The 64215-nt window shown below is 38.6% G+C and overlaps 1 protein-coding gene across 12 annotated transcripts; it reads right to left on the reverse strand.

The window, feature by feature from the left end:
- Positions 1 to 6173: 6173 nt before the first annotated feature.
- ZNF644 (zinc finger protein 644) lies at positions 6174 to 59170 on the reverse strand. Of its 12 annotated transcripts, none has more exons than XM_082313339.1 (9): positions 39957 to 40011; positions 39622 to 39780; positions 37232 to 37287; positions 23724 to 23796; positions 19334 to 22377; positions 18530 to 19135; positions 15846 to 15968; positions 8409 to 8511; positions 6176 to 7911 (listed from the first exon to the last, which is right to left on the reverse strand). In XM_082313339.1, exons 5-9 carry the CDS (start codon positions 22344 to 22346, stop codon positions 7719 to 7721), a joined length of 4038 nt encoding a protein of 1345 aa, XP_082169465.1. In that variant the 5' UTR covers positions 22347 to 22377; positions 23724 to 23796; positions 37232 to 37287; positions 39622 to 39780; positions 39957 to 40011; the 3' UTR covers positions 6176 to 7718. The 12 variants fall into 12 exon arrangements, with proteins under 12 accessions (XP_082169464.1, XP_082169465.1, XP_082169466.1 ...); XM_082313346.1 differs by lacking the exons at positions 39622 to 39780; positions 39957 to 40011 and adding an exon at positions 58810 to 58959 and having other exon boundaries at positions 6179 to 7911; positions 19334 to 19889; positions 20331 to 22377; XM_082313340.1 differs by lacking the exons at positions 39622 to 39780; positions 39957 to 40011 and adding an exon at positions 59095 to 59170.
- Positions 59171 to 64215: the final 5045 nt, after the last annotated feature.

The raw sequence follows: 64215 nt of genomic DNA on the forward strand, positions 1-64215 counted from the left end.
CCGACTGTTAACCTAGCACTGCCAAGCCCACCACTAAACCATGTCCCTAAGCACCACAGCTACCCATCTTTTAAATACCTCCAGGGATGGGGACTCCACCACTTCCCTGGGCAGCCTGTTCCAGGGCCTGACTACCTTTTTGGTGAAGAAATTTTTCCTAGTATCCAATCTAAACCTCCCCTGGCGGAACTTGAGACCGTTTCTTCTTGTCCTATCGCTTGTTACTTGGGAGAAGAGACCGACCCCCACCTCGCTACAGCCTCCTTTCAGGCAGTTGTAGAGAGCGATAAGGTCTCCCCTCAGCCTCCTCTTCTCCAGACTAAACCACCCCAGCTCCCTCAGCCGCTCCTCACAAGACTTGTGCTCTAGACCCTTCACCAGCTTTATTGCCCTTCTTTGGATGTGCAAATAGTTCTACGGTTTCAGAAAGGCTGTCAGGGAAAAAAAAAAAAAAAAAGAAAACCCAGCAACCCACCTTTATGCGGACAAACCAGAAAGATGGTACAAGATGTTTGCTTTCCCAGATGTTCCTATGCTACGTGAGGTAACTCATGAGGCAAGAGTTCAGCTCCCAACAGCGGAGTCAACTCCAGAGTCCTGGCTTGGTACCAACTGTATAACTTGGGATGTTTGTTCTGTGCAATTTCTCTTCCAAAGTCGCTCTAAAATCGAAACACTCCCTCCTCTCCCCACCACTTAGGTAGAGACAGCTACTGTCTCCATATAAAATAAATCAGAAATCAGGCCATTAGCTATGCTTTGAAGAATACTAAGCAATGCTCTGTGTTCATAGTGATATAGCTTATAGGACTTTCCCAAAAAAGCTTCATCACTGGTAGCCAGCGGTAAAATAAAGTCCTAAAGAAAGAGAGGGATGAAAAATGAAGAAGAAAAAGCAAATGTGGATAGAAGCAAAAACGGAGGAAAGGGAAAACAAACCAAGCTAGGCATGAAGATAATGAAAACGGTCAGGTTAGCAGCCCAGTGAGACGCGGCTAAGTACCGTCCCCAGATGGGAACCTGGGCCTGAGGGCAAAGAAATGAGTTTGGGATCCTGGAAGAACACTCACATTCTGGGTCAGGGTCTTCAGTCGTTCATTAGCACTCGTGGTCAGCTGCAGTCAGAAAACACTGGGTTTAGTAGCAGAGGTTATATCAATGAGAAGAGAACGTTATAAAACAATGGATGTCAAACAGTAAAGAGGAGAGATTTTTTGGAAGCAGTGGATGGTAATCCCTACATGAACAGAGCCTGGAAAATTCAGATTTCAGTACCAAATTTGTGACTGAGGCCATATGTGGGAAGAGCAGCTCATGCGCCTTCGTGACAGGACCAAGTATCTATGGATTTATACACGCCACTTAAGAAGCATCAGTAAACATACTCCAGATGGCAAAGGGAATGGGTACAGTTGACTTTCAACACAAGAAATGGGATTTAAAACCTCTTTTCCCTGTCATGGCCTATTTCTTTAACAGTTCGGGGTTAAAACTTATTCCTTGGCTGTTCAGCTAAGGACAATATTTGCCCTAACCTCCTCTCCGCCAGGAACCCAAACGCACCCCTGAAGATTTGGAGACACAGCGAACGTAGCCATCAGCTGGATTTCAGAGACTACAAAACAAGTGTCAACCTCAGGCTTATACTGTCTCCCCCTGTTTGCAGTTTCTATTTCAACCTACGGGTTTTTGCTTGCTTGCTTGTTTTTAAAAGATTTTTTCCCCTGCTTCTTTCTCCTACTTTCACACAATTGTTTTTTTTTTTTTTTTCAGGGAAGAGACAGATGAAAGAATTATTTCTTGTCAGTAAGACATGTACCTGGGTGACACGCGATTCCTTATTTGGTTAAAACACAGGTTAATGGTGTTAGCTTGCATTCTGCTTTATCAGTCACTTCTTTTCTGAAGCCGTTTCAAAGAGCACAATGGGATTCAGAGCTTCAGCGTTTGTTGCTACAGCAGTGAGGATGGATTTGGATGAGTTTCACAGAGAGCTACAAACATGATCACAGCTGCTGCTGGCTTAAAGATACATAATCCAATGCTTAAAGATGTGAAGTTTCCAGTTTCCAATAAACAGATTTTTTAAAAGTGGTAGATTGTATTTAGGAACATTCACCATAAACGTCATGTAAGTATGTTTCATGTTGCAGGTCTCTGACACAAAAGCAGAGGGATTATCATCATCACTTGGTATGCAAACCTCGGCTCTTATGAGTTAAAAGTGTACTTTTAAGTGAAAAAATAAGATAGAAAGCCCAACAGCGTTGATTTATGCAATATGTATAGTACAGACACTTCGGAAGCTGTGAGAAGGCTCCAGGGCTCCCTTTGCTCCCCCGCCGGACAGTAAGAATCGTCATTTTGAGGTCTCAGGGCTCACAGTTACCAAGGATGCTATTTGCTTGGGTTTTAATGGTAGTAAAAGTGTGCAGAGCCTGCATAAGAAAGGTCTTTCAGGGCTTTTATAACCAACTTTGCCTCCACCTAGAGAAGAGCATCCCTACAGGGATGCATCTATTCCACTTTTTATTTCTAGCCAAAATAACAGCACATCAGTCTTCAGGCAAAACGTGCAAGCCATCTTCGTAACCAGAGCCGCCGTTCTGGCACGCTGGAGCTACCGGCGCTTGAGCTAAGGCAGCCAGAATCCCTTCCCCGAAGGGAGAGCGCCGCAGCCGCGCCACCGCTGCCAGGCACCAGCCACTTGGACCACAAGGTTTTTCTACTCGATGCACCTGAGTATTACGATGAAGTTTTATAAAAAGGCTGTTAGCTGACTCATGTTCAAATCTTAATAGGGGAATAGGGCACTAAAGTTAGAGGGATTTCTTGCTCTGCTTTTCTAAATACAAGTTTATCAGTCTATAGTGCAACCAGAAGCGAGCAGTGCTCAAGAGCAGTGCCAAAGTATTGACTCTAGCAAGACAGTGTGGAGGGAACCCCCACTCCAGCCCTTGTTTAAAACAAACAAACAAAAACCCCAACGCTCTTTTACGCTAATTTGATCGACTTCTGCATTTTGGTTCTTACGGTGTGCGTGTGTGAGAATGGTTGTGGCACGGCAAGGAATCCTTTCACGCTGCAGCAGGAGACTGCGGGGAACTGCGGAGAGCCAGGGAGAGGGGGTTCTGCAGAGTGCTCTGGGTCCCAACACCCTCTTCTCCCTGCCTCACTTCTCTGAATTTTCAGGCAGCTACAGCCAGCAAAACTGCCCTCTTTGCCTCACCAGGCAACTATCTGGGTTAGGGTGGAAGTCCCCGGTTTAAGCGACGCACGCCGTGCAGCTCGCCTCCGAACAACGGGAAGGACACCAAGAAGCCTGCGGTGTTAAAAAGGAACGTTTTATTGCAAGAGATTACAGACCTGGCACTATGGCCAAAATGTTTCCATTACATCAAAATTGCTACCCATGTTTCAGGCAACAGCACCTACAAAGTATGGTGGATTGAAATATCTGAAATCATAATGCAACCAGCTTTTTTAAATAAGTACCGCCCTAAAAAGATTTTTTTAAAAACAAAGTCAAAACTATATAAACCAATTTTTTTTTTTTTTTTTTTTTACTATGAAACTGATGTTTTAAGTATCCAGGCCATTAACTACTGTGATAAAAAGTGGAAAAGTCTGTTAACCATAGCGCTCAACTAAACAGGCTTCTGTCACAGCCCTTATCAGTCGGTTAAAAGCAAGTACCTGCTATTCGCTGTTAATTTTTCCACATTTGTTCAGTCAACATTTATCTTCTGTAGGTTTTCAGAATCAGATAGATTCAATGAATAGCCCCTCTTTAAAGCACTATTGACATGCAGGATAATCCAGAACCACAACTGGCCCGGAAAAAGCATGGGTGTCAAAATAGCTTTGCAGGAAGAGATCTCCCCATCTCAGTCCCATGACGCTGACCTTTCGAAACTTTGGATGGACGCACTTCTTGGAGCCCCAATTCACGGCCCGCATTCCCCCTGTGGTCCACTTACCTCAAAGACCTTGGTGATTTCCCTGAGCGCGGCTGAAAAGGTAGGACTTTGAACAGGCACATAGCTCAAACACAAAAAGTCCGGCCAGGACATAAACCCCAACTGTTACAATCCCCTTTTTGGCACGCGAGGTGCTTGTTCTCCCTCCCCAACGGCTCGCGTTAGCTACTGTCTGGTCTGTGCTTTCTCCCCCGCGGAGCAGCTCATTTCCTGACACCTGCGGAAGCAGAAGCTGGACCTGCGGGAAGAGCCGGACCGCCTCAGCCTGAGGGAGCAGTCCCCCTAAGACAATCCACACAGCCCATATGAAACAGTACGCGGCAAACACGAGTCAATGCCCAGGGATCTTTGTGAGCCGACATTTGTTATCCACTTGCCTCCATCTCCCATTTTCCACGCATGCAGCCCGAACACACTACCACTTGGCAGTGGCTACTGCAGGCGCCTTAAATTCGCCTTTCCAGCAAAAACTTCTTTTCAAGCAATGCAAACAAGAGTTTTAATTTTTTAAGATGATTTGGAAATATCACTGGGACTAGGGGATATAGGCAATCATCTTACAAAACGTGGGGGGTGGTCTTCTACAATTTCCCAGGCTTCTCTAAGCACTCTGAAAATGCCTTCGTAATTTTCCAGAGGCTACGACTTAAAGAGAGCTTTACCAGAAACTAGGGTCACTCCAGGAACACATAAGATTGTGATAAGGAACCAAAATCAACCACACGAAAATCGCTACGCCACCACAGCCTTTAGCCTGACACAATCTAGCCAACGTGAACAGACTAACGCTCGTGTTTGTACGTGCAATTCTGGAAGTCCAGCTCTTTAGCACAGACTGCCATAGAGCCTCCCAAGCCATGCATCGCAAAACATGATTCATATAATAAAGTGACTGATTTAATTAACTCTCTTCTACCAGATTATTTAGAATCTCTGTAACTCTGGAAAGGGGGGGGGTTATATCTCCTTGTAAGTAGTGACAGAAGATCTGTATTTCCAAACAACAGAAACCAAAAAAAAAACCCAAATAGCCCCACTTCAGGACTAGAGGCTAAAGAAAGCTTAAGGGTATTCTACTATTATTTAAAAAAAAAAAAAAAAAAAAAAATCATTTGTCCGTATCAACCATATATGCAATTACTTTAATAATCAGAAAAGTTCTAGAACTTCTGTATATATTTCGAACTATATTGTCAAAGGTCCGATGCAAGCAGGGCGCACAGCTCCAGCGCACGCCCAGTCAGAAAGCCTGCCGCTGACAACTGCTGCCCCTGATCAAAAGAATCTCATTTTGGAAACTACTCAGGCCTACAGCTCCCTGCTCTTCAGACACAACCTTGCATTTTAGTGTTACACAAAGCAGCTCACTATTGGGGTTTAATGAGTTAAATAGAATGAACCATTTTTTTTTATCATTATGAACCTAATAGAGTTTTTTGCTACTGCTAAATTCTGCACGGTATGGCTTCACCTTACAAGCATTCTTAACAACACTAGATAAATATCATTTGCACTTAATTGATTTTTCCATCTGTTAAACAGCCAGAAAATATGGTGCTCTCACAAGCACCTTTTTTTGGTGAGAAGGGTAAACAAGCACTCTATTAAAGCATTATAAACATTCAAGGTGATTTGATCACTTCCCTCTATTCTGTTTCAACACATTGCTGTGAATCTTCCATTTTCACAGAGTATAAAAAACTCCCGCAATTATCTACAAATTTAGAAATTTGTTAGTCTGCATACACATAATTTGTCTGCAATACTTCAACATCCCAGTTATCTATCTTCCCTAAAATCTCTAAAGTATTTTTTCTCCAGCCTTTAAACGTACTGATACAGACTTTCCAGTTAAGAAAGAAAAAGGGGGAATAAATTTTGACAAGAAAGCTAAAGTTATCTGTAGCAACTTGTACAGCAAACCACCCGACAGCACCAAGTTAATGATAGCCTTGACAGAGCTAGGACGGCCTTGTCTCGGGACTCTGCCCTGCCCAGCTCTGCATTTTTAGCCCATCTATTTTATCAGAACGTCTGAACTGCGCACATACAGGGAGACAGACATTTATTCATATTTTCCACCAATCAAATGTAATGCGTCTGTGAACAAGTCAGTTTATTGCAAGTAAATGTACTTTTACTTAAGATCATGAGAAGATTCTAATCCCAAGCAAGACAAATCAATTTCACAAACTTAATTCACACAATGCAAATAAATGCTTCACATTATAGACATTTAGATTTTCTTTAAACCTTTTTATTTAGAGATTTTTCTGGTAAGGAGATATACCATAGGAAAGCAATTTCACTGGCAGTGAGGTATGTATATACTCTACCAAAATACTCCTCTTGTTTTAACTGCTTTTAACTTTATTTACATATAAAGAAAATATCAATGCATATCCTTGGCTTAACTACAGTATCTGTTACCCTATATGAGTAAAATGAAATGTTACTTGCATACAAAATTGATTTGTAGAGGAATCTGATTTGATTTAAACAAAAATCATGTTCTGAAGACAGTTTAAATGAACAAACACAATTCAGCATGACCAAGACACCTGCACCATATTTCCATCCTCACAGCACATTTATTTCAGTAATTCTGTAAGTAGGTCCTTAGCATGAGCATAGTGTTACAGTTTTCATACATATAATCACATCCAAAACAAGCTCTAAAATTTAAGTTGTAAACATTCTCTTCATATGTAGAAACATTTCAATCTGTGTTCGAATTTTCTAAAATGATCAATCTTTTAAACAGAATTATAAATGAAAAGTCTACTCTAACCGTGTAGTGAGCAATGCTTATTAGTACATTTCTACAGTGTTAAATAAAATAGTAGAGAGGCAAACTTCTGTAAGCAAGTCAGACTTTAAGTAAATCATCATAAAGAAACAAACTTGTTAACAAAAAGATGCTTTGTAATAAAGAAAGTTGGATTGAATCTACTATGATACAAAAACATAAGGGTAAATACCATCTTTGTTGACAAGTAGGAGGTAGCATGGATGCACCGCTTTATTGTCAGTGAGAAATGCAACTGAAGTAAAGAATATTTCCTTACCACAAATTTCCAGTATTATGTACATATTTCTCTTAGAAATTTGTTTAAACAAGTTTCCCTCCACTTTTTAGTACAAAAAGCCTCATGTGATTTAAAAAAAACACTTACACACCTAGATAGAATAGTACTAATTGCCCTATTTGAATGAAACAGTCTCTTGAACTATGAAGTACATGATATTTAATGCCCTAAGTTGAGTAAATTGTATTAGCAGTTCTTGGTATTATACAAAACACTACATACATACAAACAAAATATAATAATATCTTATTTTACTATGTAATTCTTTTTGGAATAAACAGAGCCTTGATTTGGGTAACACTGAAGAGAACATGGTTTCTTTGTTTTATTAAAATCTGTCTTTTAAGTACCCATGTGCAACAATTTAAAAATGGCTGCCATACATGTAATGGTCTTGTATTGATAGTGAACACAGTAACTGACAAAAACGTAATAAACCTTAAAAACACATCTTCCACCCTATATAAAATATAAAGACTACTTACTGTAACTGTTAAGTATTCAATTTATTTTGATGTTACTGTAATCCACTTCCTCTATTTTTCTGTCTTTAGCATTTATAAACATAATTTAGTGTAGCAATTTATTTTAAAAAATGACAAAGTATTTCAAATTTACATCCAATTAAAATTTAAACTGTTTCCTTGTTCTATGATGCTGCTTCTGCCATCAGTAAAGAAAATGAAGTTTCAGTAATTGAAGCAGGCTTTTTAAGTAGTGATGTGACTTCAACCATGCCAGCTCCAGTCCGTGGAAGATTTGCGTTGACAATGTGTCGCTGCAAGTGCTTTATCCAGTCTTCTTGAACAGACAAAGGTCCTCGAAAGACCAGACCACAAAACCTATGCAAATATTAAAATTATTCCATCAAAATATATCTAGCTCTACTGAAAAATTATAAAATAAAGACATTAAGTGGAAAGTCTTAATTTTCTTGACGTTTGTTTCTACATATTTTAGCTGAAAACCTTAGTAATTGAGTTAACTTACAGTAACTGCGAGCCCCAAACCCCTGCAGTTTATACAACTTACACTCTTACATTTTTACCACTAGCAATAACAATCTGTTGTTCTTACGTAAGGTTTCTTTCGAAGGACAGAATATTACTCAGACATGACTAATAAGATTTTAGCTAGAGAAACAGTTGGCAACCTAATACCTGAGTATGACTGATTCAAGTCCTCTCATTCAAATTAACGAAAATAGGCAACTGCTTCCCCCCCTTATTATTCAATTTAATCACAAACACGTTTACAGGATACAATCTTAAATCTTCTTAGGACTAAAATTAGCAAGCTCTTAACAATGTGTTCTTTCAATTAAAATAACCCTATGTACCTGCATCTGAGTATGTAAACTTCATCAGCACTATGAGGTAATGGCAGCATTTTTTTCTTGCTTCCAGATCTTGACCTTGACTTCTTTTGCTTACAGTCTAAAGCTAAGAAGAGAGAAATTTCCATATGTGAAAGTGATACTTCAATGAGTGTTAACCAAACAGAGATATTTAGTAAGCATCCCCTATAGCAGTAGTGAAAAGACATCTATCTCCTTATTCTACATTTAACTATAATGTAAATCCAAAACAATTACAGTGTGCTGTAAGAAATTTACTGGCAAAACACATTAACCTATTTTTTTTTGTTTAGCACAGTGCTTGCTCTTTAAAAGACTCTATAATCGACATTCAGCATTAAACTGTTGTTTTAGTATCAGCAAGCATCTACTGACCTATTGCAGAATTATACAGAAGCAAAGCACCATTGGAAAATTCCCTTTCATGCATAAAACACTGTCAAAATCTTGGAACTTGTTTTGTAGTTCAAGTACCATCATAAGTCCACTCGTGTTCAACCAAGTTACAACTTCACAAAGTTGTAGGTAGCTTTCAGCTAATACAATCAAGAATTTCTAGCTTGAATAAAACACCTGCCATTTGTTTTCAACATAATGCAAAAGTTTGTCCTTTTATTCTAAGAATTTCAAATGAAGCTTCCCCCTCACTCCTGTCTGAATTCTAATGCATCTTACAAAAATATGTATTAATGCTTGGCAGTGGGAGCTGGTATTAGGACAATCAAGAGGGATGGCAAGGCCACTTTTAAAATTCAGTCTAAGTATTTGAAACTATGTATGAAAATAATGTGTGTGAACAGGAAACACATAGCAAATGGATTCAGTTAGCACTGAGGTCTGTACCCCCCATAAAGAGATATAACAGGAATCTTTAACAAAACCTGGAGATTCTAAGAAGCAGCCAAAGCTGGGGGATGAGGGGATTAAACTGAGTTAATATTGTTATGATGAAAACAGCTGACAAAGCTCAAGAAAAAAACCCAAGACATTTGGGACTGCTTGAACTGAGAAGTATATCTAGCTACACTCTACTCCAAAACACAAGACACTGACACTAAAACTCCACAGAAACCTTAAAGACAGTAACAAGTGGTATTCTTGATACCAAAAAGGCATAATGCTATGCTACTGAAGCATCTTAACAGTAAAATTAAAAAAAAATTGTTAACTTGTCTAAGTTTTGACTCCGGCAATATAAAACAGAAGAATAAACCTCTTAGTATTCTGAAGCATAAGACATCATCCGGTGAGGCAAAACATGCTGATTTAAAGAACGCACAGTCTTGATTGCATCCTTGATTTTTCTTATGTCCTCCAAATGAGCACCTCTGAAGCTTTTACCCTGTAGCCAAACTTTTAATTTGTAGACATACCAGACATTTCCCAGTTCCAACCCCAGATTTAAAGATTCCTACAGTATCTAGAAAAATTAGAAGGAATTTTTGAGGTTTGAAGGTACCAGAGAACTAATCAAACAAGTAGAAAGCAGATACCAACCTAAAGAGACTTCCTTCAAACCCTGGGTCAAGCCATCATTAGGAAGATGAGGCTCAACAGCATTTTTTGATGGCAACAACGAAAGCCTGGATATAAAGGCAGTAACCCAAGGTGGCAGGGGAGGGAGGGGGAGAGAGAGAGAGAGAAATGGCCAAGATAACTTCTGGAAAAGTGAATAGTTAAGGGGTTCTTAATGCTTTATGCTCTCATCAAAAGCATATTCTTCATATAATTAGGAAGGAAAAAAGCTAACTATCTTTCAAGCTGTAGGAACTACCAAGTAGTATAAATATTTTACATGCCACAACATCAGTAACAACATCACCAGAAATGTAAGCAGATAAAATACTGAAACCCAGACACTCATTCTCTGAAGAGAACTATTTGCATGAGGGGTGACTTATCTGAAGCAGTTATTACAGCAAAAGCTTTGCCATTGCCGATTTTGCAGAATATCATGGGAAGGAGGGAAACAGAAGTCAGTATTGTCCAAATGCAAACACATCCATGAGTTGCATCTGATGTCAGTTAGTTGATGTCAGTTGATATGAGTTAAAAAAAAAAAAAAAAGCAGTAGACAACAGCTTCCTTCTAGAGAAGCCTACATGCATCAGAAACAATAACTAGCTTATTTCCCTCATTTTGGCAAAATTAAGACATTCATTCCCATCCATAAATTTGATTCTACTCACATACATCCCAAGCATTCCAGAGAGCTTTCACTTTCTTACTAGACCTGAATTGGTCTTCTGCAACAGAGTTCGTGAAACCTAATGGGGGAGTGGGGGTGGGGGATGGGGTGGGGGGTAATCTTAAAACAACCCAAAAAAACCAAAACCCCTCCGAACTACTGTGCAATCAAATAGACAGCAACACAAACAGAAACTGCCATAATGTACCAGGAGAGAGAGTTTCTACTTCCTTGAAAGGTACCTTTTCCAAGAACAATGAGAAAACAAGGAAAACAAAAGAACGGGCATCTTCTCTGAGCCATTTACAACGGAGGCTCTAGATAGAGAAATTACAAAGAACAGAAAATATCACACTAAAAGACAAACAATCCAAATCACTCAATGCATTCTCAGAGTAACTTAGCTAAGACTGGAAGTATATCTGCCCAAGCAAGAAGCTGTTACAAAAGATAGAAAATACTAAGAATACTAAACCTGTGTTCTGCAAGGGGTATTTTTTGTTCCCTTTGTCTTTTGACCTAGCGAACATATTTCTTCACATTTTAGGGGGCACAAAGCAGCACAAGTACATTCTGAAGTTACTCCAATGAAGCAGGAAAGTAAGTGGAGAAAGAGTAACATCTGGGTAAAGTGGATTGAAAACCGTAATTCCAGCACCAGTTATCAGAGACATGTACCAGTAACTGACACATTAATTGATTTTTTGGCTATCCAGAGAGTAACAAGTTTAAATGGAAGTCACATGCACACACTTAAGTACTCTGTTGATATGACGCTTACAAGCGCTTGCAAGCATCAAGTAAGTCACACCATTGCCTCACCCGTAAGAAAGCATAGCTATGTTCTGACCAAAACTCAGTTACTGTTTTTTCCAATGCCTTTACTGTAACAAAGCATGACCTCCTCAGAAAGTACATTTTTAGCACTTTCAGGAAGAGACCAAGGATAATTTAGCTCTAGTAAGCTGCATGGAAATTGCAGCAAATTGCCAGAGAGAGGCAGGAACTACCTACTCATTAATGCCTACTGTGTGGCTACCACAGCTCCCAAACTATCATTCTTCATTCTCCATAAAGGCCCAATTCTTTTTGGAAGAACCCTCCTTCCTTCAAGTTTGGCCACCTGGTGTTTCCCAGTTGCTATTCCAAAAACTTCTTGTGAAAAACCAGTTACACCACTTCATCAAACCTCTGATACAGCACGACAGAGAAACAACCCATTTAAGACAAAAGACAATCAAACTTTGGAGGAATCTCCCTGAAACACTCAAGTTCAATTTCAGAGCACACTATTTAGAAAAATATATGCTAGGTAAAAAGGGTGCATATAAAAACCTTCTTTACCTCTGTTACCGCTTATCAAGAACACAAGCAGATGGAGATAGGAGGCTAAAATGAGCTTGCCTAAGACAACATGAATTAGAAAAGTTACAATTAAAGGTCCTTCATGCCATGACATTTGGTCTGAGGTTCAAAATTAAAGTGCATCTATGCTAATTTGCATGCTCCGCTTCTTGACATCCCCCAACATGGAACACTTCTCATGTCAGGAAGACTGAAGCTGGGTCTTTATTCAGACTTCATTACTTTTGTCATAGCATATATAAGCTAACACAAGTTGAATAATTGCACGCATAAATGGATCTAATTAACCATTTAAAAACACTGCTAAGTAAAAAGTAAAAAATAATGAATTATCTTTCTTGTATATTTATTCACTAACTTTTCAAATTCAATCACTTGCTATCTATCCTCATCATTACAGCAGAGTAAAATGCATTAAAAAAACCCCTCCAGTAATTTGCTCCCTGAAGGATTTTATAGGATACTAAAAATTAGCTCATCATGCCAGTTGACGAGTTACGGAAAGCCAGTGGATCTCAGATGTCTGCTATAGTTGCATATGCTTCCACAGTAAACTTCCCGAAGCTACAATTTTGACAAAGCAGTATTAGAAATTATTTGGAAGCATAGTGGCCGCATGAACTGCTACCTCAGTCATACTGTTGGCTCAAAGGCCAGACTCCTGGCTCTGTATTTTACTGTTCTCTCCCAAACTTCTGAAAAAGCAGTCTCTACCTACAGAAGCAAAGACCAAAGAAGAGAGTGGTGATTCCCAGAAGATGACAGCCGGTAAGAAGAGACGGAGTATATGAAAAGAGTCAACAAAGAGAAGATGTAAAAAGCCAGGGTGCAAGAGAGTATCAAGAGACTTTAGCAGGGGAAGAGAGGCCTAGAGAGAAGAAAAGGAAGGAAGCTGGATATACAAATGTACCAAGAAGAGCAAGATGCATTTTGAAGATTTTGCGTAGGTCTGTCCAATGCTCTAAAGATAATTAGAAGAAAGAAGTAAGTTTGCCACATGCTCTGAGAAACACTAATGTGTTGCTACTCATCAAAATGGGTATAACAGGAAATTAGCATCTACTCAAGATGAGCAATTAAATAATTACATTGGACTGCATAACAACAACAACAAAAAATTAATGTTCCAGTCAGACATCTGAAGACCATCACGCAAGCACTAATACAAAAGCAAGTAACTATCCAAATTAACCTAGACAGTCATTTGCTATACAGTGGATCCATACTGCATAACTACAGGCACAAATTAAGTTTAATAAACGCTAACCTTGAACAGCCAACAGCCTAGAAAGTTTCACTTCTAGGATGTTCTTCTCGAGTCCATTCTCAAAATTTACCATTATGCTTAACTATGTCTATTAAACTGCTAAAACTGCCAAATTGCATTTGAAAAAAATAATAAAAAAAAAAGGGTAAGATTTAACTAAATGTGATCAAACTACTGACTGAAGAAGCTGGGCATCCGCTGGAAAAGCATTATGATAATAGTGAATATCAAAAAACATGTGCAGACAAACCAAAAAACTGAGCAGAAGACTAGTGTGTAAGCTAATGTAGCACTAGGAAAGGTCTCACTTTGGTGACACGCAGAGATTACTGTATTTCTCTTACTAAACAGTAGCGCCTAGGTAGCTCCCATAACAATTGCCAAATAAAAGAATGACAGCATTCATGTTTACACACAATTATTTAATTACAGCAAAAAACCGAGACAAATATTCAACCAATGTGACTTCTTTTTGGTAGTTATGTTTACTTTAGAAGATACAAGAAAGGCTTTGTGAAAACAGAAAAAGGAACCCGTATAAACGTATCCTCATTGTCTCCATACAGGTTCCAGGCTGAAGCCAAACTGAAGACATCTCAAAATTACTCGCAAGTGCAACCATTTTTTAATAAGAAAAACTGATTTCTCCCCAAGAGCAACACTCATAGCAAAGTTTAAAACTAGTGTGCACGAGTGAAAGCTTGCATTAAAATCATTCTCTTCACAAAACTTACAATATAAAGTGAAGTATCAAATAAAACCACTGTTTAAAAGCATATTTTTCTGGTCTACAAGCCTTACATTGAGCTTGTACAAATGAAAAGTCAATGAGCAAAGTTTACAAACTTCTCAGAGTTACAACAGTTTTAGCGGCAATGACTAAGTTAATACAAATATACATTGGTTGCATAGTGTTATAGCTAGCACTTAAGCCTCTCTAAGTCACTGGTTTCAGTGAAAGGCCTTTATCCACATGGTACAGGCTATTTATCTGGCTCAGCTCCAGCTTCTGAGATCAAAAGATTTTTTTTGTAAAGTTTTGTTTCTAACCTTTTTTTTTAAGCTTTGTTTCTAACCTAATTTTAAACAAACTTCTAAGTCCAATGATACAAGACTCAGGAGTTTTCTTCCAGTTCCTTTAAAGGAAGCAGCAACTGTACTGATGACTATGCTACTGCTTTGCTAGCAAAATACTTTTCTTAAAGAAAACAAACAAAAATCCCTGAAAGCACCTTAGCAAGCTACCTTCACTTTTCCCATTTAGCAAAAGGGAAGCTGAGGTACAAGGAGCTTGTCCAGGATCCAATCTGTGTACTATCCTGTTTGCCAAAGTGCCTCCTCCATTGAATTATTGTTAAGATTTCAATGTGCAATTTAAATATATAGCTATTGAAGTATATTTCACCAGTAGGTATATAAGCAAAGTAACTTACCACAGGGCTAATACCAAACCACAGCAGTGGTAAATGAAGTCCACTATCACCATCTGCCTACCAAGTAAATATTAAAACTTTCAGAATCACTAACTAAAGGCATACACTCCTACACGCTGGATATTACTGCATCTGCTGACTTCCTTCTAAATCTACTTTGTTATAGCATTAACTTAGTATAACATAAGACCTGGCAGCCACAGGCCCAGTTTGTAAAAATATTTCTTTTAGCCTTCTGCAGAGAAAGCCTGAAACTCAGTTTATTTGTCATTCTTAGCATAATGAATTACATCTGCAGATAAAAAAAGGATTATGCATTTTTCCAAAGCATTATGTAAAAGTCTGTGCTTGTTGACACAGAAAACTGATGGTTGCCCTTCTTAATTACTGAATATGCCAGACTTCGTATCTCCAAATTTTCCTCACTATATTCCATCTCTGCTCCCCAATTTGCTGTTGATCATACGAAGTCCCACTAATCTCAGCAATAATCCAAGTAAACTCAGAAATTGCCTACAGCCAAGCAAACTGCAGGTCTCTGGAAATGAGTCAAACTATGGAATATTAGAGGAATTTCAAAATGAAGTGTGTTTTAATAAAAAACATTAATAGCAGTGCCAAATGCTGTACTACACTCACTCCATGTCAGACCAAGTAGTTTTTGGGTTGTGAGCCAAACAAGAAATGAAACCCACTACATACAATATGTTGTTAGAAATACACAAACTGTAAAATTACTTGCTTTTCCTATTTTAACTACAGTATTCTTAGTAATTATATTTACTAGATTGCAAAAATTACTTGTTGTTTGTTGTGGGTTTTTTTTCCCCTCTCATTTTCGAGGTACTTTTAAACATTTCATTAGAAGGCCAATTAGCTGGTTTGGAAGTTGGGATATTGTAGAATGAATTTAAGTGACCACCTCTTAGTTTTGCTTACATACCTTAAGTGTTGGATCCAAAATAAATGAGTAAGAATGAAAATCAGACATGAGAGTGGACAACAGCAACATACCTTTTCTTACAAGTTGCTGAAGTTTTATGGCAAATAAATTGTTTACCAGCAGAAGCTTCAAAATTATTTTGAATTAACATATGCTTTTGTCCAGTCTGATGAAGAAAATGTATCATAGACAGACTTGCTTTTACATCTGTAACAAAACATACCTGTCCCAGTCAAAAGTCCAGCACTCTTCTTTCGTGCATAAGCGCGTAAGTGGTTGGACAGGCTAACAGCACTTGTAAACGTCGTATTGCAATGCACACACGTTCTAAGCTTCACAGGCATACCTATCATTCAAAAGAAAACTATAATCCAGTTCTCTCTTCAAAAAATGAAATTCTCAAAGCGTTGTAAAAAGTTTTCTGCAATAAAGATGGTTTAAAATATATTCACTGCATTGACGCAATTGTTTAGTATATTAGAAGGATCCAAGTTAACCGTTATTAGTTTTCCATGTAGTGCTTTAAGCCAAACCATGTTATTTGAAAAAGAACAGAAAGGAGGCAACTTGAGCCCATTAGGCTACTCTGCATTTAATACCTACTATCAAGTTCCTACAGATCTCCACATTATGAAGCTCTAATCCCAAAATGCAATCCTGCAATTTGAATAGCACAATTCTGTTGAGAAATTTCAGAGCTTGCAACATTTCCAATACAGAGAATTTAAAAAGTCTAGTTGACAAAGTGGTAATAAAAGTGTTTTACCCATAAGACTGAAGAGCTCAATACTAAATTAGGCTGCCGTTGAAGGCTCAGAGAAAAAGGTGGTAAAACACAGGACTGAACAGCTGTTAGACAAAACATTTTGTTCAGTGCATTTTCTGTTCATTACTTTAGATGCGCAATCGATAATGAAAGTTAATGATTTGAAGTTTTTTGCTAAAATCTTTGTGCTAAATAAATCATCAACAAAGCAACATGCTATTTATCACAGGAAAACAGTGAAACAATACTAAACTCCTCACTTACCAGACAAAGAAACCATTATAACTTATTCCCTGCTCAACTTCACTGTAATGTTTCTCCCTTCATTTTACCACAGAGGTATTGTTTTGGTCAACTAATATTTCAAGTTCTCTACTAAAAAGTTATTAGAAGAATAAATAAAAAAGCTAAAACTACTCAGCTGGAAAGCCTCTGTTTGCAGGAAAGAAAGAATCCTATTCTCCAGCAGCCCACAGAAGACATGCTGCTTTTTCAGGCAAGTTATAGAAGAAGAACACCTGGTTGGTAAAAACCTTTTTAAAAACTAAAACCAGAATTAGAAATATTTGCCTTTTTAGGAAAAACAGAAGAATTTCAACTCGATGTTAAATATTTTCTTATTAACTCAACTGGCACAGTGCGTTAGTTGTCAAATTCTGTTACCTCAGCCACAGAGAATTATAGGGCCCTATTCGTAACTGTTAGTACTATGCAAGCATATGTTTATTTTTACCTGGTTGTTCATCACAACCAAACAGATGCTACCTAGTATTCAGCAGTAAGTATTAAACAGAAAGCAATACACAGTGACAGGTTTGGCAAGCTATTCCTTTAGCATTGTTTTCAAAGCATTAAGCCTGTCAAAGATACACTTCCTTTATTAAGCAATCTCCTGTCTTAAAGGACAACCACAGACGGCCAGAAGACATTAAATGTAATTCTGTTCCACCTCTACTATGTCATTTTAGAAAGCCACCTTTGTTAAGAAATTGATTGCCACACTTTTGTAGTCCCCTAAAAGAACATCTGAGCACATCAGATTGTTGTTGTTTTTATTTGTTTAAAGAAAGACAAGAATATAGGTGAAAAAGTACTAGGCACTGCCAGTTTTACTAACCTGCACTGGCTAATAACAAGAAAACCAACAGAACCAAAAAAAGTCAGGGGTATAAAAATAAGATCCTGTTCCTCAATCTGAAGAATCCTGCAGCATTATAAGGTGGTGTCCAAACAAGAAACAGGTAAATGCAAGCTCTACATACACATTAAAAAGGATGTTGTAAGAATTCCCCAAGACTAGAAATAAATCTTATGTGACAAGTAGGTTAAAAACAACACTCTAAAAACCTGCTCTATTAGTATACAGAGTATCTAGGAAGTTGATTATAGAATTGTTTCATTAGCACAATTCTCAGTGGAGGGGCCATATCGGTCAGGGGCTGTGCATTAGAAACCTGCTGGCTACAACTGCATTCCAACAAAGCTTGAACCAGCACAGGTCTTCACTCAGGATAGAGAGGCACTAAGCAAGCATCAGTTTCTCACAACCACCGCAATTTTGAAACAAACAAGAATTAACCTATGTTATAAGAGTATGTTTGCCTGAAACCATCAAAATTAGCTGACAGTGATTCACCAATTTGGAATATTATGCATTTATAATGATATAAACAGTTCTGTTAGTTTGAGCAAATGCTGCTTTGCACAAACCTCAAAGATTTAAATGAAGTAGTTCCCAAACCAGCTGTTCTAATGCCCAGAAACAGGGTTACAAGCCCAAACATTTCAGAACTGTTAGTCTACCAAATATGCATGGACACTTCAACTTGTTATTGCAGGATGTGTCTTCTTCCTCACTGAGGCTCATTTTGCGTCCGCTTTGAATTTGTATGCCCAGCCATATGCAGAACAGAACTATGTTCCATGCAAAAACCCCTCAGTGCTGCTGAGGTGCTTTTTCACCTTACGAAAAACATGTCAGAAAAATTTGCTGTGCTACCTCTCGCAGTCAGTGTCCTCTGGAAACAAAACAAGAATTAAATGAACAGAATCCCCAATAAAATACTCTGCACTTGTACATTTTCTATGAATTAAAGGATTCTTTGGAAATGTTGTCAAGACAGCTAGAAACATCTTCTTACCTGACTGCATAGTCAAGTCCATTTTTTGTGGCTGATACATCAATGGACTGTCTTCATTTAATGGAAGAACACATTTCTGAACAAACCTCTTTCTTGCAGTTTGATTATGAATCTTTTGAGGAGAAATATCAGGATTCCTTTCTTCTCCTAGCCTCTTATTTTTCAGGAGTTCTATCAGTGTAAGTGACTGATTTTTTTTTTCATCATGTAGTACTGCTTTTGTTTCATCACATTCATTTAGGAAACTCAGCCCTTCTTCCTCTGACGCAGACACAGATGTATCTTCAGTCTTTAGGCCATTATGGTATGCTTCAAGAGGTATAACATTCCGAGATAAAAAGTCATCATTTGATGCAAATTTCTGAGCAACAAACGGTCTGGGAATAATGCGTCGACTGTTCAAAGCCTTTAGGATTTTTTCATACTTCTCTTCATTCTGCATCATCTCATTCAGAACACAGATTGGAGACTTGTGTGCGTCCCACTTGGTTTTGCCAAGCCTCTTCAGGTGTCCTCGCACATGATTTGACAATCCAATTTTAGTATCAAACCAGCCTCCACAGAGCTGACATGTATGCTCAGAGGAAGTTTCAGATTTCTCAATCGCTAGAAAGAAAATAATTTTTATGTTTTTTGACAATTATATGCAGTTAAACATTACAATAGCAAATCACAAGGACAAGAGAGGCTTTACAACAAAATAAAGCAAGCCTTGTTTAGTGCTCAGTAAATCTGTTCGTCCCCTCTATTTTATACCCAAATTAAAAAAAAACAAAACAAAAAAACCCCCACAAAACAACTTACCTTTTCTAACACGTTTAACAGGAGTTCCCGTTCCAGTTCTTTTAAAATGTTGCATTTTGTCACTTGTTGCTATCTGTTCTGGTGAAACAACATGACGGGCTTCGTAGCTTAGTCCAGCTCTGTGAAGATGTCCTCTGACATGATTGGACAATCCAACACCTGTTTCAAAGGTTGCTGGACAGTATGGGCAGGACTTCTTTTCAAGCGACAAATCAGTCCAATGGAAAACTGAATTATGCTTTGGCAATGCTGATCCTACATTTTCTAAATTCTGAGGATCCTGCAAATCATGCAGGAAGTTACTACCCTCAGCATCTTCATAATACTCAAAATAAAAGCCATCATTCTGCTCATAACTAAGTGAAGATTTATCACCAGCTTCATGATCTTCCATTTTACCTTTGAATATGGGGAATAGGTTTACATGCTCCTGATTAATATCACTGTAAGATTCATCCTCCACAGACTGTGTAGTGTAATCACATAGTTCAACATTATCCCATGAACTTTCATCCTCCGTTTCATAGCTGTCTTTTTTTTCAGCAGAGTTAAGTTTCTGTAAAACAACAACAGTCATTTTATGCAGAAAATCTGGATAGCAATCCAAATCATCTCCTGTAACAGAGCCTTCCCTCTTGGATTCTTTAACCACTCTTTTTACAGCTACATGCCTACGATCTTTACAGCCTTCTGCCCTTTCGCAATCAAGATTATTTGAATCCATGACAAAACAATTATTACGGGGACTACTTGATGAAGAAAATAAATGTAAAGAACCGACAGAGTTGGACTCTTCCTTTTTTAAATGCAAAGGATAAGAGTCACTAGATTTTTTAATCATCCTGTAGTTTTCATATTTGCGCCTATATAAATAATTACCGCTTGTTTTGACACTAGCTTTCTGCTTTGCTGCTTGATGAAAACATTTAGGTTTCTGGTCAATGCTATTTCTAATCAAAAAGGTCTTGTTTGTAGAATTTAGATTGCACACACTTACAGATGACTGTGAAACGCTTTTCCGAGCCTTCTGTATCCTGTAGGGTCTCTTGTGAAGTTTTGCGAAGTTACTGGACTGCGAAGTAGAGCCAAATGATCTTTTTACATCCTGTTTTAAAGCAGAGTTCTTTGGAAAAGTAGAAGATTGTTTCATCAACTGTTTTGTCCTGCTACCAAAATCTAAAGATTCTTCTATTATGCTGCCTTTTCTTTTTTCTAGTCTAAGATGGCTACCAAAGGGATCAATGCATGATGCTGGGTGCAAGTATTCCATGTGTTTTTTTAAAATGCTTCTAGCTGAAGTAGTAAATGGACACATCTTACACATATATGTCGATGACTTTTTTGAGGATCCTAAATACGGATCTTTCAAGGATGCCTTTTTCTGCGTTTTCCGCTGGGACATGTCGCTACCGATAATTGAACATTTGACTACTGCTCCATGAGCAATCCCTCGATGGCATTCCAGTTCATTTTCTGTCACAGCCATGAAATTGCATTCCTCACAGCAATAATATCTTTTATCTTTTTCATGGGTCTTTGCATGCTGCACAAACGTTTTGGGACAATTGGTACCAAATACACACTGAGGACACTGTAACCGTGCACTCCTACCCTCATCCTGAAGTTCTTTCAGCTCACGGATTTCTTCCATCAGTTTCTGCCTTCTTTCCTGGTGAATTATCATATGTTTAAGAAGTGAATTACGATCTCGAAATGTCCTTCCACATTCCCTACATGCATAGGGCCTGGGGACATTGAGATGTCGGAAATGACTGTTCCCATCTAAATGGTACATCATATGCCTATGCAGATGTTTCTTCTCCCTGAAATTCACATTGCACTTTGTACAGGGATAAAATGATGGTTCATCAGTACTGAACGTAGATGGCGATTCAGAATCATTCTGTTCACATTTATTTTTTAAAGTACTGGAAAGAAAAGTGCTAGTGTGAACAGGAGAAGTATCTTCTGCACAGTTACTAGTGGGACTATAAATGAGCTGCTGGATAGCATCAACAGCTTCCAGCTCTTCATCTGTGGACTCAGGCTTTACTTTACTCAATGAATATTTTTGTGGTTCTACTATTTGTAGCTCCTCATTCTGCTCTAAGAAGTCAACGTTTAATAGTTTTGATTTACTAGGAATACAACTGGTATCACCAAAACAGTCTTCAGTATAGCGTGTTATTTTACTAACATCCATTTTCCTTTTTCGCTTTTTTTCTAAGCCTACTTTACAGTGAATGGGAGACTTCTCTATTGTTTCTTCATTTGTCATAAGAAACTGTATAAACTCTTTTTGTGGATCCCAGCTGGGATCACATCCCGATCTAAAACCACCTGTACCTGAGGAAATGCCTGTTAATGTATCGACACAATCATCTTTTACTAGCAAATTTTTATCATCCTCACAAACTTCTACTTGGCTTACTAAAGTGCTATCTACACTATTTCCTACTGATTTCTGTGAATCACAACCAATTGAAGCAGAGGTAGGTAGATTTTTAATGGAATGAGTCAGGTTCTTAGCATGTGCTACATCAGGTAACAAAAATAAAACTTGGTGCTGATTTGATTTCTGTGTTGTACTCTTTGCAGGCAGCTGAAGATCATGAACCACTGTCAAAGTTGAGCAGGAATCTGTGTGATGACCTACAGGCTGTCCAGTGGTTAATGAAACACTGCCTTTATTCATAATGGAAGTCTTAGTTGAGGTGGAGTGTGAAACTGGTCCATTAACAGCAGTTCCTCTAGACAAGATAAAGTTTTCGCTAGAAACAGTAGGAGCACCAGTGTGTATAAATAGAGAAGTCTGGCCTCCACTTAAGGCTTTTTCAGATCTGTCCCTTGATAGCTCCTCAGGCAGAGTCAATGTATTGTTCTTCTGAAATGATGTGTCGCTCTCTTGTGGTTTAGGAATGCCACCTTCTTCCTCAGATACGAAATTATCATCACACAGGATTTCTTCTTCTTTAGCACCAGTGACTTCAGTATTTATCTCTAAATCATCCATATTGCTGGTCTGTCCATTAAGTACATTTATACTAAAAAACAAACAAGAAAAGAATCAGGCAATCACAGAAATAAATAATGGTAATCTTAATTTACAGTTTTTTTCAGGATCACCCTTCTTCACATTGTAATCTAAAAATATGTTTTGAACTTGTTAAAAATGTATTTTTTTATTTAGGATATTCAAGACATGATTAAAATTAATCAATGAAGCATTTAAAAAATTATACTTCTTCGCTATGCTGTATTAATAACCATACAGAAAACCAGTCACTGCCCAGTATCCCAGTTCAAAAAAGCCTGAACACATACATGCAAGCAAGACGGGGGAAACAAGATTGTCAAAAACTGTGCAAATACATTCTATGTGTACATTAACATAAACACAGAGTTTATCTTAAGTTGTTTCCTAGAAGTAAAACAAGTTAGGAGTAAAGGCTACCCAGACATCTGCTAGTCATTTCAGTGATTTTTTTTTTTTTTTTTTTTTTTAAAACCATACTTCCCTTTAGCACCTAGGAAACTAAAATATCTTTATGTATTTTAAAGTATGACTTTTTTCAAAGTGCTTGAGTACAACTGACCTGATGCTACACAAAAGCCTGAAGAAGTGTTTACTTTGGTATTAAAGGAGAAAACACAACTAAGTTGATTTTGAACATCTGATTACTGATAGAGACATAGCAAAGGATCAACTCACTGAAGAAATTAAATGTTTTCCCATTCCGTTCTTACAAAAGGACTCTCCTTGCTTTAAAATAAATAAATCAGGTCCTGCTTATGTTATAAGGCCATTTTAAATGATAAAGAAATAAAATAGCATCTTCTGAAGGTGGGGGGGAAAAAAAAAATTAGAAAGAAACATTTAATTAGGATTTACCTACCAGACAAAATCACTACGTTGAATCCAGAGCATGACAATAGTAGTGTCTACTAGTACAGAGAACTACTACATATTAATTCCCTCTGGGAGGCCTTATGTACATAAATATGTCTTTCTACAAGTGACTTTCATTCATACACAAAATCATGTACCCAATGCTTAGTGTGTGCAAAGGAGTTGCCTACACATGGAAATCAGTGTGTAATCAACAGGAGTGTGAACTTAAGTCTATCCTGGCATTTACCTCTTGTATGGGTCCTCAGAACACAGCAAGCATAAGGCATTAAAACACCCATCTAGGAGCCAGAAACATCTATCTATATTTTACAGAAATCACCTATTTTACCCTTAAAGAGTACTATTCGCTTTGATCTTTTGGGGAATTTGATTCCTGCCATCACATACTTAGTTTCAGTTACTAATTAACATTTTGAATATAGCTCAGTTAAAAGGAATCATTACCTAGACTCTTTGAATTAAGATGTTATAACTCACAAGTAATATCCATGGCTCCCTGCAATGGTCCTTCATCGAAATCAAGGAAGACCACGCTTGACATCCTTTTTTCCTAAGGAGAGAAAACAACCTGGTTAAACACCACCACTTTCATCTTTATACATCACACTCTGAGTCCAGCATTTCTATTAGTTTTTCAATTTAACATTATGATAGGTATCCACACAAGTCAAACCTAGCTACGGCCTTGTGGAAATTCTCTGTTATTGTGCTTGTTTTGTTTCAAATGGGCAAAAGGACTAAACAAATACTTTAACCTCCTTTAAGTTTGTAAAAAACAAACCTTAGTGTAATACGACTTGTTTAGTATTTTGAAGATAAAAATAACTACATTTGGAGTAGAAATAAAATGAAAAAATTCTGCCACTAAATAAATGTTTCCTTTGCTACTTAATCATTGAACTAGCCAATTTAAAAATACAGCAACTCTCATGTCAGATGCATAATAAATGCTTAAAGTGTATGAACTATTTTATTGTATTATTTATCTGTAATATATCTTTATGCAAATGTTCTACTAGACACCCTAGTTTCTCATCTTCCCACTTCTTAAGATTTTTGCATTTCTTTGCTGTTTTGAGATGGGTCATTTTCCACCATAATAAAGACTTCCAATAAGATCACATTCAAAGCTATCACCCTAAAATGGTGATAATGCACCACCCAGCAGGAGTCTTTACATCAAGTACACAAGTTAGAAACGGGCACTGCAAACACGCACTAAGAATCAGTAATGCAAAAGTCAATTAAAAGAAGTGAAACCTCCAAGGACGCACAACAGCTCCAACAGTTTTGCAACTGAATAGTGTAAGCTTCATACAGTATCAGGCAGCAGAGTATAAAAATGTTCACAAAAAGTTTAGAAGAAATTTAGTAAGTCAATTTTGCCTGAAAGATGTGCGTTTTCCTCATTTTATTACTGCAGAGGTAGACAAATGTATGCTCAGTCAATTTGAGAGCCTGTATTAGCTTTTCTCAACAGGAAGCGACGTTGCTAACGAAGTGGTAAATTCAGTGTTAATGAGTGGCTTCACTGTTACCACCTCTGAGGTAAAACCTTCCATGTTCCAAGTTCCACCCATCTGTTCTGGTGTGAGGGGTTCAGAGGAAGAACAGACGCTTCCCACTTCAAGCAACTTCATCGGTACCCCCCGAACAGCGGGGAGGCAAACTGAGAATATCGTGCCTGCTTGGAGATTGCAATCCTCATTATCAGAATGGCTCCTGAAAACTTTTCACAGGTTCACGTGATGAAGCCAAAACCATGTTGCGCTACATACAAAACCATACTGACACTAAATATTAGTGGTAAAGCCTAAGTTAAAAAAGGTGGCTCAGGCACCATACGAGCCTTTAAACTGCGGCTCTTCAGAATTATCATGAGCAATATCTAAAACATGACACTGAGCAATCTTGTAAGAGACTCCTTTCCATATTGTGTATTTATGGCGATTGTGAACTATTCCATATGGATCTGATTAGAAGTCTTCTATGGTAATACAGCTGTCCCTACAGATTTCAGTCTTTGTATCAAGCCTGAAATGCTTACTGTATCAATAGTATCACTGTTACATTTTAATAATTTTCTGCTAATTACCACATTTTTTCCAGCTATCAGGGTGGTACAAATCACTATTTTACATGCAGGAAAACAACAAGAAAGCAGTTTTAACAGCATGGTATTAAAGAAAATATATAAAATATCTTTTTAAATTACAGTAATTTAGAGTCTTGTGATGACACTGAGCCAAGATGCAATACTTCATTTCCATTATTTACTCCACGTGTAGAAATTTATGCAGTAACAATGATAGGTGTAACTAGACACGTGCAAAAAAAAAAACATTCCACATAACGTTTCCTCAAAAACGATAGCATTATCATCTAACTCGTACCATTCAGGAAACACAACACCCAAACTGAAACACTACCTAATGTGAACACTCGGGGGGAAAAAAAGAAAAATCAATCATTGCAACAACTAAGATGTAATCAAAGGTATGCAATATTCTTTGCATATTTCCATCAAGTTTTAAAATTATCTTCTCTATACCATATCAGAAATACACAAATTATGAATTCTGTCAAAATACATACTAATTAATCCTTACTTAGTGTATCTGAAAAATTAAACATTGAGATAAAACTTTAAATTTCCTGCAAATAGTGCTTGTTATAGCCTCTACCACGGCAAGCACTATACAATTGAGGTAATTTTTATTTAAACACATCATGCAATATACCTAGGAGATATAGAAGTGTAAAAATGGCAACGCTCAAAAAGCCTACACAATCCCAGGCTCATACCTTTGAAACATACTTTTATCTAAAAGGCTAGGTCAACTTCAATTCAATTATTACAGGTAAGCCTAGAATGACTGTAATGCAGTTAACAGTGTTATTCCTGGTTTACATGATACACTATTATATAGAAATTATTTCATATTCAAAAGTAGAAAACAATCAATTATTTAGCCAACTAAGCCACATTCCACCCCATTTAATTAAGTACTTTAAAATTTACATAATATTTAATATTGTTTTTCTTCATAAAATATCAGTTTTTAAAATCATAATGAGTTCTGCAGATATGACTGCCTGTGGCCAGATAGTCTAAGCATTAAAAAAAGTGTAAGGTCAGATTTATCTTCAAGCTGACAAATCGTAATTTAAATGCCTTAAGCTAATCTTATTGTCTCAAAAATCTTGAACATCAGTATTTTTGCAAACTATCAGCACTTGCTATAACACCCTTACTACACTACATCTTGAGGTTACTACAGAAGAAATGAGGTGATAATTGCATATTAACATAATTATTCGGTAATCCCTCTGAGCAAGCTTCCTAGGTCACTCAGTAATTCAGATTAGATGCAACCTTCCTGTCATCAGATCTATGCTGTCCACTTTCTGTTCATTACCAATTCTTTTTAATAGGAATGTACTTAATTCCATTGTTCTATGTACATTATTAATTGTATTTATTATCAGTAGGTTTACGACGTTTCCAAGTTCTTATTTCATAATGACAACCTTCACTATGTAATAGGGTCACACACCAAATTAAGAGTATTGCCCTCATGCAATGCTCATTCATTAAAGCCTATGCTCCAGTGCTAAACGTACTACACTGTTGCCTACTAGCAGTTGGAGTTAGAGATTTGACAGTTTCTGTTAGAAAACTCACATTATTTTACAAGGATTTGCAATAGATTTGAAAGCACATGGAGCTGAAAAATTAAGATGCAAGAATTTGGTCAAGTTCGTGAAAAGCAGGAAGTGCTTTTATGTGTTTTGATATCAAGTTTCTCATTAAATTCATAAATATAAGCCAATGTGCTAAAAGCACAGAGTGACTATTAAGTGGCACAAAACCTTAGAAGCCATCTCCTAAATGGATGGAATTTAACCAGCCTAGTTATAAAGTAACGGAAGAAATACAGTGTCTTTCAGCAGTGCTGTAATGAAGGCAAAAATATACTTGTCCTGTGCTAAGTAACTCGTCATAAGTCAAGTTCTTTAAGCAGATATGTGAATAACCAAGACACTCAAGGGATTATTCAAGTATTCAAGAGATAGGAAAGGTGTTTCAGGTGTGCACTCTTCCCATTTAGATTTTTCTTCAAGACTTTGTTATGTAAATAGAGAAAACTAACAAACCCCATCATTTTATCCACAAGCATTCCGGTAATAAAGCTTTCTCAAATGACAGATTATATTAAAGATAATGGAACCAAAGTCACAGATTTTTAGGCAACAAACAGCAGACCAAAGAGAGCTTAAGTACACCATGGCACAGTACTAGAGAGGCATCTCCTTGCCCCATTACACAGTCTATTCCTTTAACAACTTAATCACAGCAAACGCCAAGCATGGAGCTTCTATCAAAAGTGAAATGTTTAAGAACCTTTGGAAAATGAAGGTTTGTACAGAGTAATAGAGGAACTAATAGTGTATAAGCATAAACCAGCGACATCTTGAGGAAAAAAAAAATCAAGTTATTTAGAGGATAGTTGTGCAGTATTTTTGCCTCTTTCACACAGTAATGCACACAGTTCACACCTCCTGAGTTTTGGGTGTTATCTAGCAATATGAATACCCAAAGTCAATAAAATAACAATATTTTGATCGTTAGAAGAATACCTATTACTTGTTTTCGACTTTATATGTTCTTAAAAAGCTATCCAGATGGAAACAGAACCACAAAGCCTGACAACCAGAGGATGAGTCTGTGACTCACCGTACCTTCCTCAAGCTTCTATTTGTGTTTGCAAATTAAGTTGTTGAAAATACATTCCCTTCTGCACAGCAGAGGCACTGACTATTTGTAGACTGCCTTACTTAGCTTTGAATCCTACAAATCACCTGAACACTTCTGGATTTTTTTTTTTAAACTTTGGTAGTGAAGAGACAGTTTGTTTAATACGCACAACACCATGAACATTGCCCTCCCACATCTACTTTACATACAAGTATATGGTTATTAATATAACCACAGTCTGAGGAGTTCCACTGAAAACTAGTTATCTTCAATTCCGATCCATAGCTGTTCATATGAAAACACAAACACAGAAAACTCTCATAGCTAATCAGACACCCATATTAAAAACTATTTTTTAAAGCAGCAAGAAAAATTACTGATACAACACTAAGAAGTTGTATTATGACTAAATAAAGAAATAGAAAGTTATTGCCACCCACAGTATAACCTTTTGTCATACCATTGAAAGATTCACTGAGTTGTTTTATCTCTGTGGAAAAAGTTGACCGAAGAGAAACTTGGGAGTCATCACATAAAAGCAACCTGCCTTTTCAGTAATATTATACTCAGGGACATCAAACCCGAAGCACACTTTTTCAAAAAGTTTATTACCTGAAACTTTGTTTCTAATGAAGCAATTTCTTCAAAAGCTGTGTGTCAGGTAGTAAGGAAAAAAGATGTTTCCTTAAAAATGTCAAAATTTCAGAAACTTGATTTCTGGTCTAAAATGTTTGAGTGGTATTTTAACATCTTGCATGTGAAAGGAAACAATACACAACTGAAGCATCACCATCTTACAGTTCAGAAATCATAGAAGAGAATACCATTACTGCCACCGACCATTGTTAATCTTATTTCTCTAATATTGATTTGCTTGGGAAAATAAACCAGTCTGTCACAATGGGGTGCATCATGCTAAAATTCAATACTGAAATCAATAACATAAATGACAATACAATTTAAGTGTCACAAGAATCAGATGTACGACTTCAAAAAATTACTCTTGTAGTCCTAAGTGCTAATGCCACAGTTTAGGATGGTTTCATTGGTAGAGACTTTTCAAATTGAATTAGGTATTTCTAAAAGATGCCTAGCCAGTACAAAAAACCAAGACTTTGAATCTGGTAACTTAAGAACAGTCACACGTTGTCTGGCAACTCCACAGGCTTCCATAACTCCCCCCAGCACTCTACAACCCTGGCCAGAGAGGACAGCCAAGTACTTAAGTCTCCACATTCTTGCAGCTCTTTGTCTAGTTTGGATTTTTAGTAGTACGATCTAGTTTGAATTGCACTGCCATTAGTTTCTACTAAAGATGAGAACTACAATCAAATATTGAATTTTCCTGAATGCAGACATACATGGTAATGACTAGCAGCATTCCAGTAAGACACATAAGTTTGAAAAATACAGACTTAATGCTCTGTGATAATACACACTATTTCTCTCAAAAACTGTTCCCTTACGTACATTTACATGCATAGATAAATTCTTCTCCTTTATGTCAATCTCACATGCTCACACCTTTTTTCTCTCTGAAGAAACTAAATGTTTGAGAAAACACTTTTCATCTTTCATCACCATTACCCGTGTTTTTCAGTCAAATGTATTCTTAAGCCTCAAGTATGGTACCAACAATTGCTTTTATCTAGACACAATGCAATGAATAGTTTCATAGAATCACAGAATATCCTGAGTTGGAAGGGACCCACAAGGATCATAGAGTCCAACTCCTGTCTCTGCATAGGACAACCCCAAAATTCACACCATATGTCTGAGGGCGTTGTCCAAATGCTTCTTGAATATTGTCAGGCTTGGCGCTGTGACTGCCTCCCAGGGGAGCCTGTTCCAGTGCTCCACCACCACCCTCTGGGTGAAGAACCTTTTCCTAATGTCCAACCTAAACCTCCCCTGGCATATCTTCCCGCTATTCCCTCGGGCCCTATCACTGGTCGTCAGAAAGAAGAGATCAGCGCCTGCCCCTCCTCTTCCCCTTGTGAAGAAGCTGTAGACCGCGATGAGGTCTGCCCTCACTCTTCTCTTCTCCAGGCTGAACAGACCAAGTGACTTCCAGCTGCTCCTCATACGGCTTCCCCTTCACCGTCTTCGTGGTTCTCGCTTATTTTATTAACAACTAGCATTAAAAAACAAGAAAGTTTTTCCTCATTACAGTCTATAAATAAAAGCTCTGCTCCCATCCTTGTTGTGAGACAGTATTTTTATCAAGCTGCCAAATAATTAAGGGTTGTGATCATTGGTAAAAAGTGTAATTGGTTGCCAGTAACTAGCGCTGTATCCTGGGGTCAAGACTGGGTCCAACACTGTTCCACATCTTCATTAATGACCTGGATGATGGGGTAGAAGGTACCCTCAACAAGTTTGCTGATGATACGAGACTGAGTAGAGTGGTTAATATACCAGCAGGTTGTGCTACCATTCAGATGGACCTCAACGGACTGGAGAAATGTGCTGACAGAAACCTCATGCAAGTTCAACAAAGGAAAGTATGAAGTCCTGCACCATGAATAAGCCCATGCACCAGTACATGCTGGGAAGTAGCTTTGCAGAGAAGTACCTGGGGGTCCTGTTGGACAGCAAGCTGAATGTAAGCCAACAATGTGCCCTTGTGGGAAAGGCGGCCAACAGTATCCTGGGCTGCATTAGGAGTGTTGCCAGCACACTGAGGGAGGTGATCCTTCCCCTCTACTCAGCACTGGTAAGGCTACATCTGGAGTAGTGTGTCCAGTTCTGGCCTGCTCAGTCCAAGGGAAATATGGAGCTACTGGAGAGAGTCCAGCAAAGGGCCACTAAGACAATTAAGAGACTGGAGCATCTCCTGTGAGGAAAGGTTGGTAAGAGTTAGGACTGTTCAGCCTGGAGAAGACTTGGTAGGATCTCATCAATGTGTACAAACATCTGAAGGGATGGTACAAAAAGATAGAGTCAGACTCTTTCCAGTGGTGTTCAGTGATAGGACAAGAAGCAATGGATACAAACTAAAATATATGAGTTTCCGTCTGAAAACAAGGAAAACTTTTTTACTGCGAGAGTGACTGGCACGGGTTGCTCAGAGAGGCTGTAGAGCCTCCATCCCTGGAGACATCCAAAAGCTATCCAGACATGGTCCTGGGCAAGCTGCTCTAGGTGACCCTGCTTAAGGCAGAGGACTGGACAAGATCTTCACAGGGCCCTTCCAACCTCAGCTATTCTGTGATTCTGTTTTAGTACACTTTGCCACACAGTATCCCAATTCTCACTTATTTTACTCCTCTTTAGAGTGCTCCGTATGCTCAGATTATCCACTTTTTTCTTTCATTTCAAAATATCAGCAATATAGGCACAAGAGTATTTTAATTAAAAAAAAAAAGTTTCCAACCACTAACTTCAGATTTATCATTCTGACAGCTTAAGAAAATTACACAAAAATAATTAGGTATACAGCAAAAGTGCATTCTCTTTACCCCAAGTTATGTAGAACATATTCACAGCAAACCCATGATTTGATGTCCCTCTCTCTTCCCATGTTCCTGTTTTCCAGAATTCTCTCACTAAATTAAAATGATATTATCACTCGCTAAGTAAAGTTATATTATCACACTCAAATTTATAAACATGCCTTTCCCAAGTCCCACCTCATTTTCTATTAGTATTTCAGGACTTTCCACAGGATGAATCCCTCTTCTACGTCACAATCTACTTAGAAGCCTTCTTGATATGTCACACCTCAGAGGGGCCTAAGGATGCTGGATTCTCAATGTCAACTTTTCAGGCAATACAATAAAAATACCTCCTCCTCATAGAAGCCACTCCCACCAGCAATGCTCTGTTATTAACTCCAGTCACAGTGAGCGAGATGTTTCACAAAGAGCATGTGTTTAGGAAAGTACCTGCATTCTTCCATGCTTTACTCTCATCACTACAGTCTTTACATGGGGAATAATACTAAAATAAAAGACCTGCTGTCATTGCAGAAGATTTTGGCTTGCAGAGAAGAGGAAGTAGTCTCAACATGGAGACATACGCTGTCAAATTACTGTGCTATACGTTGGCATTATGCTTTTCTTTGCAGCAAAGCCAATTTAAATAACTCCTGCCTTCCTCCACTCCCCCACATTCCTTCTTTCACGCTTTATCAACAATTTCATTATCCAGTTTAAAAGGCTGGGACCCATGCACTGCTGAATCAGCACAACCAAGATGCAACAACTATGAGTTAAGGGCACAAACTTTTACTAGCTTTGTTGACAGAAAAATCTACTGGGAAATCTATTCCTAAAATTTCTATCAATAAATAAAAAAGTGAAAATGCAGAGAACATTTCAGAAGGCAAAAAGCAGCTTTGGCAGTCCTCTGTTTAACTGCAAAACACAACATTATGAGTAACACTACCATGAAGCAAATTTTATGTTCTAAAATTACTTGAAGTACACTACTCAATTGAAGTAAAATGCTAGAAGTAAATGCTAAAATAATTCAACTGGGGAACATTAAATACATCTTTGGAGAATACTATTAACACAAGAAATACTCTTAAATTACATATTAGATATGATAGCTAGATTTTCCATAGAGACATACAAATGCAAATCCTTCCAGTAGGTTAAATACATTTCTAAAACACATCACTAACTTTTGGAAATTTTAAAACAAATCTACTCCCCCTTAACCTATAGTTTTACAGAATCAAAGCCACTTTATCTGCTCAGAAACAAGTCCTTTTGAAGCCAGGTACTGCCACCAAGTGGTGGTGAAATTCTGTATGCTAATCTAATTATTCCCCATGTGCAGAGCACACAGAACTGAAAACGTTCCCCATCTGCCAAATAGGAGCAATGGTGTACTACCACAAAGACATTTAAAATTAATCAAAGTAGAACCTACAGAACTTTCATATCCAAATCTAAAACTGACTTTCAATTTAAAACAAAGGTTTTTCCTACAATTAGGTCTTTTTGTTCAGACACTTTTCATGAGCAGTTGGGTAAAGAACCCTTTCTTCCAATACAAATCCAATACATACCAACGAACTGACTCTAATAATTAGCTGTTTTCTGTAACTCTACACAAATCCACAGTGATGGCCACAGAAGTCTTATTTTCACCATAATCCCAAATTTCAGAGAAAGGTGAATTCAGTAACCGAAGCTGAAGATCTCTTAAGGTATAAACCTCCAGCTTGTTATTTGGATAAGCTACTCGGTGTACTTTTGTTAGTATGCAAAGATCACAACCAGACTGGGAAGGATTTTTAGAAGTCAGGTATATTTGACTATTTTTACAGGAATATTTCTCAAGTTCACTAAACTATATTATTAGTTACCTGCACGAAGTAGTCCTGAAGTGTCAGTCCTACAGATCACAGATGAGGAGAACTTGCATGACAACAACATGATGCCGCATAATGGATTTACAGTGCGACTTTCTTAAAGATGGCATTAGAAACAGTTCAACCCAATTTTATTGAGACTGATCTTTGAACATGACACACCTTTCAACTTTGGAAAAATTCTGACCTTATTTCTTATTATATTAAATAAAAGTTGTAATTCTTTTTATCCAGCATGACCTGAAACACATCTAGTAACTTCTCATGCTTTTTACTTTTTTGGCTGATAACTATTTGCTGTACATATTTTCATAGCATCATAAATTTTAACATTGTCTCTCCTATTAAGGTAGAGACTTACCTCCTAAAGCATACTATCTTTCCCAATTATAAAAAGACTACCTTAAATGAACAGTCTGCTTTTACTCATTTAATTTAGAATCTTAGTGTAACAAATTATATTAGTGATATTAACTCATCCTTACCAGCAAACTGGCTCTCATCATCCTCTATATTCTTTCAGTGATCAAGGGTTAAAAAGCTAATGATTGTGCCAGGTAAGGCCAAAAAAACATCTTGCACCTTTTCAGAAAAGTTCTGCCAACTTGGAGAAAGCTGTCATCCTTACTGATGAGCATGTAAGAGTTTTTAAAAGACCTGAAGCTATATAACTCTGTACATGACCAGATAAACAGACAAAACTCATAATTCCAAGTGACAAGAAAAGATAAGGTGGCTCCCCTAATAATTGTTGTTTGTTTGTTTTAAAAAGTCATCACCATAAGTGATTTAATGGCAGAAAGCTAAACTTCATGTTACCAGGGAAATACAAACAGGATGAAAATTGTATGAGATTCCTGTCTGAGCCAAAGAAACACAAATCCCACATACTCACATTTATCCTGTGCAGAATTCTGTATATAACCTATCCTTCTTCGACATCTGTGGTGGTATTACTCATTTATTACATCCTCTACTTTTAGGTAAAGCAATACTAAATACATTAAAGACAGTTTCTGGAAGCAAGTGTGTTTTTGCCTGATATCTCAAATGCTTAAAATCTGACCTCACTCTACACACTGTTACAGGGAAATTCAGCACAAACATCTACCTTCTGTAACCCTTCCTGTTACACGGAAGTGTGACCCAGTATACTGTTAACACATAGAGACCAAGATTATTTTTTCCTAACTTTCCCCCACATTTAAAACAAGATAGGTCCTCCTATGGAGTTCAGAAGATGCAGTCTGGAAGTCAGAAAACCTAAGAACAAAGACGACGGTTACCCCTATAAAGTACATTCACTGCTTGTAAATACTATCTTACACCTGTGTGTTTTTAACTGGCAATAGATTTTTTTTTTTAATTTCCAAAAGTCAGGATATCATACCTTTTATATTCACATTAGGAAAGAGAATGATTTGCAATTAGAAAAACAAAAACCCTAAATCCTTTACTCAAATAAAACCTACATAGAAAGCACACTATCAGAGTCACTAAGAAATGCATTCTGGTCAAGAGTACAAGAAAAATGTTTGAGCAAATCATTAAATCACATTTTCAGCTATTGTTTTAAGTGACATAAGCTTAGACAAAAGGACAAGTCTGCGCTGAGTTGTGGGAGTTACATTCATTGTTTAGAAGTCTACAAGATGCTGCAGTCACTACACTGATGAGTGGAGACAGAAGACAGAGGCAGTTGGGAAACGCAAGTTGTCCTTTAAAAAGAAGTCTTTCAGTCATCCTTGCTGCCCTTCTCTGAACCCTCTTCAGCTCTGCTGTGTCATTTTTCAGTCACAGGAGTAGACTAGTACTCAAGAAGCAATACACATTGCAATGCAATGCATCTAGGGTACACCACAAATCTGTATAACCAAATCTGGTTTTTGTTTTGTTCTGGTTTTTGTTTTGTTCCCTGATAATGCGTAATATTTTCATTGATTTACTGACTATTCAGTTGTCATTTTCACAGAATTGTCAGAACCTCAAGATCTCCTCCAAGCAATAACAATAATGATCAAACGTCATTACACTGTTTCCATGTATTCTTTTACACATTTTTCTGTCCGCTTGTTATGTATGCAAGAGTACAGACTTTCTCCTCAGAGACCAGTTTTTTTCTATTACACACAGCTAACCACCATTAAGATGAAAGGTCTTTGGAGTTTCATTCAGAAGATTTCATGCTTAAAGAACACACTCAGATATTTATATATTACGGACTTCTCGACTAATTTTCTGTATTTAAACCAGTAATGAGATAACACATAAATTAAGAAGAGACAGAACGTAAACTGTAAGCATTAAGTACTGAAAGCATTAGAAGGCATAGGGAACAATCTAAATCTTACCGTTAATTCAAGTCCCCTCCCTAGCCACGATTGTTGTTTTACACTCGTACTCAGATAAAGAAAAGTATTTCCTTTTACAGAGTTATATTTATTCCTTTTCTCAAACAGCACATTCTAGAAACCTGCAAAGTCAGGCTAAGGCAGTAAACATTCCTCTACACGTAAGTATATGCATACTAGAGCAGTAAGTACAGCTTACTTTTAATTGTTCATAGTTCAGAAGACAATTCATAATCTAAGTCCTGAATCAGTTATACCTTATACAAAGGAACAACACTGAACAGAAGTTATTTTAAATTCCCCACAAAGCATTCTGCTATAATCAGTATTTTAAAGCTGACAGCAGTAGGTCTAAAAAAGTCTTAGCAGAGCAGAAGATACAAACAAAGCAGGTCATGTCGATTTTAAAATGCACATGCTACATTTTTAAAGCTACATTACATCTACATATTAATCGGAGACTAGAAATGAAGAACAAGCTCATTTGAGCAAACAGGATCTCCCTCTCACCTCTTCAAAATATCAAGTCACCACAAGCAGCTGCATTCTGAGATGGCGTATTAGTCAAACAGCAAGGAGGAAACTTGAGAAGCCAGCCTTTGTCTGTTATGGAAGCCTACGTACACGAGTCCATCATGCCCTGTCTCCACAGCAGAGAATTTACCGAACTGTGGTGCCTTACCTAAAGATACTCTTGAAAAATCAAGCTACAACAGAGTAAAGCAAATTGCTCTTTGTTAAGTATTTCACATAATTTAATGGAGAAGAGATTAATTTCATAGTTCAAAGTCTTCCTGAAGTAGAATACCAAGTAACTTGAAGAGAAACAAAATCTGTGCTTAGTTAAATTATTTTTCTCAAAATAAGGGGGGGTGGGGGGAGGGAGGGAATGCCAAAGTTACAGAAAACGTTACCTAGATAGACACTTTGCAATTGCATATGGACAACTAAGTTCTACAGCTCATGAGTACCAGCAGTAAATCTTCATACACTTTGTCTTTCAAATAGCTCCCAAAAGGGTTCCTGAGGACAGGAAAGGGAAAAAATACCCAACAGAATTTCATTATTAAAAATCTGAAACGCTATTCTCGTAGCTGGTCAAATTTCCCACAGAGTTATTTATTAACAGAATAAGTGCAAGTTTAACACGCTGCTTTGACAATGCAAAGTACACTTTCAGTACTTTGAAACCAGGTGGGTAATATGCAGAGGATGAAATTCATTTGAAGTACTCATAATTTTGGCTCTCAACAGCTAGCAGAATGCCTTGGTATCTTTTTTACTATAATAGTTTATGGAAGAAAAGCATAATTATCATCATAATCTTAAATATCAGAGCTGTGTGCGTTTTGTTCCTATTTTGGTATCATAGAAGTAATACTATGTCCATAAATTACAGTAATCAAGATACAAGTTTCAATACAATTTTCACTCACCGCTTTTTCTGAGTGTTTAGCAGTATATGCTACAGGATCCAAGGAATTTGGAAAAACAAACAAACAAACAACACCACAACAAAAAAAAAAACCAACAAAAAACTTCTTCTCACCTTTGTTTGTTTGGTTTGCATTAAGCTGAGAGATCCACTTCCACATTAAAACAAACCTGCAAAATAAAACAAGAACTTACTGTACAGCTGTCATTGTTTTCTACTTGTGTCCTAGACTATCAGACAAGACAGGCAAAGCACAGAGATGAGAAATTCACAGCTACAAATGTATTCTATCAGTTTTGTTTCAGGGTAGAAATACCAAAATTCCAGTGGTCTTCTCTCAAATACACATGTAATTTTCAAATAACATAGATGTTGGTACTTTAATTAAAAAATCCACCAAGAAATCATATCAAATATACACACATTAAACTAAGTGAGCAGAACAGGGGGAAAAAAGTTCCATGGCAATAAAAGCTCTGCTGCATTTTCTGCTAGTGCCTTCAAAGTCACCTCTTGAGTTCCCTGAATGGGGAACAGCACAGAAAAGGAAATGGTTACAAATGAAAGCTTTTTTAAAAATCTTTTTAGCAAAAATCATCAACATATCTGAGATTAAGTGTTAGAGGGTTTTAAACCTGGGCCTCACTAATTCCTTGCCTTTCCTCGGAAAGTTGTGTTTATTATTTTAAAGGCTAGCTGGCCCATTTTAAAATCATAACTTACTTTGCCTCCGTGAAGGCTGATTAATCTCAGATTAAATGCTCTATTTTCAGTTTTCCTCATGGATCTTTACAGAACTAACTATTCAAGTAAATTTTTCACTTCCTAGTGGGAGGTATCAGACTATAGAACATTTGGAAGAGACTCTGAAAGTCACCGAAGCTGCACAAAACCAAGAACGGATTTGGGTACAGCATCTCTACAGAACTGGATCTACTTCTAATGAAGACACAACAACTAGCATACAGCTTTACAGAGAGGGTTAGTCATATCTAGACTAAACTAATGTATCCATCACCAGAACTAACTCTGAAAGAGATACCTATCCTCACATACTGCCTAAGATTCCTCCCCTCAATTTGTTCACACACAGCTTTTTGATTCTGAGTTCCCCAGTCAGCCTGTAACTGTCTCAAAGCCACCTGCCTAAATTACAGAGAGCAAGGAAAGACAGACCTTTCAAAAAAGTCTTGCTGGGCAATACAAAGCAACAGAAGACAAGTCTCCAAGATCCTCTCCCTAGCCCCAGGATCATTTCCTAGTTATCACATTAAACCGCAGCCTTTATGCATTAACGTTATTCAAAAGATATGCTCATTTCTCAAGTAAGTTTTATTACAGAAAAAAAAATTATTTAGTCAGGTTTTAGAGTAATATTCATGCACCCAGAGAAGCAAAAGTGTTATTTTCAAGCAGCAGTGGAGCCCTACTGCACATTACAGAAAGTAAATGTAAAGGTACAGTTAAAAAAGCCCACAAAATACACCCTGCATGTATGAAGAGCCAAAATGCCTTTCAAAAAATGGGAAAGAAGGTGTATGCAGGCTTTACCTTATCAAACACTAAGATCAGCACTAAACCAGACATCTCAGTAAACCTGTGCACTTTGGCTGGGCAGAGTCAATCCCAGACTAACATTTTTCTCACTGCACGTAAGAACTACATCAATGACTCTGCCCCTGTGCAAAATGGCTTCACAACACTACAGCAATTCTCACATCTTCTGAACACTGCAATTAGCTAAACATTAGCAATAACTGTTCTCAGCATAGTTTTCATGGTTTGTGATCCAAGTGCAGACAGAATCTTTGCAACAAAGGATTGAGCCCAGACAACTGTAGATCACTGTGGTAATACAGCAGGCTGTCATACAACCCGAACTGCTGTAACAGCTTTTTCATGGATACACATTACTTCGGACCATTCAATTTACTCTGTTGACATAAAATGGGAAGTCTTACCCTACACTGCCTATCTGGACGGCCTGTACTCTTGTACTCATTGAACGTGCTCTTTGGAGAAAACTTAAATGTGAGTACTCTTGAATGTAAGAATTCTCTGGTTCGCAAGGAGCTCACAGACCACTTTGAGGGATAAATTTGGGGTTACTCTATATCTACATCTGGCACAGACAGAAAGTGAAGGGAATAGAGAAGATGGGCCATCATGATTTGGATATTGTCCAGTTGAAGGAAAGATGACAGAAGTTGCACAAAGAGATCATCAGCAAGCAAACTGCTGACGGACCAAAGGGCTGGCCACTGCAGCCCTGCGTTACAAACTTCAAAGGGCTCTGCAGAATTAACTCCCCTTTTTGGGATTTCAAACCCACTGGTGTTCAAAGCTCCACCCAATGGGAGACTGTACGTGCAGTCGCACGCAAACATCTTGATGAAGGCAGTGCAGTCTGCATCGACACACCACATTTTAGCCCAGACTACTGACAGCATTAAGACTCTCACTGTTTAAAGCGGCCCAACCTACAGTATTTAACCAACACTCACCTCTGAAAGGTCTTTCCGCTGTCAAGGAAGATTCCTCTCACTCCAGCACAATCAAACTCTAACACCTACTATTCTTTCCAAGGGTGTTGACATTTGGAATAACTGAGCACCTGAAGTTCTTTACCAGGCAGATCCAAGAGAGGTAGTTCTCCAAGACTCCTTATAGAAAGGCAAAGATTTCAAAATCACAAATGTTTTGCCTCCAATGTTCCTGTCTTAATTCTCATTATCAGGAAAGGAAGTGAGAATGAAAGCCACTCTCCCTCACCAGTTAATAAGGACAACATCAAAAGGGACTCAGAAGCAGGTAGGAAATGCAGTTACACAGCATTCACCTTGAGGCCTCGCCATTCAAAGAGTGAAAAGGGGCCCACAGCAGGTACAAGGACCACTCTAAAATGGTTAGGCTTCTGATCACGGATAAGCAGCTGCCTGTTCTGATAAGGGCAGAGAACAGGAAGTGGAAGAAAACTGCAACGGTGGAGATCGGCGATATCTTGCACGTACCCCCGGTGATACTAAAGAAACATAAACGGACTAGAAGTTATTAAAAGGACAAGCATTCCTCACCGATCGGTAAATGGGAACCAAGGCTGGTTCAGTGCTAGCAATGATCACCTTGCCCAGACGAAACAAAAAAGCAGCATACCAGTGAGACTTCTTTTCACGCAACACACAGAAAAGGCCCAAGTAGGCACAAGAAGTTCTCCAGTCTGTGCGCAGCGACAAAGTCACATCTGTGGCTATTGCTCAGAGACAGAAGTACAACCCCTCAAGTGTATCTGAGCTAGAGAGACACACACAGAGATTCTCAAAGAGCGTTTGTTTGACAATAATTTAAAAGGCTGTATGTACAAGCTGTAAAATAATTGTCACAATTGCTACACTATACTAGTTAAAATTTTTAATCTTTCTGGTTAGCTAGAGAACAGCTGCAAAAGCTTCCATAATACTGCTTTCCCAAGTAAACAAAAGTTACAGCTGCTTCTTCAAAATTCAGGTTCATAAAGAACAACTAAGATAACTACTTTCACATCTATAAAGATTTTATCCATGAATCTTGAATCAAGCTCATAACCATTCACAATACAAGGTTTACATAAAGACAATTAATCTGAGTTCAAATATAAGTTACTACACAAAACTTGCCTAACTACTCCTCTTGTCATTAGAGCTCGATCTTATGTCAAGACTACATTTACTTTTATTCACCTTCTGTTTACATTATTAGGGCCCTGTTTGCTATAATTAAATATCTCCTATAACATGCACCTTTCTGGGGAAAAAGTTTGAGAAACACTAGAATGCAAAGGTGTACAATGAGTAAATAAAATCTGCAGTAATCCTGACAAGAGTTTTGATCTATTTATCTACTATTTAGCCCTTATTTCCTAACAGATCTGTGATAACTGACATTTCTACATCTATCTGGGAAAAGACTCTTAACCATCTTTAACCACCACCTTCTCCTGGAACGGCTGCAGTCAGGAACATAATTCATAGAGAATTTTTTTGGTGGGCTTTTTGGTGGCATTTTTTGTTTGTTTGTCTGTGGTTGGTTTTTTTTGTTGTCTTTTTTAAGAGAGTTATAACATAACACAAAACTAGCTTTTGCCCCCATAGCTGATGATGCTTATGGGGGAAGGAAAGAAGAAACAAAGCCTAGAATAAACTATACTATACGATCTACTTTTGTTGGTATAAGCTGTGGCTAAACAGTCCATGTCACTAGCTTAACATAAAACCACAGAAAAAGGCTTGCAACTGTCATCTTGACTTCAAGTACTTTCTGGGACTTACAAAATGTGATTCGTTGGTTGAGAGTGGCATTTACATTTATCAGGATACCGGTGTCGCAGCATTAAAATCTGCTAAATCCAAAAGCCAGGAACGAGGAGAAATTTCCTTCTAGTATCTGATCCAGCTCTGGAAAACGTCCATAGAAATCTAATAATGCTAAGAATCAATGCTGGAAAAAACAGCCAGTAGAAAACAGAGATTACTCTAAGAAAAGGCTATTACAAGAATCCCAGAAGAAGCTCCAGCTAAAATTGTACACACAACTACCAAGGATAAAGTCATTTCAGAAGAAGACTGAGAAAGCAAAAACTTAGCTGACAATAGTCTCCTAAATCAGTTATTACAGCTGAAAAGCTCTTTAAGTACAAGCCTATACTGCCATTTTCCCAACAACTAGTCAGCAATGACCTTGTCTGTACAAAATGTAGTTTCCTGCTTTCTCTTTGTACAAGGAACTTTGATGCTCTTTGATTTCTATTAAAAAGTATAAAAATAACTTAATCTACATTCAGTACCCACAAATATCTAGAACTAACATTCACTGTAGATTAATTTAAATAATCACGCGAACTTCAACATGAGGTTTTCTAAAAACACAAAATTAATTCCCTTGGAGAATTTCTAAGACTTCTCTCAATCTGTGCTATTCCAACCGTAGTTATACCAACTGAATTATAAATGCCACAATCAAATTTACCAAAATTAAATTTGCAAAGGAAAAATAACAATCACGCTTCTTACAACAGTTAAAGCAAAGCGATATTTAAGTGCAGGTACCTTACTGAAGCCTGACTTACCCAGAACTCAAATTAAGCAAAAACTTAACACTTCACAACATGAAGAGACAAAATTTAAGTCCTTTTACTGGAGATGCTTCTGACTTCAAAGAATCTGCAGTGACTGAACAAGAGCGAGCAAGCAAGGGACTGCAAGAGAGAAGGCTGCCTCCTGCATTTTGAATCTCCTGCTAGATTTTGAGAGTTATCTGAAAAACAGTTCAAAGAAGTTACAGTTCTTCCTTTGTCTATTCATCACAGTAAAAGTCACATGCACAGTTCCCAAAGTTGTGGCAGGGCTTTCACGTGGAATTGTGGAAATCTCTCATTTTTCTACTCAGAGAAAGTTTTGCTTTTCGACAACACCCCGTATGGGATGGTGAAGCACTTCAAGGAAGAGTATGACAGCATAGGAAATGAACACAACTGATCATACCTCAGACTGTGAAGCTGTTTCAGTCCAAACAAGAAGATTACAAGTAGATGAATACAGCATTAATAAGAGTATCACAGTAGGGAAAAAAGTAGTCAAAGAGAGTAGCCTGTACAGGAAAAAAGAACTTGTGTTTTTACTATCAATTACGTCAAACAACAGATTTAATTATTATTTCAAAAATCTGTATTACATAAATAAAAAAATGGAAAAGCCATCAGAGGGGAAAATATTCTAGGTAGACTGGGGTTTGGACTAACAAAACATATTGGTCAAAAAAGGTTACTTTTCCTCTCCATCACTAAACAGATAAAGAAGTAAGCATTTAAAGATGTACACAATAGGCACACAATAAAGATGGAAAGATGCCTACAGAGAAGCAAGGGGAAACGAACATAATTTAAGAACTGTTTACTTTGAGTACGTTATCCAGTAACCAAATATGTAACAATCAACACACAAATGAAAGCATCATAAAAGCACTAAACTGAAGCATCGGTTTAAAGATGGAGTTTTGAAAACATTTAGAACTTCAAGGCCTTAAGAGACAATATGAATATATTGTTTCTGAAGGTTACTTATCAATGCAGTTTCCCCCTCAGCTAAGATCAGTTGTAACATTCTAAGTATCACTGATATTTAATAAATAAGTTTACAGTCCATCAATATCCAACTAAATCAAATGGCATTCTTCACAATGAGAATTACCATAACATAAGCAATAAACTGCAGAGAAATAATTCACCTTCTCTCTTTATCATTTCTCTACCAGTTTAAGCTACAGATCAACATACCACTTTTATAATAAACACCTGGATGTTTTCAGTCACCCTTCAGCCTATTTACCTTGACCACATGAACTAGCTCTTTATTTGCTGCATTTATATACCTTAAATGTAACAGCTTCTCCCAAATAGGAAAAGCTTAAAGCACAGAATGACATCATCTCTCCATTCCACTCCAAACTACTAATGGCACTGTACATAACCTTGGCATCATCCTTGACATTGAACACTTCTCCTTTCGTTATGCTGTCAGCAAAATCTCGTCAATACATTACCTGTGCAGGAACTGCCTCTACCCTTCACCTACGGAATCACTCTCTCCTCCAGTCTGAGTTACTACATATTCTTTCACCATATCATCACATAAGCTTTACATACAGCACCCCAAAATACAGTGACACACCCTCTGGCTATAAGCACCGCACAAATGCACTGCAGAAAACAGAGTTACATGAGATCTTGCCTACCTCATAGCAACTGATTATGGTTCCTGACAAATTTCCACTCCAAGTTTGCGCACCCAGTTTCTCAGCTGGAACTAAGTAATCGGAAATGCAAAACAGAAAGCTGCTTCACTAAAGTGCTTTTCTAAGGAACCAACGGCCTCAATTAAAAAACATGCATTTTGTGTCTTTAAATTAAAAAAAAAAAAAAAAATCTGAGGCAGCACCTTCCATGTGTTCTTTTTAAGAAAGCAGCCTGTTACATTTCAAGGTTCATTTTAAACATACCAAACCTTAGAGTGGTGTTAGACATTTGTAGTGTCATCCTCTCCTTTCTACAAAACCCACAGAATTTTAATAAAAACATGAAGGAGGCAAAGCTAAGCATAAGAATAAAAAAAGCTCAGGTTAAGGTTGTGCACATCAAATTAGTGCATCCCCTTTTGTGTACCACCGAGCAGCAACATTCTATTGTCCAAATGACCTTCTTTACATACTATGCATTTTTCTACAACTTGAAAGTTGCATTGTATGTATTTGGCACATATGCCTGTAAATGAGGCAGGATTCCACTGAAATCAGTCAGACGATTGTTTCATACAAGATACTGAAGAAAGGTGTGAAAAAAGATTGTACAATAAAAATAATACATATGTACAATCAAAGTAAATAAAGCATGTGTGCTACTTGAGAAATACCACGTTTAAGTACAGATACTTGCATTCCAAGTCATAGGCAACTGTGTATTTTAGATGCGTGCTTTAAAGCCTTCGTCATTTTTACCAATGACCACTGCATAATCTTCCGTAAGCCCCTGAATAGAGAATAGTTTATAAGCTCCATCTCTACTGAATGAATCCAGTGCCTTTTCAGTCAGGAAGTCTGACAGAGAACTTCACCAACACCCCTCCCCCCCGCCCCCGCCCCAAAAACCCAAAAGAACTACAGAAAAATGGGATCTGCTATAGGTATACAGGACACATCACACATACAGGACTTTGATGAAGAGCAGGTACGGTTTATCGTCAGTCTGTACCTGCCACCAAGTCTGCCACCTGTGGAATCCTGACACACACAGAAATGCATCAGTTAATCCTCACACATTCACTGCATTTCACGTATCCCTTTCCTGACATACTGTATCACACACCTCTGAAATTCTTCAGCATAACTGCACTCTTCCCCATTCATAAAAAAAACTGCAAAAAGTTTATTCCACAAAACACACACTTAAATCCTTATGAAATAAAATACAATGCAGATCCTGAGTAGATTCCACTTTAGAATCTGCTCCTTGTTTCTAAATCTTCGAACAGGATTTAGGTTGGCCATATTTTTTTATTTTGAACTCAAAATATAAAAATATCTTAAACAAAAGCTTTGCTGCGTGAAAAGAAAAAACCTTAAGGGCTTAATTTCTGAAAGCTAGAAGTATGTTACCAGATACCACATACTTTGTGAAATAGTATCAGGGTTTTTTTAAAAAAAATATTACCATAAAAGATCAATACTCTGTACTGTTTTTTTCTCTTGCAAGTTGTTTTGTAAGGACATTATGTTTATTAATATAATTTAAAACAATTAAGCAATTTTTGGGGGTAGAAAAAGCAGTAATTATGTTTAAAAAAAATTTACTAGAAATTAGTTTTTCCAATAAATAGATTGGTATTCTAAATCAAGAAGCCTGATGATATCCATTAATATCTAAATGGATTTAAATCTCTGTTCCCATTAAGGACACTTTTACCTAAAAGCAGTATCTCGCACAACATCTCTAATAGTAGTTAAAGCAGCACATTAATAGTCAAGCCATGTTGTTACTGTAGCAACAATGATTTCTGGTAGCCATTTTCTTTTCGGCTTTAACACTGTTCCAAAGCCAACAGTCCCTACTGCAATCTCTATTTAAACCCAAAGGCGGCAAACTGCTCAGCAGTTTTCTCTCTGGCTACATACTTCAGATACCTCCCTCTAGACTGTCTTCTTCAGTGTAAAGTACTTACCTAACAGCATTCTCTAATGCTGGACACAACATAATTTCAGTTTACACTAATGAAAATATAACAGTATGGCAGTCCGCTTTAAAAACAAAACAAAACAAACAGCCCACATTTAGGAGTCTAAACAGTTTGCAGGACACTGGAAGAGAAGACCTGCAGGCTCTAAGAATACAGACAAGAGGCAGCAGGCTTATAGCCTTGGCCATTACGCTGACAGCAGCCACAGAGAACCCCCTTCTCGGATCACAGATTACAAAATCAAAGCAGGTGCTGCAGCCAAAAGCAATTTCTTAGTAGATTGACATCTCTCTGAATTTTCTGTATTTAGAAAACTGTTTTAAGACAAAACTAGCATACACATTCATTTCCAAGTCCTCCTCTACATTTCTGCAGTCTTAAAAATGACAACACCTGAAACACTTTCCTGGCTTTCTTGAGACTTCAGTGCAGTTTTTAAAAAAGGTTGAACCTATAAATCCTACAGCTCAAAATTAGTGATAAATGACGCTATTTTCACTTCTTTATTTTAAAAAAATCCCCCTTTCTTGTACCATGACAGTTTGAAAGAAAGCAGTGGCATCAGCATACTAATAAGAAATACATAACCATTCGTAAGAGCAATGGGAGGAAACAGCAAACTGGTATTAGTGCATAAGTACCCCTTACAAAACAGGATCTGAAGTCCAAATTCAGTTCCTCGCAAGTTTGCTGCAGTTGAATGGGTAGCTACGCTGGGATCACAAGCTCTAATGCCTGCTCCTGTCTGTCTAGACAGCGTTTCTGACACTTCCCATAGACCACAGCACAAAAGGCATCTCCTGTTCACAGCCTCAGAGGAAGTGTATTTTCCATGCACGTGAAAATGTAAAATCTAACAATTTCCTAGAGATTTCATGCACACTTAGATTTCCAAAAGTATTTGTAAACCTCTGCTTATAAACCAGTAATAAATATCTCATATGTAAGGGCTTAACCTTAAAATGAAGGTAGGTTTAAGCTGAACTCTGAATTGGTGCGGCTGCGACACTTTACTCTGATATCCCCATGACAGTAACCTCCAGCAGAGGACAGAGTAGACACTCTGGAGTATTAGCATCGTTAAACACCACTGCTAACCTCCAAAGAGCCTGCTTGCTTATCAGAGGACTAAGCTGTCACTACAATTAATGTTCCAGCATGAAGAAAATAACCATATAAAATAATCTCCTAAAAATATAAATTCCAGTACCAGCATTCTTCCTGCAATAGCTTTGTCCAAATAAAATATACATGTATTTTATACAATAGGATTCAACTACTGCTTATCAGATTTGAAGTGAAACTACAAAATACTTTGCTTTCTAATTGGGTTCGTATACATGCTATTACTTATAACCTATGAAAGATCACTTTGGGGAGTCACATATGCACCAGCAGTAATGTAAAGCCTGTCCTTCATTTTGCAGGAGCCCACTTTTGGATGACAGAGGACTGGTTTCGGTGAAGGAGTAAAGTTAGAATATGCTGTCAACACTATCACCTTAATAGCTATTGAAAATGGGTTTTAAAATAAGTAAAAATCCATTCCTCACTGAGCTACTCAGTGTTCACTCTTGGTTTGGTGGCACTTCAAGCTTCCAACACTGTCCATCACCCACATAAATAGGGAAAAACTATTTCCTACTTTAGATGAGCTGTAGCAATGTGACATAATTAAACCCATTGTGTTTTATTTTTACATCTTTATGCTAGACAGCTGCATTAGGTCTTTTTTTTTTTTTTTAAATAGGAACAACCCACATCTTACAACCCAGGTTATACTACCACACCTTGCAAGCAAACCGGTTCAAATGCCTCCACACACCTTTTTGAAATGTAGTTTGAGACCACTAGTTACCATTTTGAACACTCCATTGTACCAGCCACACATCACCAGCACCACAACCACAGATCAGCTCTGACACAACATCCATGTCTCATTAGCAAGCTCCTATTCATGGGCCCTGTGTTCAATCAGACAGTGTCCACAAGTTTTATTACTACCACACTTAATTCATCACCGTACAGGACTGTTTCCTATAGTATAACTTCCAACTGTTTGTAAAGTTACTAAGCCTTTGCTCAAAAATTATTATCTGAAAAGCATTTTGCTATGAAGCAGATATTCTCAAGATCTATCCCAAGGTCTCTCTACCCAAGTTATGCTGTACCTTGAAGTCTACTTTCTACGCTATTATAAACTTCTATGGAGTCTTCATGTCAGATTGCAAGAAGGTATAGCAGGTCCTAGGCAGGCTTCACTTCAAGGTTAGGGCTTCATTAATCCTTTTCTCTTCAAACTTGACCCCTTTAAATGCTTGTGGACTTTGTTCCACCATTCACTTCCTTTTGCTTAGCCATCAATCAGGCAAAAGCTTTCTATCTTTGGTTCTCTCACTATTTGAATTAATTCTTCCAAACACATGACAGCCAATGGACAAACTGAGTCCTTCCAACTTGTATTTTTTTAGTAGCAAGATAGCTGGGATTTCAGGTGTAAGTGCGCATTTCATGCAGAGACTTACCTCTGTTCATTTGCATACACATAGTAAAGTATACGGTATTTTACTGCCTTGTCACATCTGCAAATTATCTTCTGGCCTAGTTTCCACTACCTAGCTATAATGATACACAATCAATAAACTAAGGCAGAGGCATAGAGGTTCTAACAAATATATTTAAGGGTCAAAACATACCTGTCACACCACAAAACAGAAAACCCATTACATGACATGTGTTTGGCCACTTCATTGCCACCATCTTGGTCATGTGACATACACTGCTACTCATACAAAATACTGATCTCATGATAAGAGTGCCGATGGCTCCATCATATGATGAATTACAGCAGTGAATACCCTTGTTCTGGCTACAGGAAAGCATTCTTTTGGCATGCTCCCAAAGAAGTTGTAAGATTTTCATGAAAGACAACAGCAAAAAGCATGCCACATTGATTATCCTCACCTGTGCATATCCATACCATTGGCTGTCCTTAGGCACCTAATCTGGTTGGGGCTAAAAAAATATATACACTTGATTTTCCAGTTTTCCTGACCAAAACAGATTTCCCAATCAAACTTTCAAAAGTAGCCCAAGAAACAGAAGAGGTGAGACATATACTGTAAGCCTGTTTCATATGCTTTACATTGGATTACAGGGATAGTGCAAAAGAACGGGATCTGCATGGGCTAAGGTTGTATAAAATCAAGAGTATGAAATACATCTACATGCAGTTGGCACAAACCATTCACATAATGACTCTGTTTCAGAATATAGACACAAATGACAGTTTTTTAACTGAGACAAAGAAACCTGTATGTTTCCCACGCCTCCCGTATGCCTTAAAAAGCACATAACCCTGAAACAGAAATATTTTCTTCTAGCAACTAAACAGCTTATGTTATTTGCACTAATAACAAAGCTTCTTAAAACAAATGAAAGTGAGCACCCAAGATAAAGGAAACTTTGCCATTGTCTTGGACACCCACAGTTAAAACAACTACCAGAATACCCCCTGCAAAGGCTTCATTAATCCACATAGATATTGAATATGTCCCCAAAACTTCATCACCTAAGTCAACAGAGTTCTCTGCCTATTTTTAGGCCCATAAATAGGGTTGACTATTTGCCCACTGACTGGCCCCAGAGCTACTATCATAGCTTATTATTGAGAATTTTGTAAACATACAAGTTAGATTTTCAAGGTTAGCTCCAGTATTTGTTTTCAGCTGGAACACTGAAGAAACCATAAGCAACACTAAATGCTTAGAGAATATCTATGAATGTGAAATCTTCTGGTTTGAATGGATTAAAGGAGAGAGAGGAACTTTTCCTTACATTCATGGACAACATATAGAAGCATACTTAATTAGAGCAATTCTGATAAAAACACTCAGAACTTTTTCAATTCCTAATCAACTTTAAACAGCTTCAGAGAAAATAGGAGCCACGAACTATTCTCCAGAACTCTGTTAAAAGTACAGAAATACATAAGGTAATACAACAAATTTAATTTAAGAAATAACTTGTCTATCCCCAGACTCACAAAACTGAAGAAAATTCAGAGAATGAATAAACAGAAAACAAAGGAAGTTACAGCATGGAACAGGCCAACTTATCCAAAATTAGATTTCAGAATACCCTAACCAAAGCTATTCCTTAACTAAATCTAAGTCTATCAGAAAATTGCTGGGAATTTACAATATTTAGAGGAAAAGAATGTGATATTTGTGTCTTTAATTTTTTATGAGGTATATGCAGTCATAAAACACTCAGATTTGTACTGAAGGTGAGACTAAAGAAAAGGCAAGGGGGTTTTCGGGTGGGTTTTTTGTTGTTTTCTGGGTTTTTTTTTGTTGGTTGGTTTTTTTTTTTTTTTTACACTAATAGGGCCGTCCTATTAAAAACAAAGTGTGAATTCTGAATAGAAAAGTATTGGTATCAAAAGGTAACACTTTAATACTTTTGCATTCTTTCAAATAAGCTGTTGATTAACATCACACAGCTTTGGTTCTCATTTCTGAATGCTAAAATCTCCTTTAAGGTCAGGAAGACATGCTAATGAATCTACAGCAGAAAACCTGAAGAAAAAGGACAACCTCAAGAATGTGAAAAACAGCGTACTTCCTCCTGCTGAAAACGGCATTCCAGAAGATGACTTAAAAAACTGAAAGAAAAGTTAAGGTAAAACTGTTGGGCGAAATGAAAGTGAAGTCACAGAGAGAATACTTGGAACAAAATCACCATGGGTCGTAGTATTAATATTACCAAGTTGGAAGAAGACTTTGTTTTAAGATCATGAAAACCACAACACAAGGGATCACTAATTAACCTTCCTTCCTTTATATTTACATCCTTTGAAAACAGTATGCATCAGCATGCTTCAGGGCCAGCTTACTAGATGGACCTAAAGCCAAGCTATTTGAAATATATTAAATAGAACTTCATCTACAACAACACTCAACATCCTAAACATCAAAATCATCACTTTGCAGAAGTCAAACCCACTTTTCTCTGAATGGCCTAACAGACAAAAAAAAACCAACTCACCATTAATGCTCCAAATGACATGAAGAAATGTTCTGCTGTGATACTGCAATACTTTTTATGCAAAAGTATCAACCCATCTTTTGAATTCCTTAATGGACATTGCCGGACTTCTGAAGACACTACAAAACCTGGATGTCTTCACAGTTTTACTAAATGTCAATACATTACCCTAAATATAGCCTTAATTTAGAACTTTGTATCTTGTTCCCTAACACAATACTCTTACATTGGAAAACAATTAAAATATTTTGTCTCTATATAAATGTTTATAAAGATCCATCTCGATAGATAGGCAAAGGAACACACATAAACTGTGCACGCACACACACAAAACTCCTGCAATGACTACAAAAAAACCCCTCCCACTATAACATCACAATTTTTTTGTCTGTTTGTTTTTGACATAAATCCTTGCTAGACTACCTCTCGCACATCATCTTCTCTGCTCACCTCTGCTAGAGCTTCACTGGACTGAAAAATGGAAGGCAAATTCCCAAACTGTTGGTTTTGGCATCTAAAAGACATTTCCAAAAATGAATTCTCACAGTACCTATATGGTATTTTTAGAAAAAGTGTGACATATAGGAACCTGAATGGTTTCTCCCAAGTATCATTTCTATTTTTGGTTCTCTCCCTTGTGCAGAAATACGTTATGCCTGTAAATGCGCATTACTGCTGGTAAAATTGTGAAAAGCAACAGCAGCCTTACAATCACAGTAGATAGACAGACCTGGGTAACAATTTTTTTTCTGGACAAGCTGTTCCTCTTCCTCTCCAACCCTTGCACAGGCCAGGAAAGGAACTGGACCTCTCTCATCCACCAGCACTTTCAGCCACCTGTATAGCAGTGAGAATCACAGTGAACTTAGCCAGTAAGTCTCACCACCTAGAAAGTCTGGGAACAGGGGCTTGTCATTTACAGGAACACGGCACTGAATACTAGTGATGTACCTACCTTACTTCAAAACACTAACGAAAGGTCTGTGAGAATCCGTGCTAAAGCAGCTAACCAGCAAGCCTACCACTTCTCATCATGGGTCACCATTGTCCAATACATTCAAGGCTTTATAAGGACACATAAAAAGACAATCACTATCCCAAAGCACCTACAAGAAAGCAAACTGGACAAAACAAACCTTTAGAGGTTTCCCCAAAGCAAAGACATAGAAAGAATACACAACAGACAGTTATCTACAGTCGTCTTTGTTTTATGTACCACACAAGCAACCTTTCCACCTCAGTTTCATCAGCATTTCAGTTCAGTTTGCATACTAGACATGCAAACTCCCTCGCATTCTGTAACTGCTCCAAAGCCTCCAAATTTTTTCATTGCAGCTTATCTACGTTAATTCACCATCACATGTCCCCCCAACTTGTCTTCCCCCTTTTTCCCCAGAAGAAAACTGCCACAACATAATATATTTTTTTTTTTTGTTAATAAGTACCGGAGTAGGGGGCACTAACTGCTATTTTGTTCTCAACTTCCCGGAAGATGAAAAACTGTTTTTTAAAGTAACCTCAGAGTTCCAACATTCATTACAATTTGTATACACTGCAGTTATGTTCATTACATGCCACAGGTTCTCGGTTTTTAAGTATTGCTCAAGAACAGAGAAGATTAGGTGATTTCACCGATGTCAATATATACGTTAAAAAAAAGAGGGAAGCAGAAGACAACAGAGTGCCCACTTCACTGTGGGAGAGAGCTGGGAAAAGCCAGCTGCAGAACTGTCACTTCCCACTCCCCCACTCCCTGTGATAGCACACACCATCAAGACTTTCTCACGGAAGATACACTCATAACAACTATGGTATTAAAACAACAAAAAACAGCACTTCTGTGTGAAGAAAAAAGTTATTTATATTGGAACTTTTCAGGCAAAGGCTGTCCTCTGTTGAAAATACTGTTTCTAATACCAAGCCAACTTATAGTAACAACAAAAAAGCTTTCGGAAAAAATATTCCCCTTCTTCCTCCTCCCCACCAACTACCACAGGGGAATACAGAATCTAGGGTCTTTGGTGAAGGCTCCTAAGAATATGCATAAGAATACACACTTCAATAACTGTTTTAGTGGTTGGGAGCCTAATTTCAGGATATAAACTCTATAAAGTTCCTACCTCTTCTGACTGAAAAAGATAAATTTGGAAAATTAAGTTAATATTAGAGATAGTTTCTGAAACTCTACAGCCACACAACTGTTGCATGTGCCTACATTTGAGGATGAAGAAAGACATCAGCAACAAACATTAGAAACATTAAGGGCTTTTTCAAAAAGTAGCCATCAAGAATTATAGATCGTGCTCATAGGAGAGCTGTGTGGAATCAGAAGCAAACAGCAGAAATATTCAGAGGACAGCCACTCCAGAAGACAAAAACTGAAGTTAAAAAAAAAAAAAAAAAGCAACCGACCAACCAGAACACCCTACCAAGAGCAGCAAAACAAAACAGAAAACCAAGCCAAGCAAACAAAAAAAACAAAAAAACAAAAACAAAAAAACCCCAAACAAACAAAAAAAAACAAACAAACAAACAAAAAAGAAAAACCATAACCACCACCCATCACTCCACTGACTGCAGCCAGACAAAAACCAGATACCTACCACTTCCTACCAGCAGTAGCAAGGAGCAGTTTCAGAGCTGCCATACTTCAGAAGCAGACTAATAGTTTTCCAAAAGCGGTCCCCTGACCTCCTGTTGTATGCCTTTGCTGGAAAGAAATCTTGGGCGGAAAACCCATCCCTGTCCCCATCAAACAGCCAAACTGGGAAGGCAGATGGGATAAAGCACAACTCATGCTATCAATGCATCAAATCATTATTCTGTGAAGAGGCAGGCAGGAGGGATTCATTACTACTTTTCAACATTACAATGATTACATTTGTTAAGGAATCCTCATTTCTTTCACTCAAACTAAAAAAAGGACACATCAGGTAAAAGCCTGTAGATAATGGTAAATTATACAAGACATACACTTTGCACCTTGTTTTGCTTGTGTTCTATCACTTTGTTGTGGAAAGTATTTTTACAAGGGACTGCTAACAGTTGGCCCAGAAAACAGGAAAGTTAAAATGATCTCGATCCCTGCCTTCAGCTACAATTGGACAGATCAATAAGGCACATGTAATTCCTTCCATCCTGATTCCCAAGATGCATCCCTCCCCCCCTTCAGCTGCTTTGTGAAGATTATAACATTATCAAGTACTCATTTAAGGCAAGCAAAAAAAACAATCATTCAAAATAATGTCCCTTTATAGAAAAAAAAAATCTGATTGCAAATATCTCAGACTGCAATTTCTACCTTTTTTATTTTCACTTAGAAAAGAATAAGACTGTACTCCAAAGAGTCTCCAAAACTCTAAAGCTTTTATAAGTATGGCGAGTATCTAACTTGCAACGTTAAGCATACTGAAAATAGTTACTAGACACTAACAATAGGTCTGAAATATTCCAAAGCCCAGCAATCTGGCCTTTATTCTGATTTGAGCACAAACTTCGCATCCTCTGGATTAAGTTTCAAGAAATAGTGCATTACCAAATATCTCATCATCCTTCAACTAGTCGATTATATGTAAGATTAAGTACTCACTATCAATCAATAAATGTCAACCAGAGATTTACCATTTCCAGTAGCTGGGTTTAGGCACATCTGAAACCAGCAATTCCCATACCAAAAGTATCACAATTACATCTACTGGAGTGAGTTTGCTCGGAAATATTAAGTCTGTTAATATTTAGTGTAACCAAGACCAAAACCTGCCTACTCACTGTTAAGCCACTGCCTTCCCCCCCTTTAACCTCACTGGCAACGTAAGGGCATTGCCGCAACATTTTACCAACAACAGCTGCTGTGTACAGCTGAACAGTGACAGAAATGCAGCACAAATGGATACTCATTTTTGTTTGGATTATTGTATTTCCTCACTTGTAAATTTAAAAAAGCTTGCTCTCCTCCAATGAAGCAACACCACTTACGAGTAAATACCACAGAATTCAGGGTAGACTTTGGACCAAGATGAAATACTCATTCCATGACAGTGCATCACATACTAGGTAACATGACTGATCATGGGGCTACCATGCTCTTTTCAATTTTTTGAAAAAACACATATTAGAAGTTTATGCAAACTCCTTACGTGGTCCTGCTTGACAGACAGCTGTGATTTAAGCATTAAATTGCATCTCGCAGTATTATAGTATTACTGTACTGTAGAGATGCACTGTATTTGCGTCCAGTTTTAGGTAACCTGGGAAGTCAGAGTGACCACTTCAAACCCTCGCCTATCAAAGAGCCCTTCTACAGTTCTGTGAACAACACGGGAATGGCTTTTCTACCATCGCTGCTTGCGTGAACTATTAACTGACACGAGTTTTAAGGGACACAATGTACACAGGCATGCAAGTGTATTTGCCTTTTTTTTTTTTTTAAATTAAGCATGAAAAGGATATTTTTTCATTATACTACAAACTACATGAAATCCTTTCCTCCAGATAGCCCAGCAGTATCTTGATGCATATGAGCCAGAATGACCAACATTCACAATTTCCTTGGGTAACTTAATCTCTTTTTCCAGTAGCTATATGAAGTGTGCATCTACATTGGGGGGGGAAAGGCAGCAAGGAAAAATGTTAACTATCAAAAATCAGCTTACATTTAGAGTGCTCAAGAAGATAAAGGAACATATTTTTAGAGAAGACAGACTTGTTTTGGTTTATTTCACCAGGGATTTCTTTACACTCTGAAGTTGGGCGGACACTAGTTTCATCTGAAGGAATCGGCTTTGGAGGCTATGCCAACTTAAACCAGTCTCAAAGTCAATTTAAGTGAGTGCAACATTGTTCAGATATAACCTAATTTTATTAAATGATTTTCCTCCCAAACTCTGAATACATAATACACTATAGCCACAATCCAGAGCACAGAGGGAACTAATTCAATTTAGCTTAAAATAACTGTAACAGAGTAGTGCATTTGGTATTAAAATAATAGAGGGAATAAAACAAGTATCTGAAGGCAGTCCTCTAACAGCCGCATCACTTGGACTTTGTTGAAGACAAAAAGTTGTTTGAAAATGTAAAAACATGAGGAAAGCAAGTTACCAACTAGCCAAACACAGTCAATCAGCAACTGTTCAAAGACCTTTAATTCAAACCAACTTCAGGTGAAACTGCACAGCAAGCGACACAACTATTCTGTATTTTTTCCAGTTTTAAGTTCTCATATCTTTTGCGAGCTGGTAAAAAGCCTGAAAGTGTTTGAAATTAATAACTGTGTGTGAGCATGTGTGTGTTTTATTGCTGCAGAGAATTTTATTCCCTTTTCAGTTCTGTTTTCTCCAGAAGCGACTCCAAAAGGCTTGAATAAAAAAAAAGTATACATGCTAGTAGGTTCTTCTAATACTTGCAAGTATACACACAAACTATTCCACAAGAAATTCCACTGACAACCCTTGAATTCAGTGTCCATGTTGAAATTCAGCCTACACTGTTATTTTAAGGTGGAAGGCATTGCCACTATTGTTTAACATCCTGTTTATTCAATTGCTGATGCTCCTATTTCAATCAATTGTTGCTGTACTAAATAACCTCACAAGGATGCTCTAAGTGATCAGTGCCTTTTCCTCCCACTAGCCGGGTCACCTGTTGAGATTTCAAGAAAGTAGTATTCTCTTTTGGCATTCACTCAAGAACTTCCAGACACATTTTCCTAGGCGTATTCCTTCTAGTGCTACTCAGCATAAACTAGATGCTGGACTTCATGAAACTTAAAAAAAAAAAAAAAAAAAAAAAAAAAAAAATAGTCAGAGTAGTACACCTTTGCTCTGATTTTGTTACAATGATATTTGCCAAGGACTTCTTTTACTATGAAAAATACCATACAGATTAGAGAAAACAAAAGAAAAAATATATCTATAAGAAGTTGTTTCTTTGGTGACACTAACAGCAACTTTTTTTTTCCTCTGCGAAACTCATGTTCCTTGGGTAATTTTTTTTTTTTTAAAATTAAAAAATTCAATTTCAATGAATGCTAGACATCAGAAGAAACTATTTTAAGACAATATTTTGAAGATTATTAATTTCAATTCTGGTTGTAATTCTTGTATAACTCTGCACCACATTCCTCTGCAGTTACATTAGACAGGTTTGCAACATCAGCTTTGATTATAAGTCAGTGTAATAGGATTGTCACACTGCACTGCTCTTCCATGCACTCGACTTAAACTCCTCTCCAATAAGAAAATCGCTGCGTTTTCTCTGCATCTAAGTGACCCACTAAAAGCTTCTCCAGATCTATTTTGTATTGCCTAGTCAGTCCATTTATTCAGCCCTCAAGTCACCTGCCTTGCACAAGTCAGCTAGTGAAGAATTCTACACAGAAGAATCACATTAAGTTACCAAAACTCTGAAGCACTTCACTCTTAACTGTGAGGAATCTTCTCTTTAGAGATTTCTTTCATAATTTGAACGAAAAATTATTTTGCAACTTGTATAAAAAAAAATAACGTATTGCACAAACTTCTAAGTAAAAGGTACAATTCTGTGGTGGAATTCCAGAGATGCTTATGAGCCTCTTAAGAGTGTTTGTCACATGTGTCAATTCATTAATCTATACAACATGAAATGGCTTCTTACTCTAAAATCTGGTGCACATTCATTCCCCATATGCGTCTGAAAGCTAAGTTCCATGACACAATCTTCATAATTAAATTATGTGCTAGAACGGGGGGAGGGGGGGGGGCAGGAATCAGAGTATCACTGCAAATGAGATTTTGCTTAAAGGGCCAGAGTTGTACACCACTGACGGGATCCTATTTTGATACACCATGCTTGTTTTTCATCACCACTGTGACTTGTCAGTTTATAGCCCACACTATCCCAGCCTAAGTATTTCAAATAGAGTAAAGGTTACATATAAGCCATAAGAGAGAAAACTTTCTAGATTTCAGATAAATTACATTGCTCAAGACGATGCTCATCACTGCAACCTGATACAACACAAACTTTGTCAGAGAAACCGCCAGACCCCGAAGCAGCTGGGAGCCCGAACGCACGACTGTGATACCCGAGCTGTTAACTTTTCCTTCGCTGCTGTGGAACACCTCGGCCCGGGAGCCCTGCGCGCTGCAGACAGCGGCGCTGCCCGCGGCACACCGGGCACGCCGGCCAGTCCCCCGGCGGGGCAGGGACTTGCCAGCCCTTTGTGCCACCACCGTGGCTCTCAGAGCCGCCCTGCTTCACGCCGAGAAGGAAGGGAACGCAGGGGAGGGAGGGGGTCGCACCATACCCCTGCCCCGGGACAGCCGCAGGCAGCCTTGCCCGGCCGGGCAGCCTGTGTGGCGGCCCGCACCGGGGAGGCGAGCGGCAGGGCGCGGGTCGGCCCAGAGGACCCGCCGCGCCGCCCTGGCACGCCGGGAGGGGACCGACGGCTGCCGGAGCCCCCCAGGGTGACCCCAGCCACCCGCGACCGACGGCACGCTGCTGCCCCGGCCGCTCCCCGGCGTTACCTGGCTCCCCGCGGCCCCGCGCTGCCGGCGGCCCGGCCCCGGGCGGCTCTGCCCGCGCCCTAGGCCCCGCCGCGGCGGCACCGGGCTGCCCAGCTCCTCCGCGCCTGGCAATGGCGGCGGCCCCGCTCCCCCCTCCCAGCTCCGCGCTCACTGGCTGCGCCGCTTCATGTGACCGAACAAAACCCTCCTCGGCACGGCCCTTTGTGTCCGGCCCGGCCGGGGCACCGGGGAGGCCGCTCGCCGGCTCGGGGAGGGGGCGAGGGGCGACGGGCGGGGAGGGAGGGGGGCGACGAGGCGGGCCGGGGAGGGCAGCGCCTCGCCCGCCCTCTCTCCGCCGCGCCGCCGCCGCCGCCGCCACCGCCTCGGCCCGGCCACTTACCGCGGCGCGGGCGGCTGCGGCCGAGTCGCGGTGCCGCACCAGGTCGGAGGCTGCCGCCATGTTCCCCGATGCGGCAGGATGGAGGCAGAGCCGCCCTCCCCGCCAACCGCCGCTAGGGCGGCCGGTTCGCCGCGCCTCACCTCGCCGCGCCCGCCCCGCCCCCGCCCCGCCGCGCGGTGCGGCGCGCGCCCCCTCCCCTCCCGGCTGCCAGCGGGGGGGGGGGGGGCGGGAGGGAGGACATTAAAAAAAAAAAAAAAAAAAAAAAAGGCATAACGGGAAACTCACGGGCTCGCCGGGGTGTGCGTCACGCCGGGGTTACGTCCTGCGCGCGGCGTCATGACGTCACCGCGCAAGCTTCCCGACCCCCCGCCACTCGGCGCGCGGCTACACACACACACACGCGCGCACACGCGTCCCGGGGGGCGGAGCGCGCATGCGTGCGGCCTTCCCGCGCCGGCGCTCCCCAGCCCCCTCCCGCCGCCAGCCGCTCGGTCGGGGGGGGCGCGCGCCCCGCTTCCCGCCGGCGGCAGGTGTGCGACCGTTACCGCCGCGCGCGGCTCCCCCAGGGCGGGCGGCTCCCGGCGGGGCTCCTGGGGCACGGCGGAGAGGCCGCCCGCAGGCGGGAGGACGCCTTCCTCCAAGACCTTTCTTCGGCAGGCGGACGGGCGGCGCGGCCTCCCCTCACCTGCGCCCAGCGCGCTCGGGAGCGGGAAGCGGGAGCGTCGGTTGCTTGGCGGTGCCTTTCCCACAGAAAGTGGGAAACTAGGTCAGGAGCTGTGCACAGGAGCTGTGCACAGGCGCTGGCCGTGCCCGTCGGGGAGGCAGGCGGCTGGCGCACGACGCGAGAGGGGAACAGGAAACCTGAGAGGAGAGAGGAGAGGACCCGGGGACTGTCGGTCGCCTCGGGGGGGCGGGAAGCCATGAGGGGACACCGAGAAAGTAGAAGCGTGCGGTGCCGTTTTTTCTTCAGGTTCATATTTCTGATGGCAAACCCCGATTCAAAAGGGCCGGGATTCAGGGGAGAACAGTAAATGCGTAAAGTAGGGACTGCTTTGATAAATTACATTTTTTTCCTTCAGATTTGCTAGGCCCGGAGGATTTCACACTAGAGTGAGAAGTTGGTTAAGGCAACGTCAGAGGTGTGAGCAGTCGTCACCGCGAGCTCACAAAGACAACTGAGATTTCAGGAGAGAGGAAAAAAACAGCACATACAATTCAAAAGGGGGAAAGGGGGGGAATAGATAGAGCCAAGAACTGTCAATCATTCCAGCCTCTATTCCCAGAAAAGCAGGGAAGCAAATAATAACGCATCTTTAAGTACACGGCAGCTAATGAAGTGATAAGTTACAGCCAACGTGGATTTGTCAAGAAAATCATATCAAGCCAAACCCATCCCAGGCTGTGACAGTGTAACGGGCCTTGGATGGGAGTAGCGATAGATCTGTTATGGCTTGACTTAAGCAAGGTTTTTGACACCATCTCAGAGAACTCTTTAATTGAGCAAGCGGAAGATATATAATGACATGACTCTGCAGTGGTGCAAAATAACATCAGTAGCTGTGAGAAAAAGCAGGATATAGCAAATACGGTTCCTTGGAGGTGGGTATGTCCCAAGTCTGGTACCAAGTCTAATTACATGAATGACAGAGTGCAGTTTACCTTGATCGGATTTGCCAACAGTGCCAAACTGGCAGAGCTGGAAGCATGTTGCAGGACAAGAAAAGAATTCAAAACGTTCTTGACAAACTGGTCGCAGAAATAGGATGCAATTGAATAAAGACAAGTGCCAACTTCAACATTTCAGTAGGAAAATAACAATTGCACAATTACAAGACGGGGAACAGATGAATAAACACCAGGTCTTCAGAAAAGGGGCTGCAGATCGGAGTAGATCACAAACCAAATATGCATCAACAATGTCACACCATTGTGAAAAAAGCTGCAGTAGAGAGAGATGTGTAAACAGAACTGTCATATCTAGGACATATGAAAAAATTCTTCTCATATTTAATACTGGTAAAGCCTTAGCTGTCGTACTGTGTTCGGATTTGGGCTCTGCATTTCAAGAAAAAATTCTTTCAAAAAAGTCCAATAGAAGGGAGTACAGGGAAAGGCAAAAAAAAAATTTTTTAAAAGCCATGACCCTAACTGAAAATAGGAATGCTTGAGATTTTTTAGTCTAGAGAAGAAAAGACTATAGAGAGAAAAATACATTGTTCACTAAATCCACTGCAGAGAGGGCAAACATTAACAGTTTCAAACTGCACTGAAAGAGTTAGACATTAGGAAAAGTTTTACTATGATATGGGTAAATAAAACTGGCATTATTCTCTAGAGGGTTCTGGAAACTTCATTAATATTTTTTAAGACTAAGTTAAATATCCATAAGAAAATACTAGAAGCATTTGACTCTGCTGTGAAGCCATGGAGGCAGACTAGCCAATCAGTGTTTTCAGCATCATTTTCTATAACTGCAGTTACTATCCAGATATCTGTTCTGATCCTATTTTTTTCTGATAGAAATGAATCCCAGAGATATTTAAACATTTAATGTGTTGGTGTGATCTTATGCACAGGTGTAGATATCCCCTTTGGGAGTCTTTGTCATGTTACATTCTGTATAGCTGCGTGGTAACATATGTCACATGCTCAGCTAATTTGCTAATTTACAAACTTCACGTATCACTACAAATTCCACATTTAAAAATAACGTGTGTGTTAGCGCTCATCTAACTAGTGTGAATCAAGGCTTTTATTTTTCTTTGTTTTTTTTTCATGGTACCAGAGATTAATTTTTCCCAGAATCCATTACATTTTTGGGGTTCTCTGGAGCTTGCCAGTTAGGAAAAGGCAGTGTGACCGGTTTATGTTATGGGACTGAGACCCACCAAACTCATCTCATTGGAGATGACTAAAAGGCCATTAAATAGGCCAATTTTTAATCTCTACTGAGTTAGACTGAATTCAAACTGATAGCCCAGAGGCAAAAGGCTATGAATTTCATTAACGGTTCCCTAAAGCACTTAGTCCCCTAATGAGTGCTAATGTTATTCTTCCGAGAATTAAGCTTGTTTTCTGAAAAGATACATTTATAAAATAAAGTTCTGATATTGTGGAGCGTGTATGGACAGTTTTCCGCTGCTCTTAAACACAAGAAACATCATCTTGTGCAGTCCACAGATTTCTTCTAAGATTCTTGGTCATATCTGCTCCATGCTAACCAAAATACAAACAATAAAAACACGAAAAAGCAAATATTAATACTACCCCTATACTTCTTGCGGAATATCATGTATTTTATTGTACCCAATTATTTTAAGGTCATCACATTTGCATATATTTTTCCCCTAGTAGATAATTTTTAAGCAACAGCAATTCCTGCTTCAATTCTGCAATTAATAGTTGAAGTAAAACACCGAATTCTATAAAAGCATTAACTTATAGAAGAAAATTCAGTGTTTTATTATATTTCACATCTATTTGCGTACAAGTAAAATGGTTAGCATAAGGAAATCTGAACTTTAGTTCTAATGCTGCCAAATCTCACGATTTTATTAAGAGTTTAAAGATACCTAGCACTTCGTTTAATGCCTCAACTTACAGCTTGAGCTAAAAGGCCCAATGCCATAAGCAGGAGCGGACTCTCTAAAAAAATGCTTATGATCCACACAGTCTGTGGATCCAAAGAAAAATCCACATTTGGCATGAATTCATGGAGCACGTAACTGCAACATTTCATCAAAACGGCAGTGCGGCAAAAAGATTATGTCCAGTTTTGTCAGAACTCTTGGTTTGATTTCTAACTCCACCAGCTTTGCCACTTACGCGTATAGTTCGTGAAAAGTAGTAGACAATCTTAAAGGTTGCACGTTGGATTAAGAAGACTCAAGAAATATCTATAATAATGCAAAATTTGGATTGCATGTGTGCATGAAAGAGAAATTTTAGGACCAGCCTCCAGTGAGGCACTCTTAAGATCAGTGAAAGAACGCGTGCGGCCGGTAAAGGACCATACGATACGATTCTTGAAAATTCAGCCAGGTATTGCACAGCTGGCTTTTTGTTTCCAGGAATTCTGGCTGCGTCCCGTATTATTTCTCCACCAATGCAGACGAGGCCTAATAATGGTTAAAACAGCATTTGAAAACCTCTTGAGAGAAGGTAGCTACCTTCTTCCTCTTGGTCTTCAAAATGGTTATAAAAAGCTTAAACCAAGGCACGCTCTTTCATGTTAGCAGCAAAAGATGATTAACTGAAACCAATTTAGAAACTGTTTCTTCATATAAATGTTTTTGTAGCTGAAGCTGCAGAGGGAGAGTTGGAGCAGGTCTAAGCTGAAGCATTTTGAATGAAAGAAGATTGCAAATGCCTCCTTGTAACACACACAGCAAAATCCCAAACGCCTGGAGGGAAAAACTTTTTAATGATAATTTCTTACGTTTATATAGCACCTTTTATTCCCTAGGACCCCAAGCACTTCATTAACTCTATGCAAAAAGCTTCACCATGGAAATATAGCCACTATGTGCATCGTTCTTTGAAAATTTCATTTTCAGTTGACACATTTCTTTCAATAACAAAATATTCTGCTTATCCTGTATATAGCAACCAAAACAACAACAGATAAAAGATTAAATTATATAGTTTCGAGTTGTAGAACAATTTAAGCCTGTATGATTTTCGAAATAGTAATGCACTCATGTAATGGATACATTGCATTTATCCCATCCGTTTCCCCTCTCCATTTACTACTTTGATCTCATCTTTATACTGTAGCCTTTGGTAGAAAATTTTGTCTTCCATAACATTTTCAGAATTGAACTGATCCTTGATGTCTGAATTTCAGACAAAAATGGGGTTTATAGGAAAAAGCAGCATCTTTTATTAAATCCACTACTACAAACTGAAAAAGTAGAGCTAAGTTTTTGAGTACCCAAGACCTAATGCTTTTTGTTTCAGCTAAGATGGTTGTTTTAATAAAATATTACCTATAAGGTTTGTCTTGTCTTTGCCCTTAGACCCTCATAACTGCAAAAACAAGGGCCCAGGAACATGATATGAAAGATCTCTCTGTGTTATTGCTCAACTTGCCACAGAGTTTTCTTTTCATCCTACAGAGATGTTTCCAGTTTCTTGGCCTTTCTTACAAAGATATCGTACTCATTTCACCAATATCAATGAATTTAGGAACTCAATGTACTGGTCATTTCAACAAACAGTAATTAACATTATTTCCATTGAAATTTTAGAAGAACTAATAACAGAATGAATTGGAGCAGTTTGATTTATTTCAACATTGTAAGAATCGAAAGAGGAAAAATTACTTTTCCTAACTTTTTTTTTTGCTGTTTGAGCTGTTGCTTCATGTTTTGTTGGCTTGCTTGTTTCACAGGCTCTTTTGAAATA

This window comes from Platalea leucorodia (genome assembly GCF_965183815.1).
Source record: "Platalea leucorodia genome assembly, chromosome: 5".
NCBI classification, from domain to species: Eukaryota; Metazoa; Chordata; class Aves; order Pelecaniformes; family Threskiornithidae; genus Platalea; species Platalea leucorodia.

What these genes read in the sequence shown, in the direction of transcription:
- ZNF644 (XM_082313340.1), bottom strand. Translation starts at nt 22,346, where the DNA reads ATGGATGATTTAGAGATAAATACTGAAGTCACTGGTGCTAAAGAAGAA. An exon ending in TGTTAAACGTGTTAGAAAAG is followed by an intron (nt 19,136 to 19,333) that starts GTAAGTTGTTTT and finishes TTTTCTTTCTAG; the next exon opens with CGATTGAGAAATCTGAAACT. An exon ending in TGGACTTTTGACTGGGACAG is followed by an intron (nt 8,512 to 15,845) that starts GTATGTTTTGTT and finishes CTCTCTTCTTAG; the next exon opens with CTTTAGACTGTAAGCAAAAG.